The sequence below is a fragment of the Meriones unguiculatus genome, chromosome 1 (assembly GCF_030254825.1).
Source record: "Meriones unguiculatus strain TT.TT164.6M chromosome 1, Bangor_MerUng_6.1, whole genome shotgun sequence".
NCBI lineage: Eukaryota > Metazoa > Chordata > Mammalia > Rodentia > Muridae > Meriones > Meriones unguiculatus.
The window spans coordinates 148,810,488-148,881,150 of NC_083349.1; the positions used below are offsets into that span (position 1 = coordinate 148,810,488).

At 44.2% G+C, this 70,663-nt stretch overlaps 4 protein-coding genes and 1 long non-coding RNA gene across 13 annotated transcripts in view; 1 reads left to right on the forward strand and 4 right to left on the reverse strand.

Annotated features, from left to right (window-relative positions):
- Nucleotides 1-235: 235 nt before the first annotated feature.
- Nucleotides 236-29,921, forward strand: Tmem123 (transmembrane protein 123). The gene is made up of 5 exons (XM_021645878.2): nt 236-480; nt 3,818-3,871; nt 26,453-26,725; nt 26,921-27,074; nt 27,738-29,921. The coding sequence occupies exons 1-5, from the start codon at nt 390-392 to the stop codon at nt 27,760-27,762; spliced, it is 597 nt and encodes a 198-aa protein (XP_021501553.1). The 5' UTR covers nt 236-389; the 3' UTR covers nt 27,763-29,921.
- On the reverse strand, nt 10,961-13,521 carry LOC132648306 (large ribosomal subunit protein eL29-like). The gene has a single exon (XM_060369140.1). It carries the CDS (start codon nt 12,685-12,687, stop codon nt 12,217-12,219), a length of 471 nt encoding a protein of 156 aa, XP_060225123.1. The 5' UTR covers nt 12,688-13,521; the 3' UTR covers nt 10,961-12,216.
- LOC132648309 (uncharacterized) lies at nt 13,744-38,146 on the reverse strand. The gene is made up of 3 exons (XR_009586676.1): nt 36,365-38,146; nt 13,975-14,055; nt 13,744-13,848 (listed from the first exon to the last, which is right to left on the reverse strand). It is a non-coding gene; the product is annotated as an uncharacterized LOC132648309 (long non-coding RNA).
- A 4,137-nt stretch (nt 38,147-42,283) lies between these two features.
- On the reverse strand, nt 42,284-58,701 carry Birc2 (baculoviral IAP repeat containing 2). Of its 5 annotated transcripts, none has more exons than XM_060369149.1 (11): nt 58,535-58,701; nt 57,059-57,178; nt 55,309-56,015; nt 55,123-55,222; nt 52,609-52,650; nt 50,775-50,853; nt 49,288-49,336; nt 45,372-45,611; nt 43,291-43,545; nt 43,004-43,045; nt 42,284-42,923 (listed from the first exon to the last, which is right to left on the reverse strand). In XM_060369149.1, exons 2-11 carry the CDS (start codon nt 57,097-57,099, stop codon nt 42,730-42,732), a joined length of 1,749 nt encoding a protein of 582 aa, XP_060225132.1. In that variant the 5' UTR covers nt 57,100-57,178; nt 58,535-58,701; the 3' UTR covers nt 42,284-42,729. The 5 variants fall into 5 exon arrangements, with proteins under 5 accessions (XP_060225132.1, XP_060225147.1, XP_021501551.1 ...); XM_060369164.1 differs by lacking the exon at nt 58,535-58,701 and adding an exon at nt 58,390-58,528; XM_021645876.2 differs by lacking the exon at nt 52,609-52,650 and having other exon boundaries at nt 58,535-58,700.
- Nucleotides 58,702-68,337: 9,636 nt separating this feature from the next.
- Birc3 (baculoviral IAP repeat containing 3) overlaps nt 68,338-70,663 on the reverse strand; it is a 16,514-nt gene continuing 14,188 nt past the window's right edge. For all 5 annotated transcript variants that reach the window (XM_060369179.1, XM_021645864.2, XM_021645860.2 and 2 more), the window contains 3 exons: nt 70,014-70,265; nt 69,226-69,267; nt 68,338-69,092 (listed from right to left, as the gene is read on the reverse strand). In XM_060369179.1, coding sequence (XP_060225162.1) covers nt 68,899-69,092; nt 69,226-69,267; nt 70,014-70,265 — 488 coding nt within the window. In that variant the 3' untranslated portion in view covers nt 68,338-68,898. The remainder of the gene's footprint in view (nt 69,093-69,225; nt 69,268-70,013; nt 70,266-70,663) is intronic.

The following is a 70,663-nucleotide window of genomic DNA, read 5'->3' on the forward strand; positions in this document are numbered from 1 at the left end:
CTCAAACCGCAGATAAAGGACCGCAGCTTTCTCTGCAACGAGTCCCGACCACGCCCCGCCCCGGCGGCCACGCCCTTATCCGCCTCCGAGCGACCCGCCCCCGGCCCGCTAGGCTTCACGCTGTTCCAAGAGCCACGCCCCTCCCCTCCAGGGCCTCTCCCTTGCCCCGCCTCCTCGGGCCACGCCCCCATGACTGCGGACCACGCCCTGGCCCCGCCCCGCGCCGCGGAGCCCCATCCCTATTTGGTCACTTCGGGGGCCGGCGGCGTCGGCGCTGGCGGCTGTAGGGGAGCGGGACGCGGCGGAAGGGGACGCGGAGCGGTCGCGTGCGCAGAAGGCAGCCCCGGACGCGGTGCGGTGGCTGCGGGCGCTCGGGGGTCCCGGAAACAATGGCGCTGGGCGCGCGGGCCGCGCTGCTGCTGGGTGCGCTGCAGGTGCTGGCGCCGCCGGGGGCCGCGGCGGGCGGCGCGGACGCCCAGGGTAAGTCCGCCGGCGGGGGGGAAGCGCGCCGCGGCGGCCTGCCTCGCCACGGCCGGAGTCCGCGCGGAAAGTTCCACGCGCCTCCCGTAGACTCCGCCGGCGAAGGGGGCACTGAGGTCGGGGCGGGTGTCGAACTTGCCCGGGGCCACCTGCCGAGCTGGAGCCTGGCTCTCCGCTGCGGGGGGGGGGGGGGGGGGGGGAGGGGAGGCGCGGCAGGCCGGCCTGGTGCGCAGAACCTGTTGAGTTTCTCTGGGAGGACTCAAGTTGGTCCTCTGCCTTTCCCTGGAATTCTGTGGCTGGTACCAAGACCTGGAGGTTGAAATCTGCCCGTTGACTGCTGCAGAAAGAGGTCTGATTTTCTACGCACACAGCTTCCAGCTGAAGGTCCCCCCAGGCGCTTCATGGTGAATTCCAGGGCTAGCTCGGCCAGGGGAGCTTTGGGTGTGCCCGCCTCGTACCCCTGCGCAGGTGAGGCATATTCCGGGACCGAGACTACTAGAGCTGCGGGTCACCTGTGCAGCAACTTCCAGGTCTCTCTGGTCCAGAACCCACGACGTCATCGTTAAGGCCGTAACAAGCTGACGCTAACAGCCTTCTGTGTCGGGGATTCTGTTTTCCTTCAGGTCCTTGACTTTTTTGGACACTTTGAGAAGAACTCCAAGTTTGTGAAAATTCTATTTGCCCTTGTCATCTACTAGAGCCCAGTCACTAGGCAAATAGTAAATTACGATAAGAAGCTTTAAGTGACCAAAAGGCTTTGTGGTTTTCAGTTCTGCCCATCTGTTGTGTGTTTTTTAGTCTCATTTGTGGAGAGATAGCCAGTCAGTTTACTTAAGCAGATGCTTTGGGCCCAACACCTGCTTTTGCTGGAATAATCCAAGTGAATTAAGCAGCCCTATTTCTGGTTATTGTGCTGAATTTCATTGTTCTGTTCAGGCTGAACCTCTTGTAACCCTGCAGCCCAAGCTGGCTTTGAACTCCGTATGTAGCTGAAGATGACCTTGAACTCCTGATCTTCGTGACTCTACTTCCCACTTTAGGGGATCACAGGGCTTCATCACCTCAGTTGCTTACGTTTAATGTTGGCTCTTTTGACTTGTACCTGTGACAAACTGGAATTGCAGATCTAATTCTGAGATCAGTTAAGGAAAGAATGAACAGTGTAATTATCTTGGTGTTCTGTCTACAGCAAATATACTGGTTATTGGAGGAGGCCCCTATTTTCTCCAATGCTTGCTTTGTGTGTATAAACACATCTGCTCTTTCACGAGTTCCTGATTACAGTGGAGTGCCCCTTTTCCATGTTTTCCCCTCATAACACATTTTTTTGTTGTTCAACTTTCTCACTATGCTCTGTTTATGAATGTCTCACTAGAGAAATTAGTGCTATTTAGAAAAGCTGAAATGCTCAGATGCCCTGATTTTGTGAAATAGTAGAGCTAATGAGTTTAGTTCTATAGAATATGTCACCCTCAAACTGTGCTAAAAGAAGGTTTTGTTAATCGAGTTACACCGTCCCCAACCCCCAAATTCTAGCATTTCAAATGGAGCAGGAAGTTAAATTTAAGGCCAGCCTGGGCTACATATCCCTAAAAACTATAAACACAAACTCTTCTAGTCTTTATATGCAGCATGTAATTAGTATAGGTAGCACTGCAATACTTGGTGATTTTTAACAGTCAGACTGAGACAAAGCTAATACTTGCTAGGTACATTTTCCTTCAGTGTTTCTCTGTAAATCCTCACATGCCATCTCCGTTTTATAGCTGAGAAATTTGAGACTTGGCAGTAAGTAACTTCTTTAAAGTAAAACAATCAATACATGTTTGCCTTCAGATCAGAATCCAAGCTCAACCATTTGATCACCAAGCCACATCGGCTGATACTAGCTCTGAACTGCTTTCATTCCACAACAGCTGTCCAGAGTACTGTAGAAGAGAGGAAAAAATGTCATTGAGCTTCTGGTTTTAAAATACTATTCTGCTTGGCATGGAGGCACCCACCTTTAATCCCAGTGTTCCAGAGATGAATGCAGGTTGATCTCTGTGAGTCCTAGGCCAGCATGGTCTACATAGTGAATTCCAGGACTTTATGGAGAGCCTCTGTCTCAAAGGTCCAAAATAATAGTAGTAATGACAGTAATTAATGCTGGTGCCAGGTGTGGTGGCACATACCTTAATTCTAGCATTCAGGAGCCAGGGTAGGAAGCTGTTAATATTTTTTTTTGATGGCAAGTGACAAATTCACTTTCAACAAACTTAGAGGAATGAAATAACTTATTAACTTATAACTAGAATCATGGAAATGTCTGTTCAAACGTTCAAATATTTTGCCCAGAAATGCTGTCTCAAGAGTGACAGTAAGCAGTCCAGGCAGAGGCTGACCATGCTGAGTGTCTTGGGCGTTGGGACTGATTTCATGCTAATTAATTGGACCTTGAAGCCAGAAGAGGGAGGAATGAAAGGATGACTTGGTTGAGGAAGGATCCGCTGGTGATGTAACACCAGGAAGACGTGCAGAGGAACGTAGATCTGTGCTGGCTTTGCAGTTAAGCCAACCAGCCCGATCTATATCCAGACTCACTAAGGAGCTGAGTAGCTTTCTCAGGGCCTCAGTCCCTATCAGTGCAGCACAGTGCTCGCGTCATAGCATTTCCAAGGGTCTAAGAGGAAGGAAACCTATACCCATAGCACTTAATCAGGACCTTTCTGTGTTCAGTCCCGTGCTGGATGATAGTCCCCTCCAGAGGAAGAGATTTGCATGGGAAATAGATTTAACACCTGGTAAATATTGCTGACTTTCTCTGTGTTTTAAAGGTGTCTTCAGGTTGTTTTGAGTGAGGGGGACTATCCTCCAAATGTCCTTTCTTCACTGAGTGAAATTAGGGGTGCTGGTGATGAGGAGACCAGAGGGCAACCATGAACAAAGAGGGCCTTTTTAGGATGGTCCACACCTTGACAGGTGTTTGCTAGGGAAGCGTGCTGCATTCTGTGTGAAAAATCTAACCATGCAACATCAAACTCACTGCCAGCTTCAGGATGTTTCATAGCAACGGTGGTACAAGCAAGACTTCCTGTGGTTTTACCGTCCCTTCCCCACAGCACTGCCATCCTTCGGCCATGCCCATCTGCAGCCACAAGCGCCCCTCCCTCTCATCGTGCTGCCTTTCCATGATGTAGCTACTCCTCTGATCTCTCACACAAAGACAACCAGACAGTTGGCTTCAATGTGTACCCCCCTGAGAATCCCAAACCTTTCACTGAAGGGCATAGGGTCACGCTATGCTCCAAGTTAAACCTTCAGTCTGCATTCATAAACGGTGTCTTTATTTTTGTAGGCTCTCCAAACGGAAACCACTCTGTGCCCGTGCCGGCCACCGTTAACATGACAGGTAAGTTTTAAAGACTGAAGGTTTCCTTCCATATAGCCTGTAGCCCTACAATGAGTGGCCTTAACCACAAGTTCCTCTCAGGTCAATCCTTCGTAAAGCATTGCCCATTCATTGTAGGCATTCGTCGGTGATGGCTCGCTTGCTTGTTGGTGTCAGTCTAGCAAACGTGTGAATAACTGGGGGAAAAAGTATTGAAAGCTGGGTGCCCGTAAAGCCAGCACTTGAGAGGTGTATGCAGGAAGATTAGGAGTCCAACATTACCTTCATAGGGAGTTCAAGGCAGCCTGGAATGCAGGAGAATCCTATTCTCATTTGCTTTCAGTTGCTGTGATGAAATTCTATGACCAAAGCGACATGGGGAGAAAACCATTTGTTTCTTCTCACAACTCTCTGGTCACATGCCATCTCTGAGGGTCTCAAGGCTCGCTCGGCCTGCTTTCTTATACAGTTCAGGACTTCCTGCCCAGGAGTGGCCCTGTGCACAGTGGGCTGGGCCATCCCCACCATTCCCCAATCAGGAAAGTTTTCTGAGGTCATGCTTGTAGGCGGGAGGGATCGAGGCATCTCTGCTGAGGCTGCTGCCTCCTAGGTGACGGAAGCGTGTGTGCAGTTGACAGAAGTACAAACCGGCACAGTCCAAGTCTGAAACAACATACTGGAGTTGTGAGTACTGCAGGAAGGGACTGTCCACTGTGCACAAGGCTAGGGAGAATGTGAATCTGCATGGCCACTAATGAACAGGGTCCCTCCGCACTGGCCTGGCTGGCTCTGAAGGCTGCCCTTTCAGCCATCGGAGTTCGGCCTGCCATCTGCTCCATTGAGACAGTGAGGGAGCCCTTGGCTCCACTTTAACTGCGGGACAGGTGAGGCCCTTCACTCCCTCGCCTGCAGGTGATGCCATGCTGGGTAGCAGGGCATCTTCTCGTGCCCTTGTTTCCAATGCTGACTGAGTCAGAAACCGGAAAAGGCTACATACCTTCTGCTCTTACTCAGGGTACTTACGTGCGTGTCCGTGATACACCGACATTCTGAGTGCTCAGGGCACAAAGTGGACCACATTTGACTCCCTGAAGTGCTTTGTGTTTAATATTCTCAGGGTAAAATATAGCCGAGCTAAAATGACCGACTTTTGCCACCTTAAGTTTAGTTCCTGGCATTACAGTGGGTTCACATTATTGTCCACCTTCATGGAGTTGTTGCTGTTGTTCGTTTCTTTAACCATGTCACACAACGAAGCTTAGGCTTGCCTCAAGTTCACTGTGTGATGCTGGCTGCTCTTGAACTTGAGATCCTCCTGCCTCAGCCTTTCGGATCCTAGGATTAGAGACTTACCCCACCCACCTGGTTGTGGAGCTTGTGTTCCGGTGGGGCCCCAGGAACCCTGTGTATTTCGTCCCCACAGGGCTTTGTGCTCTGCTCTCATTAGCTCCGCCTTTCCTGCTGACGTCTGCTCAACACAGCTTTGCTTCTCTAAGTGTCATAGCAAAGACCAAGCTGAATTTCAGTCTGCGTAGAAATATCAGGAAAATACGGACAACCTTTCATTTGGGAGAAGGACTGGAAACGTGCCCCAGCTAAAGCAGTGTTTGTCACTGAGTGGCTGAGAGCAGCTTACACATATGTTGCTAGACTATTAGGGTGTCGCTTTTCCTGCTGGCCTATTAGAGGGAGGGAAGGCATCAGTGCCTGCATGCCTGCAAATCTGAAGGGTATCTTCGTTTGTACTCGCCATCGTTAGTTAGCTAGTATTACAGGTGTAGGAGATGGCTCATCAGTTAAGAGCTTTTGTTGCTCTCAGCAGCAAAGAACCTGAGTTCAGTTCCCAGCACCCACATCAGATGACTCTCACCTATACCACCAAATCCAGAGAATACAATGCCTTTGGCCTCAGTGGGCACACATGCACATGCTAAAAAAAAAAAAAAAAAAAAAACGTAAGACAGCACAGCTTTAAAAGGTGTGGGGGGAGTTATGCAGAGAGATTGATGTGGGAGTTTTCTGAGCTGCTATGAAGAGTGAGTTCAGACTCAGCTTGTTCAATTGTTCATGCTGCTAATTATATTCATGTTTATGTACTTGTATTTGAAGATTGCTGGTAATGTGTAATGTCCACAGATTTCTCCTCACAGATTGTGGAATGGAGTGATCATACTGTTATGCCCACTTCCTGAACAGATGTATTTTTGGATTACCCGCTTGGCTTGGTGCTATTTCAGGCGCAAGGCATTTAGTAAATAAACAGATTTGTGTTTGGGGTCATGAATGTTCCATGATGGGATGGGGAGGAAGTCTAAGGAAGCAATGATTGCAGATGATCTTGGATGCTGATAAGAGGTTCAGGTGCATGCATAAATAGATTATGTGTAGAAGCCTACGGCAAGATCTGCTCCAGGTCTCAGCTGCTTCAGTGTGTGTAGATGTGTATAAGGCGGGCTGGTTTAAGTGGAAATTTCAAGGCGGGAGAGAGCCAGCCCTACCCGTACCAGAGAAAAGATCATGCCAGGCAGGAGAAAGAGCCACCGTGGACACCCTGTTGTGAGGTGCTCTGACTTCCAGTTACATGGGCAGTGACTACACCGGGCACAAGGAGGGGCTCTGCTCATTAGTTATGTTGTCTTATACAGGAACCAGGAAACCAAGCAATCACATACTAACTGTCCGAGACCTAGGTGGCCAGAAGCAGGGCTCCTACCCAATCACGTAACTCTCTAGGGTCTTCTTCGTACAGGTGAGGGCTCTTCCTTGTGTAAGATCTTGCAGTGATTCTAAGCTGCTGCCCTCTCTCATCCTTAGCAGCTGGGAGGATGTCACTGGCCTGGCTTTCGTTTCCAAGCCTCTATCTGTAATACCCTGGAGTTGTAATTGGGAACCTGACATGCTTGTGATTCCACAGGGCTGGTTGCTGTGTGGCACTGTGCTACAGTGAAGGTTAACCCCATAAGCTTTTTGGAAGCGGTTCCTTTTTTGTTGTTGTTGCTGGCCTATTGGTACCTTTTCCCCCTTTTTGCTCGTAAAGGTAATTTGTGGTTCGTGTAGAAATTTTGTAAGATGTAGTAGATAGCTAATATCATTACTGAGGTATTGTGTGCATGTACACATGTTGTTGAAGGTCAGAGGGCACCTTGTAGGCCTGAGTTCTCTATTGTCCTGGGGATGGAACTCAGGCCATCCTAATTGGCAGCAAGTGCCTTTACTAGCTGAGCCATCTTACCAGCCCAATAACAATGTTTCATACTTGAAAATTGCTATTTAAAAAAAAAAAAAAAATAGGTTGTGAGGTCTCAGTATAAAACAATAAATGTGTGACATAGGGAATGACATAGCCATTCCACAGTGGACCAAAACATGTTAGACACCGTAAATACGTACACAGTTTTAAAAGTCCTCTATTTTGGTTCATGGGATTTTTGTTGTGTTTGTTTTGTTTCAGCTAAGTGAGTGAGCATAGTGTTTGAAAAATGGGGACTAAAAGACCTCGTGACCCTGTGCCTACAATATAGTTGCTTACTGCTGTGTAACCGTCCTTTTTCTTTTCTTTTTTTTTTTTTAACAAAAGAAACAAAATAACTTTATCCAGAGCAAAACAATTGTCAAGACTGACAGTAGGCCACAGGAACAAGAGCCCTAATTATTGTGTGAAGTTTCTTTTTATGGAACTCAAGAGGCAGAGATTGGTCACTAAGGGGGATGGCAGTAAGGGACACTCCTCTTTCTTTCTTTCTTTTTTTCTTTCTTTCTTTCTTTCTCTTTCTTTCTTTTTTTTTTTTTTTTTGTTTAAAAACATTTTTCATACAGTGTATTCTAATCACAGGTTCACCTCCCCCAAATCTTACCAAACAATGTATTTTGTGACCTTTGCTTTAAACAGAGTTTCCTTTTTACTTTGCCAAAAAAGGGAGAAAGGGGAGGAAGGAAAAGGGAAAAAAAGGTGAAAGAAAAAAAAAAAACTTAATAAGCCTTGCTGCAGTTCTCTGAGACTGTGGCCTGAGGGCTCTGGGGAACTGGTTTGGCTGCTTGCTGTCCCCACTAGCTTTTTACGTCTATCTATGGTATTTCTGTTGTCCTTCAGAGACTATACAAGGAGGAAAGAATCAGTTTGTTGATTGGATATGAGTCTTTCCTCTCAGCTGAGGCAGCACAGGGTAGGTGGATGACATTGAAGGTCCCTGACACTCAGCACTAAAAAAGCAAGATCTGAAAGGGTTCAGTTCCTCCTCCTTCTGACTCCCCCAGCCCCTGCCTCAGGGCCTTTGCACCAGGCTGTTCTTGATGCCCAGAGATGCCCTCCTGCCTCTGCCTCTGCCTGCCTGCTTTATATCCTTCAGACTGAGTGCTGAACACTGACCACTCAGGCTTCTCTCCCTTAGTGAACAGCCGGCATCTCACAGTCTTGGGGGCACCCAGTGGTCTACCAGTCTGTGCCTATGTGATGCTCTCTTAGTACTCTAACTATAGAGAGTGCCTGAAGAGGCAGTGCCGATTTCACCACCATAATCCAGGGCCCAGTGCAGGCCCAGGCACGCATTTCTATTGCAACAGAAAGCAATAACCAAGTGTTCTGCTCGGAAGAAGGCAGCAGTGTGAGGGCTGCCCCAGCCCTGGGTGCCGGTTGTCACCAAGGTGCAGTCAGAGAACACAGAGCTCTGTTCATGGGAGTTGTCACGGTTAGGCTCTGTGTAGAAGCAACCCTGAATCTCACCTCTTCCCCATCAGGCTGGGTCCTGCTGTACAGCATTCGGGGAAAAGCCTCCACAGGTGATGCCCACCCCAGCAGCTTCTTGTCAGGATAATGTTTCTGCTCTGTGTTGATTAATAGGAGGATAGAAGAGGTGAGAGGGAAAGGCTGGTCTTGAGGCTTTCTTAAGGGGGATAAATAGTTGCTGAAGTCTCCCCTGAAGTTTGAAGTTGATTATAATGCAGCCAAAAGCCAGGGAAAGACCCAAAGGTGGGGAGTCACATGATTTGCATGATATTTCAAAGAGCAGGGTTCATGATTAAGAACCTGTTGAGTGAGCAAGACAGTGGCGGGAGCCGTACACAGGCACGCTGCTGATAGACTGGGTGGAGCAGGTGTGCGTGAACAGGGGTGTGGGCCGGCGTTCTGAGCTCAAATATTTTATTATTCAGGATCAGGCACTTAGCCCTCACATTTGGAGCCTATTTCAGAGGGAGAAGTCAAGGTGGAACATGGGGTCACAACAGACTAGAGAGGCCCAACAGGCAGAGGTGTGTGAGAGGATAGACTTGGGCTACAGAGGGGAGAGACTCCCTCTTATTGTTCCCTCTTGTCTGAGAGGCAGAGGGGGGGCCCTCAGTACATTAGGCAGTTTAGGCTTCCCCAGTGAGCCACTTACTGAAGAGAGATCAGAGTTCCCTGAATCCTGGAACTTATCTGAGAGTTGGGTTATCTATTGATTTTCAACTTTTAACATAAACTTTACAACTTGCTGCAGTCTTTTACTTAATTTATTTACATGTGTGGGTCTGTGGGTATCTGTGACACATGTATGCAGTTACCCATGGAGGCCAGCAGAGGGAGTCAGATCTTCTGGAGCTGGAGTTACAGGTGGTTGTGAGCCAACCCAGTATGAGCTTTAGGAACTGAACTTGGGGCCTGTGAAGGAGCAGTAAGCACTTGTCTTTGGTCACTGTTCTATTGCTGTGAAGACACACCATGACCAAGGCGACTCTTATAAAAGAAAGTATTTATTGGGGCTTGTTTATTCCATTATCGTCAGAGAGCAGAGAGAGTGGTAGTAGCCTCCTCTACAGCAGATGGTGCTGGAGAAGTAGCTGGGAGCTATATTCCGATCCAAAGGCAGAGAGAGAAAGCCATGCTGAGCCAGGTGTGAGCGTTCTGAAACCTCCAGGCCCACTCCCAGTGACACACTTCCTCCAACAAGGCCACACCTGCTAGTCCTCATTAAATAGTGCCACTGACTAAACATTCAAATGTAGGAGCCTTTAGGGGCCATCTTTATTCAAACTATCACAGCACTCTTGACTCCTGAGCCTTCTCTCCAGCCCATATTGTATTACCTCATCCGAGCAATATCTCTCAAGCTTAGCCATTCATTAGAATGCTCAAATGTTAGAAATACTGATCTTGGTGCCAGTTAAGACCAGTTAAAGCTGAGTGGGAGGAAGCATAGCATTGAAACATGCCACTGTGCAGCTGAAGCTGAGAAGCACTGTGCCCCCGGCAGTGGCCAAGGGGCTATCTCCTCCGTGGATAGGTAGCCCCCAGCCCGGCAGGAGATGCTAAGGAAGTACAGTTGATGGTATGTGGCAAACAAGGGATGTTTCTTGCTGAGTTTTAGAGCATGTTACATGGTGATGGCCCCTGCAGAGAAAGAAGCCTGCTGACAACAGAACTGACACCCACAGAGGATGTGAACAGTAACAGCAGCTACACCATTAGAAGCTGGCTACTTAATTTCCTGGTTAACCTTGTTTAATTTGGTATCTGTCCATTAGCTGTCAAGAAGGGGAACTCTCCAGGAAACTAAACTGAACTGAAACATGACAGCAGCAGAAGGCGGGTCTTAACTTATTCTATTTGGGTCAGCTTAGCATGTTATCTTAGCACCTGTTCCAGGATTAGCCACGAAACTTTATGAAACATCAAAGCTAACCTTTGCAGAGTTCGCTCATCCCCATTAGTCTCTTTATGACAGTGTAAAGAGAGAATGGATATGAATTTGAACCATTTGTGCCATTTTCCAGGGTAAGCAGGATTAAAGCTTTGCCCTTTGAAAGACTGCTATGTCCACATTGATTTTTATGTATTTTGTGAATATACATAAAGGCTTTTCAAAGCCGTAACCCTAATGTCATTTTCATACTTTAAAAAAAAACAAGTCATGTTTTAGATGGCTGTGTAGTCATTGCTCTTTGATTCTTCATAAACATTCCTCCTCCCATCCCAGAAAAAAGGATGACAAGCCCTCAACCCCCTGAAAGAAACTGACTGTTTCTTTCTTTTTTCTTTTCTCACTATGGCCAAGCGCCAGTGCAGCCAGCATGCGTCCCCACCCACTGTCCCTTCCATCCTGATCTCAGTGACGACAGTACTGACATTTACAAAATTATTTTATTTTAAATTAGGTGTTTACACATGATTCTCCTCCTGCCTGGGGGGCTGTCTCTCACCAGCCCATGAAGTCAGGAGGGGCACAAGCCAAGGTGCAAGGCTGGAAAGGCCAGCAAGCAAGCATGGAGCTGAGACACTCGGGGACCCCTTCAGGGGGTGTGTTCAACTCTAATTCCAGAGAACAAAGGCTGTATTACCCCTTGGGGAGTTGGTGGGGTCTCCAAGGATAGGTGTAAATAATTGGTTAAGACTAGGCACTTCAAGGACGCTTGATTTGCATTAAACAGCATGCTCTTATCATATAAATGGAAACACAATACCTAATTATCCTATAGGCACAGGGAGGGGAGAGCTAGCAGGGAAGCTGTGTTGAGCGCCATGTATCAAATGTGGTTAGGGGCATCTGTGTCTAGAGACAGTCTCCAGATGAAGTCAGGCAGAGAGCAAGAGGCCCTGTTGGGGAGAGGGAGTCCTACACCTTAATGCCGAACTCAGAATAGCTACCTGGGACTGGGAGGACAACCTCAAAGAGCAGGGTCCTTCCAACATTTACAAGTGAGTGCAGATGCCCATGGAGGCCAACAGGTGGCATTGGATCCCCTGAAGCTGAAGTTACCGGTGGTTGCGAGCACCAGTAGGTGCTCTGAACCAAAATCCAGCCTCTGCCACAACAGAAACGATTTTGGGTTTTTATTTTGTTTTATTTATTTATTTTCTTCTTGTACAAGGTCTTCCTGTTTTTCCAAATTGTGGTCTCTTGTCTACCGTACCACAGCCTCTGGAGGAGGTGGAACTACAGGTGCTCACCAGCACACCTGGCCATTAAGACCAGATGTGTGTAATCAGTAGTGCCTCTCTTTCTGTGTCTGGCTTAGTTCACAGAGCATGATGACCCCCAGTCTATTTGTGTGTCTCTTTATGACTGGTGTCATTCCGCACTGCATTGTCTTTGTCTGCCCGTGGGTGTACAGCTGGGTTGTTGGCATTCTGGGTGATTGTAGTTGCAGTAAACAGGGCATGCAGATACTCTTTGCCATGCTTGTTTTCTTTCCTCTGGATTGAGACCCCAACACTAATGACCTGTTACTGACAGTGAAATGATAGTTGTCAACTAATTGTTGTTGAAGTTTTTCTTTTAACAGATCCTCAGGTTTATTTGTAAAAACAGCATAGGACACTGGTCATCTGTAAATAGTGTGTAGGTGGGTGTGTCACACCAGTCCGTCTGTCTTCACATTAGTAGAACCATTTCCTACAGGGCCTTCACAGAGGCCTGGGCACCTTTGGGAGCTGGAGCTGGAGCTGGAGCCTTGCCCTTAGCTAGCGCTGTGGCCTCTGCCTTGGTTTGAACCTTGGGCTTTGATTTGCAGAGCCTAGGACCCTTAGCCATGTAGCTTCGAATCCACTTCCCAAGCTTGGGGTGAGTGATGAAAGCCAGGCAGCTGAGTTTGCGGCTGGGGGCCTTTGGCATCTTGGGTTTAAGAGCTGCAGGCTTCACAAGGGCCTTGATGGCCTCTGCTCGCGCACTCATTGCCTTTGTGTTGTTTGTTTGCATCTTTTTCAGGCCTTTCTTGTTGTGCTTCTTGGCAAAGCGCATGTTCCTCAAGAATTTGGGGTCCACCCCCTTAAGAGATTTGTATCTTTGTGACCAGGGTTTCTTGATGCCATTTCTGTACCATGTGTGGGACTGGTTGTGTGTGGTGTGGTTCTTGGACTTGACCATGTTTGCACAGTAACCCGCGGCTCCCACAGCGTCTGGTGTTGTTGAAGTTTTATCTCCACAAGACGAACTAATGTTTGCTTTGATGTCTGGGAACCCAGGTGTGGAGTGCCTGTGTGTTCAGAACCATCACTTCGTCTTGGTGGACCGAACCTCCCACACTGTATAATGGTCATATTTATTTGTACTCTTTTTGTTTTAACACATATGTTATCCATGAGGCTACCTCGTTACTGTGGGATGTTGGCTTCCATTCTTTTACTTCCAGTTTACATGTGCCCAAATAGTTAAACTTAATTGTAAAAAGCATATAGTTTGATATAAATTTGGGGGTTCTGCCCAAATTTAGTCACTGTCTTTTAACTGTAGGATTTAGTGCGTTTACATGCAAGGTTACCATTGATAGGTAGTGTCTGAGTCTAGCTATTTTGCAACTGGTTTTCTAGTTTTGTTTTCCTTCTCTTACAGTCTTAAGTGTCTGGTAGAATGCTCTGGTTTCTTGTTTACTACTTTTGGGTTTTACCTACTACTCTTGATTCATGTTTACTTTTTTCCATGAAGCTTGAAAGAAATGTCTTGATTATAATTAGCTGTTTCAAAACAAATCCCCTGATTTCCTTAGCACTTGAGGGCACGAACAGCTGTTCACTGGTGTGCCATTAAGAGACTGTCACCAAGGATCTTACTCAGCTGCCATCCTACTGGGAAGAACACTTTTTTTTTTTAAGATTTATGTATTTATTATGTATACAGTGTTCTGCCTGCATGTATGCTTACACACCAAAAAAAGGGCACCAGATCTCAATATAGATCGTTATGAGCCACCATGTGGTTACTGGGAATTGAACTCAGGGCAGACAGTGCTCTTAACCACTTAGCCATCTCTCCAGCCCATGAAGAACACTTTTTAAACATGTCACAACTTCTCTTTATCAGCCTTTTCTATTAAAAAAAGAAGAAAGAAATGTCTTCAATATTAAATAGCAACAAAAAACACAACACAAACATTTGCATGTAGAAATTGTAAACTTCTCTGTATGTTATAGAGTCATGGTGGTTCTTGTAATTCTTTAACAGAGAAAACTTAAGGTTGTAGATTATTGCACTCCATTGTAGAACATTTGTTTAGTGTGCAGGAGGCCTCTCTGAGTTCTATACCTAGCACTGCAAACAAACAAACAAACAGATAAACATTGTGTATGGCTTAATGAACTCTTTAAGTGTGGAATAGTTATAATAAAGAAATTATTCTAAATTCTTTTCTATTGGAGTTTGGTTTAAATTACTTACCATGTGAGAGTTTTTGTTTTGTTTGGGTTGCCTCATGCTTTCCATCCTCCCCAGTGCTGGGATCACAGGCACCTCACAATCCTGTAAAGGATCAGGTTTGTGAGACAGGAGGCCCTTGATCTTAGGGTGTGTCTTAGTATCCCATTGCTGTGAAGAGACATCAGAACCATGGCAACTCTTATAAAGGAAAACATTTAGTTGGAGCTGACTTACAGTTCAGAAGTTTAATCTATTATCATCATGGCTGGGAGCATGGCAGCATCCAGGCAGACCTGGTGCTGGAGAAGGAGCAGAGAGTTCTGTGTCTGGATCCACAGGCAGCAGGAAGAGACACTGAGCTGGCTTGATCTGAAACCTCAGAATCAACCCCCAGTAACATACTTACCCAACAAGGGCGTACCTCCCAAGCCACATCTCCTGATGGTGCCAATTCTATGGGAGCCATTCTTTTTCAAAACACCACATTCCACTCCTTGGCCCCCATAGGCTTATAGCCAGATCATAATACAGAAGTGCATTCAGTCCAACTTCAAAAGTTCTCATTGTCTATCAGTCTCAACCCTGTCTAAAAGTCTGAAGTCTCTTTGGAGACTCATGGCAGTTTTAACTGTAATCCCCTATAAAAGCAAAAGCAGATCACATACTTCCAACATATAATGGCACAGGATATATATTACCATTCCCAAAAGGAGGAGAGGGAGCAGAGTGAGGAAATACTGGACCAAAGTAAGACTGAAAACCAGCGGGGCAAACTCCAAACTTGTATCTCCATGTCTGATGTCAAAGCACTCTTCAGAGTTCCAACTCCTTTCAGCTTTGTTGACTACCACACACTTCTCTCTCAAGCTGTTTTCTCTCCTTTTTTAGCAGCTCTCCTCAGCAGATATTCCATACACCATTCCCTCTGACAGGGTCTGAAACATCTTCCAAGCCCCCTGTGGCCCATGGTTGTCCAGCACGTCCACCGTAACCATTCCCGACAGATTACAGATTTTACCTTGAGCCCAAAACAGAAACTAGAGGAACACCAAGACAGACACAGACAAGATGCTTACTAGCTGGTCCTTGACCCTTTGATTCAGGGGTCCTTGGGGGTCTTGGGGATCACAGATGAGCCCCCAAGATGCCATACCCAAGTCTTGCAGACCCCAAAGACCACTAAGGACCTGATTCTGATGCAAATGCAGTAGTGTTTTTATTACAAGCTCGAGCTTGGGCCCACTGTTATTAACTCAGTGGCTCTCAGGTATAGAGATCAGGAGGAGGAGTCTTTATTGGGGTTTGAGCAAGGACAGGGAATTTCCAGCTTAGCAGTTACACGATTGGATGACATTCAGCAAGAGCAAGCTTGTTACAAAATGATTGGCTAACTAACATTGAGCGAGCTATGTATAGATCTCAGGAATGTTAGGTATTTTCTATGCCGTAAATGTTCTTCTACCAGCTCAGTGGGCTGCCCAGCACAGATGCCCCACCCTGAGATATACCTTCCCATTCTTGTGGTTATCCTCAAGTTGTTTTTTGGGTGGGGGATTTTATGTCTTGTTCCTGGAATTGGTGACCTATGGCCTAGTTCCTGGAACTGATGACTTTTGGGGGTGGGTCAGGCCTGGTCCTCTCATTCCCCCCTGAATTATGATACAGTCTCATGGGGAGGGAAGGGTCAGGCCTGGCCCTCTCAGACTCTGCATGGAGAGTGCCTCCTAAACCTGTTATTACCTTAGTTATTCTCAAAGTCACAGCCTGTGAGGCCCTTCCAGCCACGGAGGCTTCTAGATACGAAGGGGTCTTCATTCCCATATTCTGGGAGCTTCAGATAGCTGAGGTTAGCTTTCTGTTAGTCATCTGTCTGTCTTTTGAAACAGCATTATACCTCCCTCTAATTGCCCACTCCACCCTCAGTTTGCCACTTTTAATCTAAAGCAGTCAGCCCGGAAACCACATAATACAACTTGTCCACAATGTGTCTAAAATTAAAGTAATTTTGTTCTTTTACAAGAGTAGAGATTCAATTGTTTTAGGAATACACAACCTCAGGCACAGACCTGGCTCTGGTGGAATGAGGAAAAGACAGGTGACACAGACACAGCAAGCTGGGATCAGGTGCTCTGGGTTCTCAGGAGAAAGTGCAGCCTTGGAAGCTCGGGGTGTTTATTATATAGAGCTGAACAGAGAGGTGGGTCATTGTGTCCCGCTGGACAGGTAGGCAGCGTTAGCCAGTCTCTGTAGCCCAGCAATAGTCTCTGTAGTGGAGCAGTCTTCAAGGCCGTAAAGACTGGGGAGGGGGAGAAAGCTGTGGTGGACACTTTCTGCACACACTGTCAACACTTGGTTCCAAGAAAGGCTTTGCCACCCTCTGACTGAGGCTGCGAGGCCACTGGCATGGCTGTGGCAAGGTCAACAGCACACATTCAGTGAGGACATCACTCAGTCAGTGATGTCCTCTGCTCCCTGCAGGGTGTTCTTGTGTAAAATCTCTCAAGGCTTTGGACAATTGTGGACATTAGTAATGAATGCATTTAGTCTTTAGCGTCTAAAGCAAAAACTTGAAAGGACTCTGGCCTCCTACCACTCCTTCTAATAACTCCTAGATACAGTCAGTGTTCACTGGAGTAAATAACGGAGAAACATGCTGCATTGTTGGGTTTGTCTCTTGTATCAGCTGCAGGTTCAGAGCTCCGAGGTTAGATGTTTAAAACTACTCCTGTTGTGCAGTGTCCATGCACATCAGGAGTTAGGCATTTACTCCAGTGCACCAGTTTGATGTTGCAGTGATGACCAGGTGTGACCAAGCAGGACTCGGCTCTCTGGTGAGTGACATGGCCACCTTGTGGACAAGAGGTCTCAGCTGTTCCCCACAAGGCTGACTACAGGTGTTGTTTTTAAACTCTGTATGACGTTCTTAATCCTCTACCTCCCTTCCAACCACCAACCCCAGGCAGGAGAGAAAGGTTAAAGGGAAAGGGGACATAGACCTCTTTAGACTTAGTTCCAGCTGGTTAGGGTTGTTGGGTTCTTCGGGAAAATACTGATCTAAGTCGTCAGGATATCTAGCAGTCCAGCAACAGCAAATGCAGGAGGACAGACAAGCAGCCTTCCTCCTGCTGCATCCATCTCCTCGAAGCCCCTTCCTCCTGCTGGGCTCTGGTATTTATACCCTCCCAGAGTCCTCAGCATCCATACACTCCAGCTGGTGAAGACCATGACCCTCTCGAAGCTGCACAGGGCTGTTATCAGCTGTGGATAAACTAAGGCAGTCCCATAGCCCACACTTGAGATTAAACAAAAAAACATATTTACAGAACATAACTGAGTTTTTAAAAAAACCAGACTTCCACTACAGCTGCCGTAGGCCTCACGTAGAAAGCTTCCCCAACAGCCTGCTCCTGGAGAGAGCTGTGGAAGCCAGCCTCGGGTCACGGTGGGTCAGCTGCACCGGATTCTCTTCTTAGAGACAAAGAATTGAAAATTAGACCTCCCCTTTTGGAAGGAAGCATAGCAAAGAATTGTTTTCAGGGCTAGAGGGCACAACACGCTGTGCCTGGAGGTCAGAGAACAATCTGTAGGACCCGGTTCTCTCCTTGTACCATGGGAGTTTCAGAGATTGAGCCCAGGTTGTCAGACTTGGCAGCAAGCGCCTGTATCCACGGAGCCACATTGCTGGCTCTGTGGACATAATTTTCATCATGTACCATGCTATAGATTCAGATAGTGCCCTTAGCCATGCCCCGTCGATGAGTATTTTATTCTCCAAAGCAATTTGGTGGTGATCTTACATGTATTATACATCACTAGCAGCTTGAGCTAGGATTTAACTAGACTCCTAGATGTGTGATTTGGAGGTCAGTAATTGTTCATTTCTAAGGACCATGGGGAATAGATCTCATAACAAAAAACCTGAATATGTACGAATCTATGTGGCACTACAGCTTTTAGGAAAAAGGTTTAATACTTTAATAAACCAGTTATGTCAAATGCAAAGAGTAGATGTCAGAAAACACACTGTGATGGAGTGGTTACATGAAGTTCAAACCATAGAGAGCAGCATTGTGTATCACAGAAACACTCTCTGGTGAAGAGGTGTAAAGAAGCCCCCAGTTCAGGACAGTGGCTTTCTGAGAGGGAAGTAGTTGAGGGTACACTTTGAGGGCCTCTTCATTGGCCATCTTAGTTAGGGTTGATATTGCTGGGGTAAAACACCATGAGCAAAGTAAGTTGGGGAGGAAAGGGTTTTTGCGGCTTACACTTCCACATAGCTGTTCGTCATTGGAAGGACAGGAACTCAAACAGGGCAGGAGCTGATGGAGGGGTGCTGCGTACTGGCTTGCTCTTCATGGCTTCCTATAGAACCCAGAACCACCAGCCCAGGGATGGCACCACCCCCAGCAGCCTGGGCCTGTTCCCTATTCATCACTAGTTAAGAAAATGCCCCACAAGCCTGATCTTATGAGGCATCTTCTTAATTGAAGTTCCCTCCTCTCAGGTGACTTTAGTTTGTGTCAAGATGACATATACCGATGAGAACACAGATGTTTCTGTTATTGGAACCTTTTGTATGTGTCAGTGTTTGTTGGTAAGAGGGAAAGGGCTGTGGGGATAGCCAGCTGGCAGTATCAACCCCCAGCATGAAAATAAATAACAGAAATCAAAGCTGTGAGGCACCAAGATTTTAAATGCTTTCAAACCCAAGCTCTTATACTTCTGATATTTGTGATTAAGTACCCATATGTATGTGTCGATGGTACCTGTAGTGCTTTAGCACTGTCGGTGGGAAATCTGTGTGTGTGAACGAGCACTTTACGTGGCAGAGTGCAGTCAGATGGGCCTTTGCTGCTGAGCGAGAACAAATGGCGCAGCTGCGGCATGGACTTGGAGGAGCCATGAGAACGGGCTAGTTCTCTCATCTGCTCAGCATCCTCCAGGGCCATGAGATCACACCACCTTGCAAATGTAAAAACCTGGCATTGCATCTGCCTCATGGAAGCTGCTGCAGTCTACAGTGCAGTATTTCTAGAAAGCTTGGGCATGTCCGGATTTTAGGGTTTCAAGGGTTCATTTCCCTGTGGCTTTCAAGGCAAACATTGGGCATTAAGTATTAAGCTTGCTAGTGCCAGGTGGCTTACACCTGTAACCCAGCCTTCATGAGGCTGAGGCAGGAGGATTGCGAAGTCTGAGGCTACCCTCTACACAGTGTGTTTCAGGTCAGTCTGGGCTACAGAGTACTAGCATCAAAGCTGGTCATGGGGACCATACCTGTAATCTCAGTACTCGGGAGACTGAAGCAAGAGGCTTATAAGTTCGAGGCCAGCCTGAGCTACATAGCAAGTTCCAAGCCAGCCTTAGCTACATAGCCAGACCCTTTCTCAGAAAGAAGAAAAAAAAAAAGTTTGGTACCTTTTCAAGTGAACTGAAACCATTTGCGAAATGCTTCAGTGCAGTTGTGGCCTCCAGGGTCTTTGCTGACATTTGAGCACTGGCATTTGCTGACTGGCTCTCTCTTTGTCGGGCACTTTGAGCTTGTTGATGACCACATTCTTTTGTGGCAGCTGCGAATTGCACATGCCTATTCTGTGTTTAGGCCGTAAATCCTCTGTAACCGAGTGACAGCACCATCTGCATGGCCTATGAAATTGCTAGTACTGCTTTAATAGTGTTATCTCGGGCATAATTAATTAGCCCTGCAGAGACAGTGCGGACTGACTGGGGTATGAGAAAGATCGTTGTCAGTGCCGTGTGGCTTCCCTGATAGAGACTGTAGTTTCTTATGTGCAGATTCAAGGAACATCAAAGTATTTGGTACACACCCAGCTGAAATTGGCACTTGAAGTAATCTGAGCATGTTTGTGTTGTATTTCTTTTTAACCTAAGCTCTGTTCTGGTTTTCCAGGCAGGAGCCTGTTAAAGGTTAGCACTGGGCAGTAGCATACATCTTTGCCCATTCCAACCAAGGCTCTGACTTTGTGGCACTGCTGTCCCTCGTGACATAGCCAACTAGTGACCCAGTGCAGGAGCTTTTCAATGAAATTGCCCAGGTTCACACCCTGGCTTCCACACTTGTGACTCTTAGTCTGGCGGGCAAGTTCTCCTCTGCATGCCTTTGTTTCGTCATAAGTGGGGTTCACGCCGTCTGCCTCAGAAGCCCATGAAAATACAGATGTGTGTCAAAATATGTAGGACAGACAGGCACAGAATGAGAACTGAGGATTCACGAGGTAACCTTGGCGCAGAGGCAGCTAATACAGAGGGTGTGGACTCAGCTGTGCCAGCTCACTCTGGCCTTTCAGTTACCTTAGCTCAGCAGGTACTACAGACAGAGAGAGAAAGCACTGCCAGGGGACACCTTCCCTGTACTCAAATGAAGGAGCCCAGGGGCACGCAGGAGCCTGCATGCGCTCAGTCCAGTACCAGAACTCGGGGCCCAGAGCAGCTGGGGTAGGGTGGGTCTTAGGGTCACGTATACAGTACAAATAATTGTGCCAATTTCTATGTAAGAATCTTTCCCCGTTGCCTTACAGTATGTTTTTTAAAATTTCCTCAGAAATTTAGATTCAGCTTATAAAATAGAAAGTAAAAATTGCTTAAAATGTACTTCCAGCACTAGAATGCTAGCACCTAAACATGTGAAGAAACAACTTTTCTACCTGATTTATAGTGTGTGTATGTGTACACACATGTATACATACTCATGTACCATCGTGCTGGCCCTAAGAAAGATTTATTTTGAAGGTAATAACAATAAAAAAGACAGTTAAGAACTATAAAAACTGAAAACCAGGTATTTGATTAAAAGGGGGATAGAGATGCCTAGAAAGGAGAGAAAGGCTGCTGTAGCCCCTAGCCTGGCTTGTAACTCCACTTGTCTCAACTCCATTAGCCCTTCTGTGTCATCAGGCCGCTGAGCACTGTGTTCAGTGTGGAGGTACCACTTGAACACATTTAGAAAGTTACTGAGGACTGATCTGTGTAGCTAGTGTTAAAAGACTAGAGTGGGCCTGCTGTGGTGGTACATGCCTTTAGTGCCAGCTGAGGCAGAAGCAGGCAGATCTCCCACATTCAAGGCCAGCCTGGTCTACACAGTGAGCTCCAGGACAGCCACGGCTACACAGGAAACGGATGCCGAGAGAGGCTTGGAGTGTTGAGCAGGCACGTGGTGCAGTGATGGCAGTCTCGATTCCTCCTCGCTGCCTTGCGCCTTCTGTAGCTAGCCAGACTTGCTAACTGTGGGTGTAGGTGTGGCTGTGGAGTGGAATGGGCAAGGCCCTTGCTGAAGGGACCTAGCTAAATGAGCTTCTGGGCAGCCCCACCACCCTGAGCAGCCAGGGCGCCTTCCCTGCACTTCCAGCTGTGGGGTGAGCAGCTCTGCTGCACACACAGCTTCGCAGCAGACTGGACAGCAAGCCAGGTTTGCGCTGCAGGCTTTAGATGATTGCTTTGATTGAAACAGAGTCCATAAGATATTTGATGTTCAGGAAATAGACATTCCCTGTGGTGATGTGATTTTTAAAAGGCCCATTTTCACCAGGACTCATTTTTTTTTAAAGACTTTTTTCTTTAAATCTAGATTTTCAGTTCTGTGTTCTGTCAAGAAATTTGAATTTAGAATTTTTAGAATGTGCCTATGGACTCACAGTAAGAAAGGGTCTTTTATTTACACATTCAAGCTACAAACTGCTTAGAATCAGTCTCCTCAGAATAACATTCAGACACGAGAACATTCTGGTTGTGTCGGAAATAGCTCCATGTTTTTAGCAACTGTAATGGATGGAAAACTACTACTACACATTTGGATGCAAACTCAAGTTTGTATTTAATGCCCCGAGGAAGACTTATTGTTCACCTTCACCCTTTTGGGACTTGGTTAGGGACAAAGGGAAATTACTCCTTCACAGCAGTGTCCCTGCACTGAGGTAGCTGGAGATATCCAGGCATTCCGGCTGGCTGGGGAGTCGGTGTCACAGACCATCACTGGCTATTGGACAACAGTGGCTGTTGGCTCCTTTCTTCCCTGAAACTTGTCATAAGCTACAACTTGGTTGGCTGCTAACAGTCACCATGGGGAATGGGAGACAGGATAGGGCCCCCTTTGCCCCACAGAGGGAACTTTCCAGTGCAGCTGTCATAGGGTTGATGAGCTAGTACTCCCAACCCCTGTGGTACAGCATGGGATAGTGGCTCTCGGAGACCTTAGGTAGTTTCCTGAGCTCTGCTGTGTGGCTGCAACTAACTAGGCTAGAGGGGTGAAATCTGATCAAATTGCTGGAGGTCCCAAACATGAGGTCAGCCCTCTCTCTCTCTCTCTCTCTCTCTCTCTCTCTCTCTCTCTCTCTCTCTCTCTCCCTCCCTCCCTCCCTCTCCCTCTCTCTCCCTCCCTCTCCCTCTCCCCCCCCTCGGTGACTCCCCCCTCCTCTTTCTAGTTTCCCAAGACAGGGTTTCTCTGTGTGGAGCCTTGGCTGTCCTGGACTCACTTTTGTAGATCAGGCTGGCCTTGATGAACTCACAGAGATCCACTTGCTTCTCTCCTTTTTATTTACGCTGCTGCCTGTGCTGGGAGGTGTATGGGGCTGCCATTGGCCCCTTCCTTCCCTTTCCTGTGATTATGTTCAATACAGGCAGACGACCTTGGACCTCACATTTGTCAGGTGTTGAGGCCAGATTGACAGGTATGCACTGACTAAGCTCATCTCCCTGTCGGTACTGGGCTCAGTGAGGCCCCTGGCTGGTACCAGCTGCAGGGACAGCTCACTGCCCGTGGATGAATCTCTGAAGCCAGGCATGGAGCTCACTTACCACTGCCTAAAGCGGCACTGAGAACGGTGGGGAGATGAGTGTGTCAGCAGGCCGAGGTGACATCCCTTGGCACTCTGGCTTGCTGGCAGTAGTCAGAAGTTCTTGCCTCTCTGAGGTGTGAGCAGTTTCAGGGCTAACGTGCCTCCCACCCCATCCCAGTGTAATATACTGTAATGTTTAAAGTGGTACATAACAGTGTCAGAGTGAGAGGGGCAGGCAAAGAGGCCTTGCCGGGAGAGGTAACTGCCTCTGAATGGCACAGTCTGTCTGGGTAGACTCTGGATTTCTTGAGTGGTTTTTGTCTTTGTCACAGTGTTTCCACATGAATCTTTCTCCTGGAATCTGAGGTGACTCTGGGGGAACATGGCCCTGAGGAAAGGCTCAGGAGGCTTATGCAGAGCCAGCAGAGGAAGGGCTCCATGGGGCAGTAGGGCCAGCAGCTGGGGCCTCCTTCTCAAGCCTCTGGTCTTCCTTTGAGATTACACCATGGTGGTGGAGCCACCCCAACAGCTCATCTGAGTGAGATGCTCCCCAGAAAGCCCTCAATATCTGGGTTGAAGTCTGACACTGAGTTTGGATTTCCACATAGAAATTTCAGGAACACACTTCAAGCCACACCAAGTGTGGGCAACCCTTTCCAGTTGTGCGCACGCACACATACCTGTGCTCTCATATTGTAGGCGGTATGTGCAGATTTCTGAATAAAAATAGTGAGTACAGTTTCTGCGGAGCTTGGCTTGCCAACACAGGCCTGCTGTGAGGCTGAAGGTGCAGCCTGAGCACTCGACTCTCTGCCCACCTCTCCTCGTTTCCCTCACAGGCAGCCCAGTGGGGCTCACAGGGAAAAGCCAGTTGGCTGCTGCATGATTGGCCTCCTGACACTCCACACAGCAGGGCTTCCTCTGCTGCCCTCACGGCCTCAGCACCCTGCTCCCTGTGCTGCAGCGCTCCTCTTTCCTACCCTAGGCTATACGCTTCTGGGAAGCCACTGGGCCAGCTTTCTTCTCAGGTTCTTAGTGGTGCATGTGAACCACTGAAAAAGAAAGAAAAGACTTCGCAGTAAAGGAAGCACCCTAAATTTCGCTGATACACAGAAGAAAAAACTACCTGGAACCAGACTCCCTTGGGACCTGACTTCAGTCCTTGACTGAGTCACAGGGCAGAAAGCTGTCTGGCTCTTCAGAGTTACCTTTGGGCCTTCCTGTGTTGAGGAGAAGTAGCATTCTCTGACTCTCCATGGACCAAGAGCGGAGGAGGACACCCTTCCCTCACCTGCCTTTCAAGTTCAGCTTAGAGCAGCAGTCCTAAACCTCTGACCCCTTTGGGTCAAATGACCCTTTCACAGGAACTGTGTATCAGATATTTATGATTCATCACAGCCATGAAGTAGCAACAAAAATAATTTTATGGTTGAGGGTCAACATAACATGTGTTATGTTGCCATGTTAGGAAGGTTGAGAACCACTGCTCTAGAGACTAGAGAGCCAGGAGGTAAGCTCCGGGGGTGACAGGTTTTCTCCCTAACAGTGCTGCTGGCTGGCTGGCCTGTTGTCATCTCTGTGCAGGGGACAACTTTGTAAACTGTACCTTTAGGTACTCATCAGTCTTCAAACAGTGAAAAGACCAGGGAACATCAGGCTTAATATGGTTATCATTTATATGAAACATTTTATTACATTTCCTCATTGTGAATATGTGTGTGTGCCATAGCACATGGTGGAAGTTGGAAACAACTTGAGAGTTTTTACTGTGAGGGACCCAGGGATCGAACTCGGCCCCTCAGGTTTAACAGCTAGCACCTTTACTCACTGAGCCATCTCCCCTGCCCAGTTACCTGTGTTTTTATTGTTTGAGGCAGGTTCTTTCCTTGTAACCCTAGTAGCTGGCCCCATGCTTGTAATACCCTGCCTCAGCCACCTTTCCCGTTCTGTGCCGCCTTGCCCAGATTGGTGGTTCTTCACAGAAGGAAACACATGATAATTATACTTCAAGCAAAGGCACTGAGTTACCAGACATGAATTCTGACCTTAAGAACAGCATCCTTGCATTCGGCTCTCATGTCTGAAGCTCTTAGCAGCTTTTCCCTTTGGAATGTTGTGCCAGTTTATGGAAACTCCCAGCTGCTTAGGTATTTCTGTAGCACACTTGGAACAATATATTTCCCTGTCGTGGTTTTGCCCATGTCACTCTGTTGTGTCTGAAGACTTAGTAGACAGTTGATTGGCAGGCAAGTGGTTCATTGTTTTATTCTGTGACGGCCACTCTGTTAAGGGCATAAAGACTGCTGTTTGCTGTGGCACCTACTAGGATAATAATAAGGGTTCTGTTTTTAAAAAAGGACGGCTGATACCAGTGGGTGAGAACAGAGAAGTGAGGTTGGGAGGAGACAGAGATGTGTGTAAGAGCTGTGGTTTGGAGAAGCAGTGGCCTTGACCCCAGTGTGTACAGTCGAGCTTGAAAGAAATACGTCTTTTAGGAGTAGTTTGGACTGGGACATGCAGAGTCATCACCTTGCTCCGGTAAGGACCTTGGTGTTGGTGGGGTGAGAAAAGCAAGCCCAAGTGATTGATTTTCCATCGTTACCCTTTATGGGAAGAAAATGGTCAGCAAGGAAAACCAACAAGGTTTCTATCTTGAAGAGCCAACACAGGAAGAAACTACACCATCTAAAGGATTAGAGCCACAAGCTACACCATCTAGAGGATTAGAGCCACAAGCTACACCATCTAGAGGATTAGAGCCACAAGCTACACCATCTAAAGGATTAGAGCCACATTACCAGTCACCACCCCACACACTGCACTGTAAGCAGCTGTGGAACTTCAACATGGATTCCACTTGGACTGTTAATGTACAAAGATTTGGGTTTTGCAGTATTTTGTGCTCCCTCAAGGAAAATGCATACTGAATAAGAAATGAAGGAGACATGCTTTTGTTGAGAATTTTTCTTTTTTCATGCACACAACATTTTATCCCAAAAAACTGAGCTGCTTTAATGTGGGCATGAGCTGAGGCATTGGCATTGTAACCCACCCTTGCAAAACTGGTTTTGAGATGTGAGGTTCTCAGAATACACCCTCCTACCTATCTCGATGGTTGTCACCGTCACCAAGTGACCAGCTAACTGTGATTGCAGTTCACGTGCATAGTCCTCTGAGGACGATGACCACCCTTATAAAGAGTAACACTGCTGCTCAGCTTGCTGTGGCTTGGAGATCTCAGTTCCTACAAGAATGTGGCAGAGAACCTCAAGCCTAAAAACCTTCTCACACTCACAGTGTAGTCTTCTAGACATGAAATAATGTTACAGGTTACTATGGCCTATACTCAGTACTCAGGCTGCATGCCACAGTCTGAGGCCAGCCTGGGCTACATAAGCAAGACCCTGACTATGAAAAACAAACAAAAAACTAACTTTTAAAAACCTAAAATGTGAAAGGAAGCATGGTGCAAGGTCTCACACAGATATGATTCAGTCTTACAATTTTATCTCTTTATAGCCTTACAAAACTTCCTAGCTATATAAATGTGGGCCTGGTCTTGTTGGTTATGTGGTTGTAATCCAAAATGTGCTACGGTCAGCACAGCTCCCCTGCTGCCACCCTGCTAGACCGCTCTGGGTGGGGCCATGACCAATAGCTGTGGGGGGGACCTTTTACCACAGATCCTAACCATTCTTATTCTTTTTCAGAGACTACCACCATACATGTGGCTTCTAACCAGACTGGTGAAATTAACAACAGCACCATGAAGCCATTATTAACTTCAGTACTGTCAAGAAATAGCACGGTTGTCACTGTGAAACCTGCAACTATTGCTAAAATATCAACACCAGGAACCTCACCACACGTGACTTCTACTCCCTCAAAGTCTACTCCCAAAGCAAGTGCTTCCCCAAACTCAACCCAGACGTCAGCGTCCATGAATACCACAGCCCACAGTAGCTTTATGACATCTGTAATGAGTACGTATTACCTTTTTCTGTGCTGTGAGTTAGCTAGTAAATGCCACATTAAAGCCAGCTTTCCTTTCTACAAAAAATAGAAACTATGTGCCCAAATTTTCCCTAACCCACATTCCAGCATTCTTACATAGAAATTCGGACTTCAGAATATGCAATGCTTTAAAATAAAGCACAGATATCTGTTTTATCTTCTAGATACAGCAACTGCTCGTCCTGACAAAGGCAAAGGATCGAGGTTTGATACTGGCAGCTTTGTTGGTGGTATAGTGTTAACATTGGGAGCTTTATCTATTCTCTACGTTGGATGCAAAATGTACTATTCAAGAAGAGGCATTCGGTATCGAACAATGTGAGTTTGACCATCCTACATAGTTTTATCATGGCCAATCCCAGTTAGGCCAGTGTTCATCTCAAGGAAAGACGTATGTTGTGTTCATGTGCACACTTGTAGTTCTTACAAATGAACATATAACTATCTATAAGCACGTTTGTACTTTACCTGGATCAAACACTACTTTACCAACATTTAGCAAATCCCTTTTGTTGGCTTTTCCCACTAATCATAAGAAATGACATGCCAGGTCTCCTCAACCTAGCAACTTAGGGGGTCTGCCGTGTACATATACATTTTATTTTATTTTATTTTTGCATTTTATGACAAGGACACAGAGAGACACAAAAGAAACCCATCTGCTTGATTTTCCCTATAAGTAAACCAGGTGTGGTGGTCCGTGGCTATAATGCTAGCTCTTTAAAGTAGCCTACCTTCCCCATTTTAACATTTCTGGACTGTTTTTCCCAGTATACATGACCAGGTCATAACATGTGCCCTGAGTACAGCCAGAACAGAGATTGGACTGTGGGCCTGTTTGGCAAACCCACTACTGTATACTGGATATGCATGAAACTTAATGCTGAGCAATGGTATTGATTGTGAAAATAAAAATTGTTCTATGTTACCTTTCTTACAAATAATAATTTTACAATAATTTAATTTTTTTCTATATTACAGCGATGAACATGATGCTATCATTTAAAGTACTCCACTGGCCAAGGAAAGAAGAGAGACTACAGCCCTATCAATTAGTTTGGTTTATATTTGCTTAAAATATTATTTTCTTAGAAATAGCATAAACAAGCCATGCATAAGATGAACAATGTATTTCATTAATATCTAGAAATTTCTCACTACTAAAGTTAAAGGGTGTGGTCTGGGTAGTTAAATGAAAATTTGGAGCTAACAGGTAATTTATCCATGATTATACTTACTTTAGTAAGTCATAGCAGGACTAGTCCTACCTTTTGGAGTATGCTATGCGCATGGCAGTGAGTGGTCACAGTTGTCACGGAGGGGCAGGCTCCATGCGTACAGCTGAGGAGCCTGTCACAGCACTCAGGATTTTCACTATCTCTGTTGCTCACATCAAGAACTTTCCTGTCACTCAGAGCTGGGTGCATCTAATTCATGCCTCAGGGTCCATAATTGAGCTGACCAGCTCTAACACTCAATCTAAGGCAGCATCAGCATTTGGGGGTTTAAAGTTGATCTAGAAACAGAATTTGTACTCCAAATACAGCCTGAACACCACCGTTCTTTTGTGCTAAAGGCCACCAGAGCACTGGAACAGGTGGACTTTACTGACCATTTCTTTTCAGCTGGCAGTGTTGATGTTTCTTCCTTTGTGCATAACGTAGGCAAGCTGCAGCTCTCGCGCTTCTCAAAAGATACAGCAGCAGGAACACAAGCAGACTGCTGCTGTCACACCATTGGAAACTGCTTTTCACAGACACGTGTCAATTTGAGATTTAGTGAACATTTTTAGGCAATGTAGAACTGAGCTGCTTTAATGAAAAGCAAACACCATTTTGTTTTGAAGCCCCATTATATTATTTCCAAGTCAGTGTTTAGAAGTCTATATTGACAGCAGAATGCTGTCTTTTCTAAATCAGGGAATGTGAAGCTCCCAAGGCTACTGAACCCACAGGGTAGAGATGCTGTATTTTTTTACACTGTCAACTTATTCAAATTTGAGAAAACAACTTTTATATACTAAAGTGTATTTTGATAAATTCTGGCTTCCTTATCCCTCTGACAAGGAGCTCCTGGCGTTTGCAGGGAAATGGTGTTAGATCACCACAGAAGCCACACTCTCTGCGGCATTGTTAAGACTATAGTTTATATTTAGGTCAAACTCAGGGTCAAGGTCAACAAAGGAAGTAGTTACAAAACACTTATATTTCTATTGTCGAGGGCCAAAGTAAATTAAAAGTGTAGAAATAAGCCAAAAAAGTCCTAATGACATACACCTGTGTTACAGTTAAAAATGTGTTACTTTTGTAATCTGCTTCTGGTTTTCTTAAGATGAAGATTCCTAAGAAATGTTGAGTGTATATATAAACATAAGAATCGTTTCTACTTTCTGTACATTAGAGCCAACTGACTTGGTAAAATGTGGAATGCTCAGACCTATATGAACACAGAGAATAGAGTTAGATTAGTTTCAGATGAGAGCTGGTGGGAAGTTGATCCTTTCCATTTGGCTTGCAACCACTGCTTTCTTTTCTTTGCAAAATATAGTTTGGGACCCTGTGGCAGTGAGGCCCTTTTAAATTTAACCTGTCTTTGCTACATCCTCGGTACTTGAGTACCAAGAAGATCTTGTTGAATACTTGTTTCTTTAGCACTTTGAAGATACAGCCTACTTTCTTAAAGCACTGTCGTTTTTGCCTCTTACATCTATATTGATTTGGAGATTAAAAGTAATGTACTTATGTCTTTTATAATTTGTTACTTTCAAATACTAGGACTTTCGTTGAGGGGATCTCTTTTTAATCTGTAAAAACTGAGCATGTTTCCCAAGTGTAAGTTTGTCTTCCGAGTCTGGCTTGAGTAAATGCTTCCTTTTCCAACTTTTCTAGAGAATGTGTTTGTTGAGATCAAACAGTCCTCGATGTAGATGTGGCCCCCGGCAGAGCTACTTGGGCTTTACATTTTACTTGGGTAAACCCATAGGAGGATAATTCAGATGTAGACAAATGAGAGTTGGCAACATATTTTATGGTGTGACAATTTTGTATCTTCAGGAAAAAGACTAAAGCAAACTGTAGTTACCCATTTTTCTATTATAATGGCCAATTTTGGTATTTCATTGTTACTCAGATCTATTTTTAGAATAAAATTTGTTCTCCATTCCAAGTTGTTAAGTGTTTTGAATGGCAAAGAAGTGCCTGTGTTGTTGCTCCAGTACATGATTCTGTTAAAGGTACAGTTAAGGGCTGCTTTCACAACAAGGCCAGACTCTGATGGTTCAACAAAAATGTCCATTCCTTGGCACAGGCTTTGTGAATTTGCCAGTGGGTTCTCTCGTTTCTTCAGTATTGTTGGGTTCCATTTCTTTGCATCAAGTTAGCAGCCATCCACTACCACAAGAGGCCTGCCACCTCCACAGACACACACCACAAAGCAGCCACTTACTCCAGGAACCAGAGATGCCATCTCTCCCAGTCTTGCATAACCTCAAAACTGACCTCTGCCTACGTGCCCACACTCCAAGCCTAAACTCAGGCTGCACTGTACCCGCCTGTGCTGCAGGCATGAGCGACTCCCACAGAGCAGGCCTGCTGTAGCACAGACCCTCAGGCCAGGCAGACATTTAAAGCACCAGCTCAGCCCTCAGACTTAGACCTTGCTTCAGAGCTTGGCTCCAAGGCCTAGACATCCAACATCAATGCTACTGTCTTAGAAGGCCTCATGCCTGGGGCCCTGGGGCCACTGTGTAATGTGCCTGTGATACTAATACTAGCTCATTCATCACCAGAGAGAACTTCAACCTCACCTTTGCCCATAGCCACTATAGTCATGTGCATGCTACCTGCCCTGTCCCCAATTCTTGGCAGCTTCACAAGTGCTGGAACCTAGGTACTCAAAAATTATCGACAGTGCCCCATCTTGAGAACCTGTGCTTCAGTCTCTGGATCCAGAGCACTCCATACACACCACCCTTCATATCCTAGTGATGTCACAGTGCCTGCGAGCTGGACCCAGTGCTTGAAACGTCTTAGCTACGACCTCCTGTGCAAAGTGAATCCAGCAGACATCGCAAGTGAAGATCCACAAAGCCCTCAGCTACTGACAGTAGTACTCCAGTACTCTGAGGACCCCTACAATGTCTGCCAAAACTGACCCAAGCTGCCAGCTGCAGAGAATAAACTGTCCCTCACCAGACCATTGTACTTCTTGCCAGTTCCTGTTCATCCCCCAGTGTAAGTCCTTTGCCCCAAAGCCATCCTATAAAAGAGTAACACTAAATGCACAAAAACCAACTAGAAATATGACCAAAGAAACATGAATACCAGACAGCTACTTCTCAGGGGCTAGAGAGCTCCTAACCCTAAATGCACAAAAATAATTCAGAGTAACTAGTCTAAGGAAGATCAAACATCAGAAGATAATAAACCTCTCAAAATTAAGTGACAAAATAAACTGCAATATTTAAGTCAGCTTTACATTACTGCGATAAAATAAATACTTGGTCTACATATAAAAGGCTTTTTTTTTTTAATTTTTTTTGCCTAAGTTATGTTAGGGGGTAGGCCCTATCCATGATTGGTTGGTTACTTGCCTGCTTTGGGGCCTAAAGCAGAGCATCATGGGAACATATAACAGAAGAAGCTGTTTCTGTGGTATCTGTGGGGAACTATCCAGGACTCCCTAAGATACCCAATTCCACCTCAGGTCATCACTAGATACTTATATCTAATAAAATGCAAACTGTTGAGATTTGAAAATAGCCACTGGTGACCAAGTAGACACCAGTCTCAGAATAAAAGTTTATTGAATGCTGAACAAAGACTGACCAGTCAGAGACAGTGGACCTGTGAGCCAAGTGATGCTGTTTCCAGAGGAAGTTTTTAAAGGGAAAACCCACAACCAAGCAGGAAGAGTAAGTTCTATTTCAGGTATAACATGCCTAGCCAAGCAAGAAGAATTGATTTTTGTTCCAAGTACATTGTATCTAGGTAGCTAGACAAAGCATTTGAAGCTGATTGACCCAGGGTATAGGGTAGAGGAGATTGGGGACTTTCCAGTTCCCCACCATTCTGAGAAAAAAGAACTTAGCAGGATATTGCAGTTTTGTTTAAGTAGGACATATATTAATTCAAGCAGAACATTCAACAAGTATTGAATTGTGAACATTCAACAAGTATTGAATTGTAAGTAAAAGGCTCTTCAAGTTCTAAGACAGGCAGAGCCTGAGAACTTGTACTCAACTTCACTTTATGGAGACTTAAGACAAAAATGGCTTCAGTTGCCAGTCTGGTGAAACATGCCTTTGATCCCAGCACTCAGGAAGCAGAGGCAGGCAGATCTACAAAGTGAGTCCTGAACAGACAGCTCTTGTTACACAGAGACACCCTGTCTTAAAAAAATAAAAACGAAACAAAAAAGGCTTCAGTTGTAATTAAAAACAAAGCAGGTGTCAACAGAAGAGCTACAGTTACACTAAAAACAAAAGAAGGTCTCATCACAGGGGCTATAGTTGTGCAAAATGTTAAAGCAGGCCTCAACAACTCTATATAACCAGTCTAAGCCACAGATAAGGACAACTTAAAGTCATCAAAGAAAAAAAATGTGAAAAAAATGAAATCCTATGCAGTTTAAGAGCTAGCATCACAAGTGAAAATGCTGAATACAGTATTAAAGGAAGAAAAAATATTTAAAATAGCTAGAAACATCCCAAATCTGGAAAATGATTTTTAAAAATCCAGGTACAGAAAGATCCTAAGTTGCAAATCACATTGATCCAAAGTGACATTACAATCAGATTGCCAAACTGACAGGATCCTGAATGCAATGAGAGAAAGATGTACAATACCACGCAAAAGACTCTAATTTTGCCATCAAGACATCAGTGGGAAGCTGACATGCTAGAAGAGCGGGGTGATATGATCTAATCAAAGGTCTGAGGGAAAAAACAAAAACACAACTAAATGGCAAAGCTGTCCTTCAGAGAGTGATAGAGACTTGCCAAAACAAAAGTGTGGGTGGTGTTCATTATTACATTATTAGGAGGGAGCTTTTCCAAGAAGCTGTGTGAGTCATTTGTTTTTAGAATTGGACGTTAGACAAAGCATTTAAGATGACAGCTGCACTAATTTGTTAACAGGTGTATGACATGAAAGGATAAATTATGACACAAGTAATAAAAATGGGAAGGAGCTATGGTGAAAGTACAGAGTCTTTTATATAATCTGTCAAGGTTATTACCTAAAAGAAATAACCACAAAGAAACAATGGGTACATAAAAGATGAATAATAAAGCATATTACTAGTGCTGATACAGAAGATTACCTACCCAGCCACACAGGGAGACTGCAAGAGACAAAGGATTTGCAGGATCTAAATAATTAACACAATTCCTGCCTGTCCATATAAGTTCAGTATATCCTGGAGAACAGAAGTGTTTCTGAGTCTGGACATTAGAATATTTGCATATGTAAATGAGGCATCTTAGGGATGGAACCTAACTGCTTATTATATACCTTAAATACTAAAAGATAGCTTCTATGATCTTTGTAGGGTGTCTTCATTTTGAGTGAACATATCACATGAAGTTGGGTATTGAAATTTCCTCACGTCACTCAGGAATTTCACAGGTTTTGAAGCATTTCAGGTGTTAAGAGTAGGGATAATGAACTTTTAAAATAGTTAATAGCTTAAATATAAACAAACTAAATCCTTCAATCAAATGACTGGGCTGGGAAGATGTTCAGTGGGCACAGTGATCATTGTGTAAGCACCAAGACCTGAGTTTGGATTTCCAACATCTACACAAGAACTCAGGGGTGGCAGTGCACATCCAGATCCCCATTGCTGGGAAGCAGAAACAGACACAGACCCCTGGGGCTCCCTGGCTAATCTACCCAGAAGGATTTGAAGTGGGTGAATCCATTTGTCAAACCTCTGAGGTAGGAAAACTCACCTGTGATCCAGGTCTTGAGGAGGAAAGACACACCATAAATCCAGCTTATGAGGCAAGAGACAAAGGTTTTTGATCTGCATCTTGAGCTGGAAAGACACACCTTTAATGTAGGCCACACCTTCTGCTGGAAGTCTATGTCAGGACATGGAAGAAAGACGCTCTTGTTCTTTGCCTGCTTGCTCTCACCTTGCTGGCATATCCATTCCTTCACTGGCATTGGACCCTATTTCTTTGGGATCCCAGCATATGCAGAAGACCACCTGAGACACCTAGCCTTGTGGGACAGAGGAACTTCTAGATTCTTGGACTTTTCATTGACTACTAGTCATTGTTGGATTAGCTGAACTGCAGCCTATAAGTCATTCCAATAAATTCTCCTTACATATATATATTCATTCCATGCATTCTGTGACCCTGACTTATACAGGATGGAAAAGGGTATTTGTATATGAAAAAAAAAAAAAGTACAGAAAAGGCTACATTTAGATGAATCAAACTAAATTAAAAACTGAAATGAAACAAGGTCAGTATATGATAGATGGTCAGTTTGTCAAGGGGATGACGTGTGTAAAACACTTAAATGTGTGCTGTACATACCTTATGGTGGAGATACTTAGTATCATACCCTCAATAATGACAAGAGTCAGGAAGTCAGCAGGGACTTAAACTACATAGTAAATGTGTTGTTGTAAATAAGATGGTGTTGGGCTATATAGTGTTTATTATTTGCCCTGTAATTGTTACAGCATTATTATTTAACCCGCTATCACAATCAATAAGACAGACACCTATTAGATTTTATAATTGCCTTACTTACTTTGGGATGGGCAGTTCCACCTATGCTGTCACCATCCACCTCCTAGCCCCCATCCAAAGCCATCCACCTTTACCATTCCTGTTGGGCCCATCTTCCATCCATAGTCCTATAAATGCTTGCATTTCTCATCTGGAATTTTCCATGCCATTATTGGAACCCTTCCTCCCCACCCACATGGTTCCTTCTACACAATAACCTATTGTGGTGTCCTTCTTGCTCCTCTCTTCTTCCCATCTGTTTCCTGTGATTCTCCTGAACCGAAAGCCGGGGATCTTAGCCATGCCTACCCCATTCTGCCCTGCCCAGGTATAGGCCTTTTAATCAACCAATCAGGAATAATGTCTTAGGCAGGATAGGGCAGTAACCAGCTCTTGAGGGCCAGTAATTAGCATCAAAACACAAGCATCAGACCAACCCCCAACATGAATGAAAAAGAGAAATGAAATGAAAGGTCATGACTGCACCTAGGTAGGGTGGAAGAGAAAATTTATTATAGATATGTGTGAGAACACAGAGTCAGAGACATCTGGAAGAATCCATAGTGGACATGACCAGACTCAGCTGGGCCACTCGGGGAGAAGAAATAGGGAGAGGGGGACCAGGTGCAGCAGCCAGGAGGCCAAAGGCACAAAGGGAACAGGTAAACAAAACAGTTGGATAGAATATATATATGTAAGAGCAGCCCAGCCCATGCACTGGAGAGGGTGGGGTGTGCCAGCCAGGAGGGCCCTGTAACAGGCAGGGACTGAGGGATACAAGGAGAATCTGGCGGCCAGTGTCTATTTGGATATGTCAAATAGGCATCTCAGCCATTTGTTCTGAATTTGAACCTTACGCATAGTAGAATAAAAAGGCCTAAATTATAATAACAAAGCAGTCCTAGAAGTCTATAGCAGTACTAGTGGTGATCTGAATAAAAATGACCCCTGGAGGTGTGGCCTTTGAGTGGGTATGGCTTTGTTGGAGGAAGGTGCAAGGCTAGGGGCTTTGAGGTGGAAACACAAGACAGTTCATTTCCTGCTGCCTGCCAATTTAGATTTAGAACACTCAGCTCCTTCTGCCTGCATGCTGCCACGCTTTCTGCCACGACAATAATGGACCAAACTATAAGCCAACCCCAATTAAATGCTTCCCCTTATAAAGAGTTGCCATGAGCCAGGCTCGGTGGCTCAAGCCTGCAATCTCAGCACTAACGGAGGCAGAGGCAGGCAGATCTCTGTGAGTTCAAGGTCAGCCTGGCCTACATAGCGAATCCAGGACAGCCAAGGATAGAAGCCCTGTCTCAAACAACCAAAAAAAACACAAGAGTTGCCATAGTCATGTTGTGTCTTGACAGCAACAAAACCCTAAGACAGTACCTATATGTAAAAAACAAAACAAAACAAAAATCAGGATGTAAACACAAAAATAGGAGAAAAGTTGTACAAATCATACATGTGATAAGAAGTTAATATTTAAATGTGTAAGGAACTCAATAATCACAAAATCTTTAAAAATGGGCAAAATAAATAGAACAAACTTTTTTTTTTTTAAAGAATGCATACAAATGCCCAAAACATACCTGAAAAAGCCTGCTGTGCATAACTAACCATCAGAGAAAGGTACATTAAAACCACAGTAATGGGCAGGAGAGATGGCTCAGCAATTAAGAGCATTGGCTGCTCTTCCAGAGGACCTAGGTTCAATTCCCAGCACCGACATGGCAGCTCACCTGTCTGTTAACTCCTGTTTTAGGGGATCTGGTACTCTCTCACAGATGTGCATGCAGTCAAAACACCAATGTGCATAAAATAAATTCCTAAAATTATTTAAAAAGAACACCGTGAAATCCCACCTCACCTGTTACAGTGGTCACCAAACAAAAGGCAGGGTAAAGGTTCAGGCGGACTCATTGCAATGCTGTCACTGGGAAAGATGTCAGCACAGCTGTCTGTTGTGGAAAACAGCAGAGGGGCACCTTAGAAAATTGAAAACAAGAACCATATGCTCCTTCAACCTCACTGAAGGTCAACACCTGAAGAAATGAAGTCAGTGTGTTAAGATCTCTATATTGATAATGTGCCAAAGCGCCAACTGTAACCACAGACATCTAAGTGATGCTGTTGGGAAAGGCACACATGTGAAAAGCAGGTACAAGAACTCTGGGCTTCCGACTTCACCCCATATCACACCTAATGCTGCTCTTCTAGTCAGGATTCTCCAAAGCGTCAGAACTTACAGAATGAAAACACCTAGAAAGGGGGTTTCTTAGATGGGCTTATAGGATGTACTCTGCAGAGTACAATAATGGCTGTCTCACACTGGTAGTGGCAGTCCACAAGGCTGGGTGTCTCAGCAGCTCCAGTCTGATGCTGAAGGCCTGGAGGATTCCTGGAGAGCCACTGATTGCCACTGGACAGTGGAACTCTGAACAAGTTGCTCCTAATAGCCATAGCAACAGGACAAATGAGCTCACCCGGCAGAGTGAGGGGGCGCAGATAAAAGGCAGATTCTTTAATCCTTGACCGTTTCATTTGACAGTGCAGCTCACATTTAGAGTGTGCCTGCTTCAGATAATCTAACCCAAAAAAAATCCCTTAGTAGTACCCAGGAGTTTGTCTTGTCAAGTGGACAACCAAGATGAGCCGTCACAACTCTTTAAGGTTCATTGTATCTTTTGAAGGAGTCATTGAGGGAGCCTGGAGAGATTCTCAGTGGTTAGAGGTCCCAAGTTCCCAGCCACCATGTGAGATTACAGCTCCAGCTCTGTTTCTCTTCAGAGAAAAGCAGGCCTCCCTTATCAAGTTGCAGTAAGACAAGGCACCCTCCCCTCATATTAAGGCCGGATGAAGCACCCCAGTATGAGGGAGAAAGTCCCGAACATTGGCAAAAGAATCAGTCCCTGTTCCATCTGTTAGGAGTTCCACAAGAAAACCAAGCTATACAACTATAACATATGTGTGGAGGGCCTAGGTTCCATGCAGGCTCCCAGGTTGTCGGTTCAGTCTCTGTAAGGCCCTATGAGCCCAGGTTAGTTGACTCTGGGCTTTCTTGTGGTGTCATTATCCCTTTTGGTTCCTACGCCCCTTCCTTCCCTTTGCAGGATTCCCTGAACCCCACCTAATGTCTGGTTGTGAATCTCTGCATCTGCCTCATCAGTAGTGGCATAAGGCCTCTCTGATGACAACTGGTTGAGGCACCATGTTATAAATATAGCAGAATAGCATTAAGAATCATCTCAGTGACTTTTTTTTTTTTTTAACCAGTCATGTTTGGTTCTATCACAGGTCTCTGGGCTATCCAGTCTCTGGGTTCTAGCCCTCCTGGTAGTGTCATGGTGGGCTCCCTCTTGTGGCATGAGTCTCAAGCTGCACCAGTCACCATTTGGGCACTCCCACAATTTCTGCACCCCCCTTACCCCTACACATTTTATAGGCCGGACAGATGGTAGGTGAAAGGTTTTGTGGCTGGGTTGGTGTCCCAATTCCTCCACTGGAAGTCTTGCTTGGTAATACAGAAGATGGTCAGTCAAGCTCCATATTCCCCATTGCTAAAAGTCTTAGAGTCACCCTCCTAGATTCCTGGGAGTTTCCATTGCACTGTTTCTAGCTAATCCCAAGATGTCTCTTCCAGCACTCTCGCCCTCCATCCTCCCCACACCTGGTCCCTCGTATCCTGTCCCACATCCCCATCCACCCTTGATGTCTATGCTATTTCCCCTTACCAGAGAGAGTCCTATGTGCCCCAATATTAATGTTTTTGATTCCACACTCCATCACCCTTAAGATGCCACTTATCCAAAGTATGGGAAAACATGAAGAATGCCCACTAATTGGTCTTCTTTACAGTACCTTTTCCAAATGTGTACTTCTGAGGCTCACAGTTCTTTATACTGCCACCAAAACATGTCACAAGCAGGGATGCACAAGCAGGTAAAGAATACAACTGTCTTTTAAGCCAGGCATAAAGCTTTGCTAAAATATAAAGTACCACTCACTTAAACATTCTTATTAACATCTAATGGTTGTATTAGTTTAATGAATTGATATTTAAAATTTTTAATTTCTAAGTGAATTTCAAAGTATGCAGCCAGTATGTTTTAAAATATTTAGGGGGGAAGGGGCACTGTGTGTGCCATAACACCAGTGGAGGACAAAAGACAACTTGAAGGAGTTGGTTCTCTCCTTCTAGGGATTGAACTCAAGACACTAAGCTCAGTGGCAAGTGTCTTTAGTCATGGTGAAGGCAAGTTATAGGAGGGTGGGTTTATTTGAGCTTAAAAGAATATGTCACCAACACTGCTGGGAAGCCTAGCAGCAGGCAGGCATGACAGTCACAACAGCTAGCACTGATATCCTGAACCGAAAGCAGGAAGGAGATAGGAAAGCCAGAATGGCATGAAGCTTTGCAATTTCAAAGCCTACACCAGTAAATGTACTCCCTCCTGCAAGACCACACCTCCTAAACCTACCGTCAACGGGGGACAAATATCCAAATGCCAGAGACAAGGGATATCTTATTCAAACTACCACACTATGTAAAGGTAAGAGACCTGACTCCACAAACCTGTCTTCTGACCTTCACGAATGCTGTGGTACACACACACAGCCAAGTCATGTTCTAAGACCATAGTCAGTTCTCACTCTGCAGTGTTGAGTCACTAGTACTGATTTGCTCTAAAGCACCTAGGACAGACACAGCAGAGCTCCAGACTGGGTGACTCACTCAAGTTTGTTCTCCCACATCTGAAATGAAATGAAGGTGTTAGGGGCTTTGTTGTCCCGAAGCCTCTGTCCTTGCCTTACAGGTGGCAGCTTAGAGTATACACACTAGAGCTCACCTGCACAATCTTGTTCTCCTTGATTACCCCTTTAAGAGATTTATCTCCAAATACATCTGCATTCTCAGCTACTACTGTATCAGAACCCAGCATCAAAGTTCCACCCCAAGAACCACTCGGTTGCTTATAGCACCTACCACTGTGTTTGGCACATCACGGGTCCTCAATGCATACTCGCCAGCAGTAAGCAAAGAGCCAGATGGAAGGAGCACGGCAAGTCCTAAAAAGACTACCTTTTAAGAGAAGGGCGCGTTTTTGTTTTTTAATTGCAGTCTGAGATGAAAGTCAGATGGCCTGGCACACTATCTCTTCATCTTGGGGCAAGCTCTAACTGGGCTCCTTTGGCTGACAAACTTCTAATTTTACTCCCTACCAGAGCTGAAAGCCTCATCGTTCATTAAGTCCAGGATGAAGATTAAAAAGTTTGGAATGTTTTAGACCAACTATGTATCCACAGTGTAAAAAAATATTTTTTTATATTCCCTCCATGGCAATAGGAATAGACCTTCCCTTGCTAATAGGATTTGAACCTAGACAGTGCCATACACATGCGTGTATCCTGACAGAGCTGAGCATTTTCGGCTCTTAAAGAGAACCAGAGTTCCTAACTCTGGGAAGACCTTTAATCCAGAACCTTGATCTGGCAAAACCCACCTCTAATCTGGGCTGCACCTTCTGCTGGAAACCTATGTAAACAACATGAAAGAAGCAAGCTTTGGCTCTCTCTTTGCCTCCCAGCAAGTCTACTCCTTCACTGCCATTACAGCCTATTAGTGTCTACTGAAGAACAGCTGAGACATCCAGCCTTGTGAACTGAGCAACTAATAGATTCTTGGAATTTCCATTCATAGCCACCCATTGTTGGATTAGCTGGACTACAGCCTATAAATCATTCTTAAATATCCCCTCACTCTACATATACAGATTTGTTCTGTAAATTCTGTTACTCTGGAGAATCCTAATACAGAGAGCTTTGTTTGTTTCATTATCTATCCCTGGCCTCTCAGAACTCACTACGTAGAACAGGCCATCTTTGCTGTCTTGGTTAGCATTTCTATTGCTATGATAAAACACCATAACCAAAAGCACCTTGGGAAGGAAAGGGTTAGTTTCAGTTTACAACTCTTAGGTCATACTCCACCACCAAGTGAAATCAGGGCAGGAACCTGCAAAAGCAGGAGCTGAAGCAGAAGCCATGGAGTTATGCTTGTCATGGTTAACTTAGAGGTAGCATCTAATAATGTTTATTATTAGCCCTATAGTTATTCAGTGGTATATCTAACTCGCTATCACAATCAATAAAAGACAGACACCTGACAGATTTTAGAAGAGCCTTAATCTTCCCTGGGGCAAGGCAGATATTGCCCTCTAAACCACCTTTACCTCCCAGCCCCATACCAGGCTACCTCTTATCCATAATTCCTTAAGTACTTGCTTATTCTCTCCCCTGGGCCAATTCTTCCATCCCTGCCATGTGCTTCTTTCCATGCTATCCCATGGCAGCTCTCTCTGCTTCCTCCTGTACTTGACTCTTTCCCAAGACCCTTCTGCCCCCAAAGCCTGACAACCTTAGCCAGGCCTCCCACCTTTTGCTCTGCCCACGTGGTGGCCTTTTAATCACCCAATCAGGAATAATAGGGAACATTGCTTCTCATCACCTGGGTACCAGAGATCTTCAACATTAGTAACAATACCCATTGCAGGGCGGTAACAAGACCTCAACGCCCTGAAATCAGCATTTGAACACACAGCACCAGACCAAACCCCAACATGTGCTATTCACTGGGTTGCTCCCCATGGCTTACTTAGCTTGTTGTCTTGTACCATCCCAGACGACATGTTCAGCGTTGGCAACCACCTTCAATGGGCTAAGCCCTTCCACAATCATGAATCAAAAAAAAAAAAAAAAAGATGCCCCACAGACATGCCTACAAACTATCTTATTTGTTTTCTCATTAAGATTCCCCCCTTTTCACTATTTCTAACAGGAACTCAATGACTGGCTCTTTGACCTCCCCACCCCCCAACGGAGGAACAGTCCTGTTACGCCACAGAGGAGGGCTTTGCAGCCAGTCCTGAAGATACCTGATAAAACAGGATCCGATGAATGGGGAGGAGGTCCCCTCCTATCAGTGGACTTGGAAAGGGGCAGGGTAGAGAGGAGGGAAGGAGGGTGGGATTGGGAGGGAATGAGGGAGCAGGATACGGCTAGGATACAGAGTTAATAAAATGTAACTGATAAGAAAAAAATAAAATTAAAAAAAAGATTTCCCCCTTTTCAACCCAGCATGGTAGCACAGGCCTTTAATCCTAAGCATTCAGGAGGCACAAGCAAGTAGATCTCTGAGTTTAAAGCTAGCCTTGTCTATAGAGCAAGTTCCAGGACAGCCAGTGCTACACAGAGAAACCCTGTCTCACAAAAACCAAAACAAAACAAAAAAAGATTCCTTCTTCCAAAGTATGTCTAAATTTGTATTGCCAAAAACCAACTAGCAGAGATCCACCTGCCTCTGCTGAGACTACAGGTGTGCAACACCGTCATGCCCAGCTTTTTTTTCCTTTTGAATACACTTCAAACCTTCACAAGTCTAACAGACCTATATCTGGGACAAGCCACACGTGGTTTGGTCCACAAAGGCACTTATCACTGCCTGTGTCCTACCCTCCAATCCTTTCAGCACCTATACACCAGACAAGTAAACTGTTTCTTGAAAATTCTCACGCAGATTTATCAGAATTTTTTGATAGTCTTCACCCAATACTTTATTTACAAAGCATATACAGCTTGTTATTTAAGGGAATTCTCATGAATCCCATTATTAGAAACACTTTTTAATAACTTGTTTCATGAATTCATTTTTTTAACCGAAAAGCAAGTGAGTGCAATGACGACTTATGAAAATTACTTTTAAATCAGGGTGGAAAACACACTATGAGGATGCAAGCCTTTAAAAATCACTTTATTAATATGTTTCTCACAAACAGGAGAAATACTATTTACCAGTAAGAGAAAAATCCTATTTTCCACAGGGAAAAAGCACCAAGAAGCACAGGGAGCCCTAACTGCCAAGTGCCAGGGCCACTGATTTCCAGGACTTCTGAGCTCCACATCACCTGAATCCGTGCTTCCCCAAACTACAAATCCAGTAACTCCTGAATAATACAAAGCAAGCACTACCACTCCTGCTCTGGTATATACACACTCCCTAAGCTCACCAGCATAGATCTTCCCTTGCAATCACTTAAGATTAAATATACAATACTACCTTTAATGATGCAACATTACTAATTGTGAAGAGCAGAGCATGAATGCACTAGCTGAATCAGTAATTCGTCCTTTGTTCAGATGGCTTCTGGAGTCCAACAATACTTCAAGACCGTTCATTTATGAGAGAAATGTGCGCACTGTGCCCTTGATCGTACCCCTGCAGATGGGGCACTTCCTCAGGGAAGGCGCACACTCCTGGCAGACCACCAGATGACCACAAGGAATGAACACAATAGAAACCTCTCTGTCCATACACACTTTGCAAGTTCGTTCTTCTTGCAATCTCCGCAACTGTTCTTCCAAAGACAAGCCTAAGAACAAGGGAGCACTAGTGAGATTCAGCCTCTAGAAAGTTAATAGAAATAATGCTGAAGTATGAACTCTAATTTACCTGAAACATCTTCCGTTGGAACATACTTCATATTCTTTTCCACTAAAGAAAAGAAAGCACACAAAAAGCATCACTGTATCAATACAAAACTTTTTAGCCTAATATTTTTATACAGATTTTTGCTATATTTCACAAAGAACAGTATCTAAACAATAAAATACATCAGTTTTTTCTTGGAATAGATAAAATGTAAAGATTGCAGTTTTTTTAACAGGATTTATTCTGCTTGCTCAACAGAGATGAACAAAACCCTATGAGTACCTAAATAATTTTCCCAAAAAACTTACCAAATAAGTTTTCATACAATGTGGAGTCAATTTCCTTCAGGCAGTTTTTGAAGATGTTGGCTGCAGCATTCCCCTTGACTAAAACAGTGTCAATCAGCTCTCTTGCTTGTAAAGGTGTCTGTGTTTTCTGTCTGATAATATCATGTTCCTGTTTAGTGATTACACTGGCCTCAAGAAGATTATCCAGGATAGGAAGGACACATGTCAACTGTTGAAAGAGGGCCATTCTATTCTTCCGAATTAGTGACAAGTCACCTTCATTTAAAAACAAGCAAGAAAAAAGTTCCATTACGTTTCAAATGCCCCCAACTACACCCACCAACCCAAAGCACAAATTAGGCACTAAACTGAGCTTGAAGAAGGAAAATGACTTGGTTGCACCTCAATGCTGGCATCTGAATCTTCCCAATTAAAACTCTGATATATCACAACAGCTCATCAAAAAATCTGAAGTCTATCACTGACAGACTCGCCTTCCAATTGCTGACAACAAGCAGAAAACTTTAGAGAGCAGTAAAACACATGTCCTCTCCTTCTTTCTTATTCCCCACCATAGAATTACAGGCATACAAATTGTCACAATCAAAATGTCAATTAAATATAACACAACTATCTTCCAGCTAGGGAGCCTCAGGATAATGAGAGTGGTTTGTGAAAGGCCACAAAATGAGTTGTTAAACCAGAGTATAAACTACTTCAGGTTTTTGGTTTGTTATTTATAGAGACAGGACCTCATGTATCCAGGTTCCATATGTGGCCAAGGGTGGCTCTGATCCTCCTGATTCTACATTCCTTACAAGTGCTGAGATTACAGGCATGAACTGCTACGCCCAGTTTAGTAGTAGTGACGATGGGCTTTGGGAACTTCCACCAAGTAATCATCCTACCAATCAAGCTCCATCCTCAGCCTCTCTTTCTGAGACTCCATACCTTCTCTACAGAACTACAGTGCTCAAGAGCTTAAGCTGTAAGTCAAGATAGATTCCACTTGGCTCCCAGGCAAGTCTAGCCACTTAACAGCCATGTGTCCTCCTGCTATACACCTCAGCTTCCGAATCTGAAATAGTACCTTCCTTAAAGAATTAAGTAAAATACACATAAACCACTTAGCACAATACCTGGCACACAGCCAGCTCCCTTTATTATTTTATACATCTAATTTTACAGTAGTTTTAAAGAATGAATCCATCTTGTTCATTACCTCACTTCAGAGGTAAGAAACATGCTCCTTGAGAATGATCAGCACTGTCACATTACTTACCTCTGCTGTTTACAGATTTAAATATATGTAAATATTTGTGGAAGATGTAATTACTCAGAAGACTTGTTCTAGGAGGTGAAGATGTAATAAAATCTACACAAATATCAAAATCATTTGTCTACTGTTCTTGGGTTAGGCAAAGGACCACAGTCTAGGATGTCAAGTTGAATTTTTGGTATAACAATCACCTACCAAGAACAGGTAGGCAAAATATCATTTTAGAAACTATATTTGAAGGAACTTTATTAACAAGTAGATTCTTGCTATGCACTCTAGGTTGACCCTGAACTTGGTATATCCCTGCCTTACTCTCCTGAATGCCGGGACTGTAGGAATTAGACATGTTCCACTACACCCAGCTCTGACTCAAGTTTTTAAATCCTAGAAATTGGAGTTACAAGTAGTTGTGAGACACCAGACTCTATGTGGGCAATGGGAACAAAACTTGGGCGCTTCACAAGAGCAGCAAAAACTCTTAAACCAGTGAGCTATCTCTCAAACCCTTTAAATCATACTTTTCAACATTTTAGATATGTATAAAGAAGAACTCCAATATAGCTCAAGAAAAGACTTTGCTGTAAATCTGGGTAGTGGCACATATATGTAACACCAACACTTTGGAGATGGCAGCAGGAACCTCAGGGGAGTTCAAGGACTGCACTAGCTACACATCAAACTTGAAGCTAGCCTGGACTGGGCAAAGAGACAATTCTGAAATGCCTGGAGGAACAGGGATGTTACCAGCAATTTATGGGTGTGAGGGAGGGTTGTTGCCATGTAACATGTGACTGAAAAGCTTTGGCCACCAGCACCACTATACCTGATGCCATTTCTTCAGTTTGTCTTTCGTTCTCCTCCTCTCTTCTTTCATCTTCAGCATTAAGAAGTGCTGAGACAATATCATTTACGGTCCTGTAGTTCTCACCAGTGGCCAGGATTTGATGCTGAACTGTCTGTTTCACCAGGCTTCTGCTGAAGCCCATTTCCAAAGCTGCTTTAACCACAGGCGTGTTCATCATGACTGCATCTTCCGAACTTTCAACAGGTCCAAAATGTACAACTGTTTGTAAACAAATTTGCTAATATTAAACTCCACAAATTTAAACTTGAAGAACAACAACTATGGCACCTTTACTTTCACACCCTGATAAGGGAGATATGGTATAAAGGTGCTGCATAAATTAAGCTAAATTAAATTCAATAAAAATTAAACTTTGAACAATTAGTGCACTCACTATTCATCTATGAAAACAAACAAAGAACAAACCTTCCACCAGCTGGGCACAGTGGCACACGCCTATAATCCCAGCACTCAGGAAAAACAGGGATGGGTGGATCTCTGTGAATTCAAGGCCAGCCTGGTCTACAAATTGAGTCCAGGAAAGCCAAGGGTACACAGAGAAACTCTGTATCAAAAAACCAAAAAGAAAGGAAGGAAGGAAGGAAGAAAATATTTACTTCCTGTAGTACACACATCTTAGACATACTGAATAAAAAGATTCTCTTGGCAATAAGCTTAGGAATCTGATTTAAAATTCCACCTGTGTCAGTGGGATGGCTCAGTGATAAAGGCACCTGCTGCCAAGTCTGACAACCTAAGTTCAATTCACAGGATCCATTAGATACTAAGAATTAGAAGAGAACCAACTCCCTAAGTTGTCCTCCTTTTTAAAATGATTTACTTACTTTTATGGCACTGGTGTTTTGCCTGCATTTGTGTGTGTAAGGGTATTGGATCCCCTGAAACTGGAGCCATAGACAGCTGTGAACTGCCATGGAGGTATTGGGAATTGAACCAGGGTCCTCTGGAAGAGCAGCCCGGACTCCTGACTGCTGAGCCATCTCTCTAGTACAAAGTTGTCCTCTTAACCTCCACTTACTCACTGTGGCTTGTGTACCCACATAGACACAATAATTTTTTTTTTCTCAGAAATCAAGATGGCTCATGGTAAAAGTGTTTGCTATACAAGCCCCTACCCAAGTACAATTCCTGAAACCCACAGGAGGACTTCTAAAATAACTTTCTCTATGTCTGTCTCTTTTTCTTTCACTCACATGCATACACACAAAAAAATAATAAAATAAAAATTAATTTTTAAAAGATTTGCCCAAATCAAAGCTGGGGGTGGTAATGCATGTCTTTAATCCCAGCACTCAGGGAAGCTGAGGCAGGTGGATCTTTGTGAGTTCGAGACCAGCCTGGTCTATAAAGCGAGTCCAGGACAGGAAAGGCTACACAGAGAAACCCTGTCTCGAAAAACAACAAAACAAAACAAAAAGGAGGGGGGCCTTACATAAAGGACTTGCATGCTTGAAGCACTTGAGTTGGATCTACACCAGTGGAGCTGTATCGGACTTAAATGAATGATGTCCTAACAGTGCACAAGTGACAGAAAATAATAAGGAAGCACAAAAATATAATGAAAGCACAGTTAAATACACAGAAGAGATGTTATTCTGAAGAGAGAAATGAGGAGGATGGACACATCAGGTGTCAAGTAGGCGTCAGGAGGCCAGAAGGAAGTTAGGAAGACTGTGTTGACAGGGCCACTGCAAGCTGGTGCGCCACTTCAGGGCAAGTCACACCACAGCACATCGACTCTTTACTGCCGCCTGCTGGAAAATGACACAGCAAACACACAAAAGTGTTTTGTGTACTTAAAAGTATGACTGATAAAATACCAGAACAGCCTTGATCCCTGACGCCTCCTCCAGACAATAACATTTAAAAATAAGTAAGACCCTAACACTGAAATGATAAAGCAAGCCGTGGGAATGTCTGAACGTGAACAGCAAGAATAGCCTTAAGCAGGACTAAAGCTTGACATGGTCAAGAAATAAAGATGGTGGTAGACAGCCAGGACAGTAGCTTTGCAACAGGTGCCTTCGTCACCCTAAGTTTGCCAGAACACTCTAGGAGGATCTTGAGCAGAGGCTATTCCAAAGGTGACTGGTGACACTGCAGAGAAGGACTAGGGGTGGCTGCAATCAGGCAGCGCTGGAGGACCCAGCACCATAGCCTGGACTAGGCTGGCAGTGGGTAGATGGCGAGTGTCAGGACATGCCACGGAGGCAGAACAGACTGCTCAGGAAATAGCCCAGCTCGTTCTGTAGCTGGGTATTATGAACGGAGATGGGAAAGGCAAAAGGACATCTCAGGAACCAAGCAGAGGAAACTAGTGTTTTGGCATGTTCACCGAGACAGCTCTTCTGGCCAGAAATGGAAGCATCTTTGAGATTTAAACATTAAGACTCAGCATTCCAGCCAGGTGTGGTAGCACATGCCTTTAAGCCAGTGCTCAGGGAGGTAGAGGCAGGCAGACTGTTATAAGTTTGAGGCCAGCCAGGTCTACAAAGGGAGTAACAGGACAGCCAAGGCTACACAGAAAAACCCTGTCTCAAAGGAGAAAATAAAAATGATTTGACATTCCAGCCTGGAATCCACGTGACATGACCAGAGCATAAAGTAAACTTCACCTAGTAGCCTACCACTTAGAAATATGAAGGAGCTAGCAAAGGAGACTGTTCAAAACCATCCTAAGAGTGGTGTCAGGGAAGCCAACCCAAGGGGTTGGGCTGAGGACAAAGCTCAGTGTGGTGGAGTGTGCTTAGAATCCCAGCACTGGGAAGTGAAAGCCAGCCAGGATATACCATGAGATACTGCAAAAAGTGCCACTCAACTGTATCCAACGCCAGCTACCAGTAACAGATTTCATACAGCAGTTGTCAGTGACATGACAGGAGGGTACTCTTACCTCTTGTCACTACCAAAGTACCAGTGACAGATCAGCAGTAGGGGATAGAATTCAGAGGACAAACCCAGTCACAGTGGTTTATACCTGTAATACAGCACTCAGAGGCTGAGGCCAGAGCATCCAAAGTTCAAAGCCAGCCTGGGGTATATATATTATGAAACCCTGTATCAAAAAAATAAATTAATAAATTTAAAAAAAAAATGAATAAAAGAAAAGGGGAAAAAGCCAAGAAGAACAGAGAAGAGAGTACATGGGGACCAGCGGTTTGGAAGAGAAGACTTAAGAGTCCTCTATTTTGTCCATGAAGTACATGAATTAGGAAAACTGTGGAAGAGCTAGAATGCAACAGTCATTCTGAAGACAGGCAAAGTGATTTTATCAGGAAGCAAAAGCAAGATAATAATGTTAAGAGGCTGGATAACACACAGCATGGTGTAGCACAGCAATGTGGTGTAGAGCAGTGTGGCATGGGGTAGCATGGCACAGTGCCTAGCACACTCAGGGCTCTGGGGCCTAGCCTCAGCACCAGCCTAACTAAGCACAGCTATCTCCTACTGCACCTTTGCCAGTGCCTTTACATAGGCAGTCACCACATACTCAGGAACCCCTTCCTTTTAAACGTGACAAGTCCCTCAGCCACTGCAGAGTCACAGTTTCTAAGATCAAGCCTATTATCTGCTTCAGAATCAAAGTTCCTATGACTTTTATAGATCCTGGTAATCTTTCTCAAATCCAGCTACAAAGCAATGGCGAGCACTGAAATGGTGAGCAAAATCCAGCACTCCCCTTTTGATATGATCAGCAAATAAAATGATAGTTATTTCAACCATCTTAGGGACCATAACACATATAGATCATATGCATTTAACTACTGAGATATGGATGAGTTCAGAAGTGCCACTATCCTTTTCTCTAATATACTTTCATTCCTAACAGTCTAACAAAAATTCACAGTTATATTTGAAATATTTTCCTTCTTACTTGGAGGGTCAGCACTTTCTTCTCCTGGAGTGTCTGAAGTGGACAACAGCTATGAAATAAGAGAACAGTTGACAGGTTAATCAGAAACAGTCTAAGCATGGTCAGGGATTTGCTTTGTTTTAAGATAGGGCCTCACTGTTGCTGAGGCTGGCCTAGAACTCATGGAAATCTTCCTGCCTCAGCTTTCCTTCCAAGTACTGAGCCACCACACCCAAACAAACAAAGACACTTAAGTAACTGAACACAGCCTCTTGGAAACTCCAGGTATGCTCGCACACATCTGTAATTTCAGCACTTGGGAGGCTGAGGCAGGAAGATCAGGAGTTCAAGGCAAGCCTCAGCTACATGAGACCCTGCCTCAATAATATATAATAATATGTATGTATTAAGTAATACATACATACTTATTTTGTTCCACCGTAATTCTCATACAGCTCTAACTTTTATCTAATATGCAAGTTAAAACTCAAGTGTATCTTCAATTTTAGAGAACAGGAAGATACTATAGTCGTTCTTCATTCCATTTGGAAAGTGATAGTTCATTTGGGTAAGTCAAAAGGTCCTATCGCCTAACAAGCTGAGTTTTTTGTTTTTGTTTTCTAGAAAAGACTAAAACATTGAAGATACTTCTTTAATCCCATTTAAAAGAAAAATCCTGTTTAGTGGCAGGACATAAGATTTTTTTTTTAAAGTAAAAGTAAAAAACATTTATAAAGAATCCTGAACAGCAAGCTAGCAACAAAACTATCAAGGACACCATTACTATGGCTACATGACATGTAACTTAATTCCAGCTCTTCAAGCACACACCACAACCTCAGGTGTATCTTTCTTCCTAAGCACATTTTTTTCCTAACTATAGTGCTTAAAATCACTATAAAATTAGGACAAGGTGGTACATGCCTATAATCCCAGCACTTGAGGAGGCAGAGGCAGGCAGATCTAATCTCTGTGAGTTCAAGGCTAGCCTGGTCTACAAAACAAGTCCAGGATAGCCAAGGCTACACACAGAGAAACACTGTCTCGAAAAACAAAACAACAAAATAATAACAATAAAATCAAATTCTGCCTCAAAAATTATGTCAACAGAATAAAACAAACACAAGCATCACCTCTACAATTTCTGTAATATTATTATTTCACAGCATAATTCAATGCTGTATTTTTGTTTGTATACAGGGTATATGTACCTGTTCACACAAGTGTGTGCAACTACGTGTGCATACATGTGGAGGACAAAGGTGTTGTTTTAAGGCAGGGTCTCTGTCTCATTCAACCTGAAATTCACTGAGTGGTTAGATTATCTCGCCAGTGGCCTCCAGGGACTCACCTGTCTCCAGCACCACAGGGTTCCTGATGCATGCTACCACACCCAGCTTTGGCTATGGTGCTGGGGATCTGAATTCAGAACCTCATACTGCATAATAAGCACTTTATCAAATGAGCCACCTCCCCAGGTCTCACATAAACTTTAAAAATCAGTTTACCTGTTCAAGAAGATGAGGATATCTAGCTTGAATCTCATCAACGAACTCCTGCCCCTTCATTCGTATCAGGAACTCACACCTAAAATGTGAAACCGAAACCATTTTAAATTACTTCATATCAAAAATTAACTGGTTATTCTACAGAAGTGACTTTCAAATCTTTCATTACACCCCACAGCAAAACATTTGCATCAAAACCCAAGAGATTTATTATGTCTAACAGAAACTGAGTGTCACACATCAGCACACAGTCTAACAGAAACTGAGCTGTCATATACCAGCAGCCATCTTGTTATAAGGTCAGAACAAGTCCATTTCCATTTGCTGAAAATTTCAAGTTGATTTGCTTTAACCTGTTTCTAAACTTTAACATGCTCCCCACCCTATGGAGTTTGACTCAGAACTTGAATATATCCTAATTAGATGGTCTGCCAAATAATTTTAAAATGTTCAGTCAAGTTTCTACATAACGAAAATTCCTCTGGAAATTCCCCAACTCTTGAAAAATCCTAGTCTTGCAGGGTTTTGCATATATAAACCCTAGCTTCTCCTGTGTTCAATGCTATTTTTTCAAATCTCACTTTACAGAGATAGCCCTGTCTGACAGAAAATTAAAGCTTGCTTAATTTGATCAAAGAATTTGGCTAAAGGTCCTCACTCTCGTTCAGTGTAATTAAGCCACAAGTTAAAGGAGAGCTTGCAAGAATGCTGTAAGCAATATGGCAAACTAAATAATACTAATCTTATCCCTATCGAAAACCAAGACAGTTGTCCTTGAAGTAAACTGCCCCGGAAGGGCTAAGTAATCCAGTTAAGATAAAATGAAGACAAAAATGTGGGTGGTGGGATGTCTGAACAGCATGCTCAAGGCCAGGGACTCAAGGAGAAAAGAGAAGAGAAGATAAGGGAAGGGGAGGGGAGAGAGGGGAAGGGAGCGGAGAGAAAAGAAAAAAGGGAGGGGAGGGGAAGAAAGAGGAGACACAGAAGACCTACTGGGGAAGGCAGGCTTAGCCAAGATATCTGGAAACAGGTGGGCTCAAAGGAGGACAGCAGTCTGGCAGACACCACCATAGTTCCTAGGGGCCTGCTTTGGTGAGATACCCAGAACCTTTGCCACTGAAGATGTCAACAGCCTTAAGATAGCACAGACCTTCAGAAGTTTCTCTAGCATGTACTGGCCCTGAATTCAGAACCTCCTCTGCCAGGGAGCAGCCAGTTCCCACCACTACTGCTGAGGAACCCTGGAGGCAGACACTATCTGCACCCCTCCCTTTAGAAAGGAGCAGCTGCTGCAACACTCTGAAAGGAACCACCTTCCTCCTTAAACCCTGCTCTGCAGCCCAGGGCCTGCAGAAGGCCCAGGCCACATGTCAGAGCCATCTCACTGGCAGCAGCAGTCAGCGTTCTATGCATGCATTCACACACAGATGGCTCTGTGGCTGCTCTTCAGGCTGCTCCCAACACTGTGAGGACACTCACAAGCCAGAGGAGGAATCACCAGGGTCCAATTGGCCAGGATGTTTCCCATGACAAGAAGAGACCAAGTCTTCAGCCTGCCACCAAAAGCTCTGCTGCTGCCCTGGACATTAAGAATCTTCACTGCCAATGACTTCGGCTAACAGAGCTGCAGAGAAGAGGATCCTGAACTTCCTAGGGAGTCAGAGGCTGCCTATCCCTGACAAGCCCAAGTCCTAACACTCACCCACAGGTAAAACAGTCCCAAAGCCTAAGAAGCAAGGTTACGAGAAACTTAAAAAACAAAACAAAAATCAAAACAACAAAGGAATGAAATAATTTTTCAAGAACCAGCTTAATAAAAGAAAAAGGTGCTTACATACTGCCAGATAGGCAATGAATAATACTCATCTTCAGGAAGCTTGGTGGGTTTCAAGAGAACAAGACAGATAATGAAAGTTACAATCAAAGAACATAGTAAGCAGCTCTAGAGAACATAGGGAAATAAAACAAATAATTTACAGGTGAAGACAATTACATAATCACTTTCAGATGGCTGTAGACTGTAACGGTAGCGTGTATACCATTAAACTCTAACAAAGGTTAAAAAGAAAATGCTGGGGCACAGATTCAATCTACAGTACTAGCCCAGCCCTGCCCTATAACTATACTCACCATTGTCCTCTTAAAGACAGTATTAAAAATACCTGTAGCTATAACTATCATATAAAAAATAAACAATGAATTTACAACTTAAAAGATACAGTAACATCAAAGCCATAAATATTGGAAAGGAGCCAAGTGGTGGCAGCACACACCTTTGATCCCAGCACTTGGGAGGCAGAGGCAGGTAGACAGAGGCCAGCCTAGCCTACAGACTGAGTTCCAGGACAGCCAAGCTACACAGAGAAATCGTGTCTCGAAAAAAACAAAAACAAGTTGGAAAGGACAGAGGCAATGTATTTGTATGCAAATGAAATCAAGTTATCAGTTTACATAACAGACTGTTTTAAATCTGATAAAGGCAATTTTTCACCTGAGGTTCTCTCTTCCCAAGTGACCCCAGTTGTGTCAAGCTGACAAAAACTAACCAGCAGAATAAAAGTTAAAGGCATAAAGTGCAGTAAGTCCTGACTGTCCACACTTCTCCTTCTCCACTCTTCCTTCAGAGCATAGATTATAATGCCTAGCACCAACATATTACTTTAGAGGCATCTAAATATCTGATAATTAAATGAACTGTATATACTAAAATCTAGTGATAATGTTGATAGTTTGTCTTTACTGCGATTAAAGATAGTCGCAGCTGAAAGCTGTTCAGAGCTGCACTGACAAAAGCCAATCCTCAGTCTTCTCCCTTAGCTAACTATTTAAAACAGTGTGAAGAATTCTATTTTACAAAGTATAGCAATTCAAAAGCTAGAATTTAAAATGTTTTTCTCTTTTAGATATAACAGCTAAATTTCAAATTATAACTATAAGTCCATTTAAATGGTTAAATCGTTTAAAGTTCTGACATTTCAATCCAACATGTGACACCAGCAACCTTAAACTTTTTCCAGGGTACGGATGTCTGTGACACTAGCCTGGGAATTCTTAGATGCTACAAGGCAGACTGGAGGCAACATGCTTTCCTCTACTACACTGCTTTGTTTTCAACAGTAAAGACTAAATTTATACTAGCACATTACAGAGAACATGTTGGGTTTTTCAAACATGTGGCCCAGCTAATGGTGACCCTGGATTCCTCCTGTTTTAGCATCCCAACTGTTAGAATTATAGGATGCACCACCACCACATCTGGCCATAATTAACATTTTTAAGTAAATAAAATACATCCATTTTTAGAACAAAAAAGTCAAAAATCTCTTTTTGTTTTGGTTTTTGAGACAGGTCTTTCTTAAGTAGCCCAGGTTGTTTTCAAATTTGTTTCAGACTCCTGAGTGTTAAGATTACACTGGATCTGGCATATAAAATTTATTGTGATATGACTATTCATGATTTTTTGAGACAAGGTCTCATTATGCAACCCTCGCTTATGTGAACTTTCTATGTAGAGCAAGCTGCGTGCCTTTTCCTCCCAAGTGCTGAGATTAAAGGTATGCAGGCACAGGTACACTACTCTACTAACAATTTCAACAATGTGTTGATCCATTATAAACAGTTACTTCAAAATTACTGTTCTTGTATCATACAAAAGCGACAAAGGTCCCTGTAATTCCCTCAGAGAGTCCAACAGATTCCTCATCATCAGGGAAGGGGTGCACAGGTCCAAACTTTATTGTATGAGTCTACTTATATGTGGTACCTAGAGAAGAACAATTCAGATATAGCAAGTAGGAAGGCAGGTGCTAGGAATGTAGGATACAGTTTCAGTTTGCGAAAATGAAAAGGCTCTGGAGCTGACCAAAAGACAGTACACATATACTTTATGCTACAGAAGAATACATTTTTAAATGGCTAAATTGGTAAAGTTTATGCGTTTTATCACAATAAATAAAAACACCTAATATAGTCCATTCATTTTAGAAATGAGATCCAAGTGCATATAGGTAATCAGTTTCAAATACAGAATTTCCAGTTCTATTTCACTAACAACTGTACTCCTAAATCTATTCTAAGCAATACAAAAAATTAAGAGCACTTGCCTATGAGATGTGAGGCCCTGGGTTCAATCCTCCATAACACAATAGTCGGTTTTATACGTTTTCAAGACCCAAATACCAAGACTGGCAAGGTGTGCGGTGGCACACACCTTTAATCCCAGAACTTCGGAGGCAGAGGCAGGCAGATGTCTGCCAGCCTCATCTACAGAGTGAATTCCAAAACAGCCAGGGTTACACAGAGACACCCTATCTCAAAAACAAACAAACAAACAAACAGAACCAATTACCTTGGAAACCACTTGGCATGTTCTACCCAGGGGTCATCTCCAGATTCCCAGCACCTCAAACCACCATCACAACAAAAGCATTTGACATCATCATTGCGATCTAAACAAGAAAAAAGAGCAGAAACTGACTGCATGTATATTCCCATCAACCAACTAGATGAAACTCTAGTTCTGTTAACTTCTTACCTACATAATAAAATCCAGCACTTGCAAGCTGCTCAGGCTGAACAGGAACACTAGATGGCCAGTATAGAAATGTCCTCATTCGAGCAGTGTGTGTCTGCATACTCAAATTTGATATACTAAACCTCTGTGTTTCTGAAAAATTTTCCAGAAATGGACAGTTGGGAAAATGTCTCCGGTGCTCTGACATAGCATCATCCTTCGGTTCCCAGTTGCTAAGTTTCCCACCACAGGCAAAACAGGCCACCCTGTCTCCAGGCCCTATGTAGTAGAAGCCAGCTCTGGCCAGCTCTGCAGGTGACAGAAAGCTTAACGGCCACATACTGTAAGTAAGAAATCTGGCCTCTTCAGAACTCATGGCATAGCTGCAAGGGTTCATCCTTGATGAGAAGTCTTCCACTGCTCTAGAATTAAGAGGGTCTGAGGCCAGGCTGGACTGAAGGCCATCTCGTGGCCTACTTCTCACAGGAGAATTGTTCTTAGACGAGGGCTGTGGCCTAGCTGAGAGCAGAGTCTGCACAAAGCTGCAGCTGGGATACAACTGTCTGTGCTTTTCAACAGGACTGTCCCCTTGTTTCCAGTTGTCCAGCATCAGACCACAGCAGAAGCACTTGACCTTGTCATTGACACCCATGTAGTAAAAGCCAGCACGTGCCAGACTCCTTTCTGAGACAGGAACTCCGGGGGGGAAAGTGGAGTATGTGGACATTCTGTAGAGTTCACATGAAAAGTCATATGTCATTTTTTCTTTGCTTTCTTTTGTCCAATTTGACAAGATTGTGCTATCCTCCATTATTCTGTTAGGTTTTGGTGTAAGGTACCTCAGACTACTCTGGGAGATAGTTTTGTGCATGAGTAGTAACAGTATCTCTGATGCTTAAACTGTTACATGAAGCTTAGTCACTTCACACTAAGATCTCTGCCACAGACAGGAATGAAACGGCACACACCGACCTAAATGGAATTCACTGTATTGTGACTGGATTTGCATGAATTCACACTCACACAGCTCAAATCTGTCTCACTTTCCAAGACCCTACACTACTCAGGACTGTACAGAATCAAATGAACCTCTTCTTCTGGGTAACACAAGAGCTATTCCATTTACTTTTCATTACAAGTTATAAAATCTAGACACTAGGTCAACTGCTGACTATATGGGGGGGGAGAGTTCCCTTTTTTCCAGACTTTTTTTTTCCCCTTATAAAGACTTCAATATGACATCTGAACTAATTCTTTTTTTTTTTTTTTTTTTACCAAATAACTAAATTCTCCATCTGGTCCTATTTCCTAAAAGCTAATGTCATACAGCTCGTCCTCACAGTATTTCTAAAACGGATTCTGTTAACCTCAGTTAACTTCTGGGGAAGTCAACCCAAGCTTTATTAAGACTCCAATATGTGTAGTAAATGACCTTGCATAATGCCTAAACTGTCGCTCTCTCATTGTCAAATCTTATATATATATCACTATCTTAACTCTGTCAGTGTCTAACATTTTAATACAGCTGACTAACAGGCAGTAGTTTGTCCATAAACTTACCTAGACTGCATTTTATAAAGTTCACCTGTGTTTCACTAAAGGCCCACTCCACTATGTCTGCTATAATTAAGGACGAATAATTTATCAAGACATAGCTTTCTTCTGTTATCACAAATCACTAACAGCCGTGTTTTACCACAGCATCTCTGTTACACAAATGTACCATACTAGCCTTCTTTTTGAAAACTCAATATTTTATAACTATTCATACACAAAAGCACACTCCATAGATTTCAAACTGCGTCTTTTCATAAAAGTGTTCAGATTTCCGTAAGTGGGTTTATTTCTAGGGAAACATCGGAGAAAATAAAGACTCTTGAGGCTTGTATATCTGAAAGGAAAAAAAAAAGGATATTTTAGAAAACTAATTGTACAGCAATTATGGCCTCCTCAATTTATTTAGTCATGTCTAAAAATGGCATATTCAAGATAATAATCTTAACTACAGCCGTTCCCACCCAACCAATCAACTTAGAAAAGGTCTAAATCAAAATACATGTTTGCAAACACTTCCCAGAGCACTAACAATCCTTGTCTTTAAAATGCGCAGCTTTGCAAAGTTTAAAAAGTAAAACTTTGAAGAATGGACATTTCCACCCGAAAAAAAAAAAGTCCCCGATTTCACGTTTGTTCATTTTATTTGTTGTTCATTATTGTTAGACAAAATGCACCATACATGGGGTATGGGTGCCTTTACTAATTTATTTATTTATTTATTTATTTATTTATTTGCAGGGACAGGGTCTCATTCTGTAGATTAGACTACGAAAAAAAAAAATCAATGTAACCCAAGCTGGTTTTCAAATTTTCTGGAGTTCTCCTGCCTCATCTTCCCCAGTGCTAGAATCACATTATCACCAGGCTCCTTTCATCTCCTGATGCAAAGCTATTTTGTCTCACTGGAGACAAAAGGCACCCTGGGATAGTAAAAAGTCTGAGGGTTGCTGATGTAGTGCTGTGTTAAAAATTTGCCTCGAAGGTAAAGGACCCTGGTACGTACGTATATATCATACATATAGAGAGAAGATTCCCGAGGCATGCCTGCCATCTCAATCCTAAGGCAGGTGAGATGCTCCAGGCAGCCTGAGCAGCCAAGACTAAACTGACCTAGATAAAGCCACCGTTAAGGCAACTCGTTGAGGAGGACCATTCCCTAACAATTCCAAAGCAACAACCAGACAGCATCTCCAAAACAGAAAAGTACAACTGCCTGTTAACACGCTGGCCTGGAACATGGTTACCACTGCGCGCGCGACCTAACCACACCGGCCGTTACATTCCCAGCAAGCACCCAACTGAGCTCCAGGCACACGGCAGGGGAGCGACACGGAGGCTGGCAAGACAAGCAACAGAAAAGACACGTTTCCCAGTTAAACCACGGAGTTACTCCTCACGCCGCTGCAGGGCGCAGTCAGTCAAATATCTGAGAACCGCGACCTCCCCGCCGCACAACTGCCTTGGGTTAAAGGCATTAAAGGAATGCCGCGGGCTGAGCCTAAAACCCTGCCGAAATTCTGAAAGCAGGCGAGGTGGCGCACGCACCCAGGAGGCTGAGGCAGGAGGACGGCCGCTAGTTCGAGCCCAGACTGGGCTGACTCAAAAATAAATAAATAAACCGAAAGAAAAAGAAAGCAAAACTGTAAAGCAAGCGGTGGTCGGGAGGCCCTGAGAACACAGGAGTTCTTACAACACGAGCTGCACTGGCTTCGGGGCGCCAAAGGAGGCCCGCTCGCTCGCCGCCTCAGGCCGGAGGACGCTCCAACGCGCCGGGGAACCGCAGCGCCGGACAGTTCGCCCGCAGCCTTCCCAAAAGCCCCCGGGGCCAGCTGAACGTTGCGGACGCGCGGTGACGTCAGCACGGCGCGCGTCCCAGCCTGGATGCGCGCGGGGGTTGGTGGGTAGACTAGCCGCGCGCGACTGCGACTGCGCCTGCGCCGGCGTGCTGGGCTTTCGGAAGCTGAACATCCGGGCTTCGGTGGCCGGGACCAAACAAAGCGCAGTCTTCGCCGTCATCAGTGCTTGTCGCCGCTGGGAGTTTCGGGCTTGGATGTCGTGTTTTAACTCGCGGTGACTCTTTAGGGGCGGCAACGAGGAGCCGCTGCTCCCCGCCTCAGCCCCCGCCTGTCCTAGACCCAGGCACTCTGGCAAACGTGGCCATGTGAGCTGGCCTCGGAACGCCAGGGTACAACGGACTACACTCGTGTGCGTGTTCATAAACACGGCTTTCTTTAATTTAATAAGTGGCCTCCTCTGGCGGGCCAGCATGGTGGCGCACACCTCGAATCCCAGGAGTTCAAACCCAACCGCGGCTAGCATACCAAGACTACCTAAAAAAGTGCTCCTTCAGGACACCCAAATTAAACGCAGCAGGCCACGAACTAAAAGATAGGGCTATAGCTTGGAGGAAGGCACAGTGGGAGGCACAACAGTATAATGGAGAGTATGATTAAGCTTCATTATTGGTCCTTGAAGAAACTGAAAGAATTTTAAAATGAAAAAATAAAACCTTGATGTCATTGCTCACTGTCATGGGTGTACCCCCTCCCACCCGGAGGGGTGCCCTCCTCCACACAAAGTGCTGCAAAAGTATTAGCGTGCAGGGAAGTGTTTTTACTGCCCTTCCCCGCTGGGATGTTTTGATTTTGTTATTTGGTTGTTTGGAGTTTATGCAGTTATTTGAGGGAGGATTTTTCTATCGGGCCCAGGCTGGCCTAGGAATCAGCGTCCTACCTCAGCCTCCTGCGAGCTAACATTAGAAATGTAGGCCACTATGAGGGGTGTTTCTACGGTTTAATTTACGTTGGGCTAGATGGCCTAAACCAATGAAATCAGATCTTCTGTCCAGGGGAACTCCAGGGGACAAACATTCAAAAACTTAGAAATAACAGGCCACTAGATTAGGCAGCCAGGGGAATTCCGGGACCCTGAACCACTTCCCATTTCCTTTCCCCATCATTTCTGGCCTGCAAGTCAGTCAGTCACAGAACAGGCTGTCTTCTGTTCTAATGTTGATAGTAAAAAGAAAGTATTTGTAGCAGTTTGTGATACAGAGAAAAGATATGTGGTTTTCAATGACTAAGTACTTCCAAAAATACACATGGTGCCAGAGTTTTGTTCAAGTCACTACTTCTCGGAAAGTTACAGAAAACATTCCCAATATTTGTGGGTATCTAGCAAGACTTGTGCACATTGAATTCAAGAGTATGTCTTTTTCAGTTCTTGTCCTAACCAAAATATGAGACGGTGAATCTACTTCACTATATAGGAAAATTCCAAACCCCAAACACAGAAGTGCTGGCATTTATTACTCCTTTTTTAACATTGTATAATCTTGGAGTCCAGTCACATCCAGTCAAATAGTGTTGTTAACCATTTATTTACTCAACTAAGACTTTTCCTGTTGCCCATGTACAGTCTCCAGTAATTTTGAAAAAAAAATATGTTATAAAAACATTTGTTAATGTGGTTATTATGACATCTTGTATCATTTTATATACAAAAAGTATACAATTCAAGATAATTTTGAAGAAAAAAGATTGAAAAGCCTTCTGCAACATAAACTGTATAATAAAAATAGGGGCTAGAGAGAGAAACAGTAGATAGAGACATTGCTGCCTAATTCAGTTCCTCAAATCCACACCATGGCTTACAAGTATCCGAAACTAGAGTTCCAAATGCTTTGACACCCTCTTCTGGCCCCTGTGGGCACTGCATGCAAGTAATGCAGTGCCCAGGCACATTCTAGTAAAACACACACAAAATATATAAATGAGTAAAAATGCAATTTTGCAAGTGTTTAGTCGTACGCTTTTCTCCACTCACTAAATTGCAGAGTCCACTCAGTATTAGCACATTGAGACTAATATTAGAGGTACTAGTGACACATGGCATAAGTACACCAAAATATATTCAACTTAAATATTTGATTTAAAAAACAATAAAGAGGCAGGGATAGCGGCCCAGGTAGGAGGATTGCTGGGAGATCAAGGCCTGCCTGAGCTACACAGTTCCAAACTAGCTTTGTTACCTTTTATCTCTGTCTCTATGGTATAAGAGTACATACCGCCAGGTGGCGCATGGCAAGAGCCCGAGAAATAGACTGTCCCCAACCTGCAAACTAGCATCGGAGGCTGGGGCCACAACAAAGGCAGCTTCCTTGACGTCCACTCTGCCCGACATCAGATAACCCTGCAAACGGCAGATCTCAGAGCCATCCAGGCAAGACACCGGCCTGTTACTGAAGAGGAGGTGAATGGGGACGGCAGGAGAACTTGAGCCCTCCACCTCTTTCCTGCCTGCCAAAAGCAGTAGGGCCAAGACCTAATTCTGTGTGTGTGTGTGTGTGTGTGTTTTGTTTGTTTTCTTTTCAAGACAGATTTTTCTCTGTGTACACCCTGGCTATTCTGGAACTTGATTTGTAAACCACGCTGGCCTCAAACTCAAAAGATCTGCCTGCCTCTGCTCCTGCCTCCCAGTGCTGGGACTGAAGGCATATGCCAACACACCTATGACACCTATGATGAGGAGGAGGAGGAGGAGAAGGGAGAGGGGGAAGAAGAAAGGAGAGAGAGAGAGAGAGAGAGAGAGTAAAGGTCATCCTGTAGCCAAAGATAAAAGTTTTACCATAGGCTTGGCTCAAGGACTAGACAGAGTTCAAAAGATTTCCCATATCAAATACAGAAGGGTTATTTCTAGGCTTAGGGTGTGTGCTAGAGCATTTGAAGCGCTGAGTTTAAACCCCAGTACTCCAAGGCAAACACTAGAATGAGTTTTCTATAGAAAAAAAAAGTATATACTATTGTGTTCAGCTACTTTCCCTTTGATAGGCATTTGGGTGGTCTCCAACCTTCCACAAACACTGCTGTAATTAATGGTTTTGGAAATGTGTCTCTTTTTTATATATATAATATTTTACTGGGAATGAAATCGTTAGCTTCTTGTGTAAAGCATACGTAACTTTGCTGGACACATTCATCTGAGGGAATGCTGGCAATTGCAACTCGAGAAATGATTTGAATGCTGTTGCCTATTGCTTCCCCAGGGAGGATGCAGTCATCATTTTGTTGCTGCTGGTAGTTTTGGTGGCACTGGGGATAGACCCCAGGGCTTAATGCATGCTAGGGAAGCGTTCTAAGCCTAAGCCAGCTCCCTGCTGCCTTTATTTTAATTCTTTTCCTTTACTTTGTGGGGGGTGTATACATGCCATGTGGCGATCAGACAAAGACTTACAGGGGTCATCCCTCTTCTGCCGCATGTGTTCACATGTGGCAAATGCCTTTACCAGCTGAACCATCTTACAGCCCCAACAAACAGCGTCTCAACGAGGTCTTAAACATTTTGTTCTTTCCCGGATGAGAATGAAAATGTTGCCTATGCGCCAGCTGCATAAGCGACGTTGTATATATTTTTAAGAATTAAACAAATACAAAGGTGGGTGTGATGGTACACAGGTATAACCGAACCAACTGGGAGCCTGGTGCAGGAGGACAGTGTGTTTTACAGCAATCTGGACTCTATAGCAAGTTCCGGGCAAATCTGCATGATGCTCTGTCTCAAAACCTTAGAAAGTATTGAAGCAAATAGAATGGTGTCTATTAATAGTGGTAGGAAAGCCTCGGTAAGTCATAAAGGCAGGAGAGTGAGACCTCCACTCAATGTTTCCAGGTTCTTGAGAAAGGAAGAAAAAATTCATAAACAAGACAAAGTAATGAATTAGAAAGAAGTTCATATGCTCAAGGGATGAGTGTGTGTGTGTGTGTGTGTGTGTGCATGTGTGTTACTCACACAAAGGCCAAAGGAGGAAGCCAGAGGTCCTGCTTTCTCACTCTCCACCTTATTCCTTTGAGACAGATCTGTGATCCTGTCTTCTGCTCCACATCGCTAGAGTTAGAGGCATATATGTAGCCCAGCTGTTTACTTGAGTCCTAGGGATTTGAACTCAGCTCCTCAGGTTTTTACAAGTCCTCTTAACCACTGAGCCATCTCTCTACCCTGTTATTGAAAATTATGTTATCGGGCTAAATATCACTTATTATTAGCTCTAATTATTACAGTGATATTATTTAATCCACTATCACAATCAATAAGACACAGACACCTGTTAGATTTTATAATTGCCTTATACACCTTGGGCTGTGCAGAATTTCACTTAGGCTGTCTCAATAACCTCACCATCTATCTCTCAGCCCCCATCCAATGATGGCATTAACCACCTTAACCATTCCTATCTGGGCCTATCTTCCATCCATAATCTTATAAATACTTGCTTCTATTTTTCATCTTGGTGTTTTTATCATCCACACCATCCTCAAAGTCCGTCCTCCTTGCCCACATGGTTCCTTCTCCATGCTAACCCTTCATAGCATCCTCCTTCCTCCTCTCTCCTATCTCTCTGTCCTTTTCCATGATTCTCCTGTCCCCAGAGCCCAGGAACCTTAGCCATACCTACCCCAATCTGCCCTGGCCAGGTTTTAGGCTTTTTAATCGACCAATCAGGAATAATGCCTTAGGCAAGGTTTACACAAAAAGGATAGGTAGTAACCAAATCTTGAGGGCCGGTAATTAGCATCAAAATACAAGCATCAGACCAACCCCCAACACTTACCCTGAATGTAGCTTTAGAGAGAGTAGAGACTGCAAAGAGGATGGCAGGTAATCCTGGAGAGGGCAGTATGAGAGGAAAATGATTAAGAACAAAGCCTAATGATATATATGGATGAAAAAGAAGGAATTCTCCACCTGAGGGTTTACACCTCTTGCCAAAAATTCCCAAACTGCCTGCAAATAGACTAGAACACCTTTTCCAAGAAACTCTCATGGCAAGAATGTGAGCCCCATTGTGACATTGAATCTCCACTGTCAAATAGGTGTGGCTGTATGTGCCTGTGATTCTAAAAGTTAGAAGCTGAAAGCAGAGGCATCTGGAGTTCAAGGTCATCCTTGGCCACATAGAGAGTTTGAAGCCAGCATAAGATATGCAGACACTGTCAAATTGAAGAAAAGAAATAAGAGGTATTGTAAAGAAAGAGACCTTGGCTTCAACCCCACACAGAGTAAAGACAGCTGGACACGTGTACCTCACACAGATTCAGAGGATGAAGAAGTGCTAGAAGAATACACGAAGGGTAGAAGGCTGCTAGCAGACTCGGGGTTTCTCTGTCAGGGTTGGAGAGTGAGCTGGGCAGGTAGGCTATCAAGGGGGAGGGATGAGGATCAAGACCTGTAAAGAAAGCTCAGAAACGAGCCTAAGATTTAAGGAGAGAGCGTGACAGTATACCCCAGATGATGTGTATTTCCAGAGTGGCTGAAATAGTCTATGTAAAAAATTCAAACAGAACCTTAAGACACTACAAGTCTGCAAACTGCGGCTACCTCAGAATTTTTTACCCCAACTTTCATTTACTTTTCATTCAATAATTATATATATATATATATATACACACACATATATTTATTTATTTATTTATTATGTATACAGTGTTCTGCATGTACACCTGCAGGCCAGAAGACGGCACCAGATCTCATTATAGATGGTTGTGAACCACCATGTGGTTGCTGGGGATTGAACTCAGGACCTTTGGAAGAACAGCCAGTGCTCTTAACCTCTGAGCCACCTCTCCAGCCCTCATTCAATAATTATTATCTAAAGAAAAAAAGAAGGCACTCATATTACAAACCTGTTTCTTTATTAAACGTTTCCAGTGGGGGTCATGACTGGGTCCAAGGTCCTGCTGCGGCGGGGGTCTGTGTTGATATCCATGGCCCATGTGACCACTGAAGGCCATGCAGATATCCGTGAGCCGTGCTGCCACCTGAAACAATGTCAATCAATGACTATGGGCCACGCTGTTGCCAGAAACCATGTGGAGGCCCAAGATCCGTGCCCCGCTAACTACTAAGAGCAAGGAAGCTACTTTAGCAGTGATATCAATGACTACAGATCACAGTTGCGAAGGGGGGACATGGAAGGCTTGTGTGACAAACCACTACCCCCACCCCTAGCCCCCCAAAGGGTAGCAACTTAAACAGGAAGCCATTAAAGAGAACGCTTCAAAAGAGAAGTTAGCTCTCCACAACAGATGGCTTCCAGCTTGGGAAAGGGTATAGGAAGGGAAGGACTCAGGTCTAGTTAAAGGCCAAGGCCACTGAGAATTTCACCATGCTCCAGTGAGTATGTAGAGAGCACAAGTTGGACTTTTTTGTGGAGGGCATCACATGGGTGGGGGACAGACATGAAAGGACTGAGAGGCGACTGTGATCAGGGTGTATGATAAATTCCCAAAGAATCAATAAAAATATTATGTTGAAAGAAAAAACTTTCCAGGACTGGAAATGCAAGCCAATTAGTGGAGCATTTGCGTGGCACTCATGAAGCACCTGGTTCAGTCTCCAGTGCCACATAAAACCGGACATAGCAACACAAACTTGTAATGCCAGCATTCAGGATGTGAAGGCAGGAAGAACATAAGCCCAAGGTCAGCCTCCCCCTCTACACAGTGAACTTGAGGCTGGTCTTTGTAACATAAAATCCTTTCCCTTCCTGGTTTGATTTTCTAATGCTGAGATAAATACCATAACCTAAAGGTACTGTGACAGAAGACGTCCGGCTTATAGGTTACTCAGATTACACCATCTTCAAACCTATATCAACTTCCCCACTTCCAACTCTGAGTGCTGAGATGATGAACAGGAACCATCACATTGAGCTCCGGAAATATTATTTAAAGGCTTAAATAGTCTGTGTCAGGTTGACAGAAAACTAACCAGCACAATCTCAGAACTTCAGAAACGTTTTCGTTTGTTTCTGTTATTTTGAGACATGGTGCCAAACTCTAGCCCAGGGTGTCCTGGAACTCATTACAAAGCCTACACCATCTTAAAACCTACACCAACTTCCCCGTTTCCATCTCTGAGACGATGAATAGGAGCCATCACATGGAGCTCTGGAAACATTATTTAAAGGCTTAAATAGTATACTTTAATCATCTACTGTGCATTAGAATCTCAGCAATTCTAGTTTCAAAGTTGAACTCAAAGTCCAGATGCTAACTGTATTGAGGCCTTGTATGTAGGCCCTATTTGTTCTCTTCTTTATAGCAGGCTTGAGATTGTTCGATCAAAAGCTAACCTAACCCAAACTTGAATTTCACTTGAGCTGCTCTGCTCAGACTGTTGTCATTATTCCCAGTCTGCTGGACCAGGGAGCTGAGGACCTGAAGGAATGGGGCAGACCACAGTCTGCTGCCGTAGACAACCTGACTTCGGTTTGTTTACTCTCCTACACACATGGAACAAAGAAAGCAATGGCCCAAGAAAGGTGGTTTGGGTTCAGAAAAATGTAAATTAATGTCAGTAAGCACATGCTTTTCCAGAACTTTCTCAGGACAGACCAATTCAAACACAATTGCCTTGCACATACCATAGATTATATCTGGGAAAGCATGAAAGCAAGGCAGAAGGCCATATCCAGAATCAGAGTACACTGACCAGATTGGGTTCTACAGCTGTGATCTGTCATCCGACAAGAATGATGTCTTATAAACTGAATGTAGGTGTTTGCCACAGGAGGCGCAAAATCACAACCAAGAACAACTGAGAGGACAAAATGTACCTGAGGTTAAAAGCCCTCTGCCTTTTTTTGCTGGAGGCTCTCTCACCATGGGTTATTCTTTCGAACACATTCCAACAGATTACCAACCATGTTTAGCCACTTAGAGCCTCCCTGTTGTTCAATACTCAATGAAACCACAACCAGTGACTGCGGTCTCATCTTCTGAGGCTGACAGGCATTAGGAATACCCAAGGAACCTGGGACTCCACTTGGCTTGAGCGAGACTGCTCCCTGGACAAGGTACCTAGAAAGCTGTGGGCAATGTAGGTACTCCCTGTTGCATCATGCTGCACATAAACCCACTAAAAACAACTGTTACTCCCCTTAGCAACCTCTTGATAATGTTTCCTTTCTATTCAAATGTATCCCCAAACAGGAAAGATGGACCAATTGGCCTAAGACTAGTTTAGGGTTCATGCCCAGTAAGGCCACTGTATCCCTTGAGTGGACTATTAGGGAGAATCTTCTCTTTATTATCTTATGTTGGATGTTCATTTGATTAAAATCAGAAGGGATGTGCGGTCAGCAAAGGCTTACATAAGCCAATCCTGTAGTCAAAATGGGGAAACCTTACCAGGGCCCTTTGCAACCAACTTCCTTTTATGTTGAAACCTACAAAAGCCCCAAACAATGGGGCCTTGAGTCTTCTCGCTCACATTGCCCACTGTCATTCTTGACACTACTTCTTCCTTGCTCTACTTTGGTTGAAGTATCCTACCTGCTTTGCAATCTATTTCATTCTCAACAAGACACTCAAAAATCTGCAGACTCCCAACCCAGACCCAACTCACCAGTGATAATTTCAAGCTCTTCAGTCCAGACTCTCCATCTTGCTCTTGCACAGTGCGCCTAGACCAGAAAGACCCTGTTCTGGTTTCCTTCTGAAACCTCTCCCATCACCTTCCTGTCTGAGCTCCATGCTCCCGTTCTAGAAGGGCTTCCCCAGAAGAGACTTCCTTTTTGGTATGCTGCCTGCCCAGCACATCCAGATAAGGCTCCTGGCACGCTCTGCCACTGTCCTATCTGCTCATTGTTGCTGTGATAAAACTGTGACTAAAACTAACCTGGGAAGGAAAAGGCTTATTTTGCTCCAGGTTATGGTCCATTATTTAGGGAAGCCAAAGCAGGAACCTGGAGACAGGAATCAACCGAAGCAGAGACCATGAAGGAACACTGCTTGACTGCCTTGCTTCAACCTGCTTTCTTAATACCATGCAAGACCATCAGCCTAGAGAAAGTACCACCTCTTGGGCTGGGCCACTCCTATATTAACTAGCAACTTTTCAAAAAATGCTCTACAGGTGTATTCACAGGCAAATCTGATGAGGGCCACTCTCCCATCGAGACTCCATCATCCTAGGCGTATCAACTTGACAACTGAAGCTGTAACAGCTAGCCTGTGAGCACATACTTCCTTTGATTAGCTCCCAAATCCCTGAACTTAAGGGTGGCCCTCAGGTAAGAGCTTTGCCTGCTTTGTCATTTCTCTCCTTGAGCAGACTGTCATCAAGTTCCCTTCTACATGTCTTTAAAGATCACTCCCTTCCCCCATCCATGAGAAACTCATATACGACTAAGGAAATATCATTATAAGAAATAACACTGGCAAACACCAGATTAATACACCTGCTCATTCTGTATGCATTTCCAGTCAAGGAAGCATCGAACCAGTCCCTGGGGATTAAATGTCATGCTGCAACACCTGACTTTTGATGGGGCTGCTGGGGATTCGAACTCAGATCCTCCTGCTTTTTTGTCAAGCACTTTACTGATTGCACCTATTTTTAAGAATTCTTTAAAAGATATGGTAGGAATCTGGGTGAACTATCCTGCCTAGCATCATAAAAAAAAACAAACAAATAAATAAATAAGAACAAGAGTATTTGTGCTGCTTTATTAATTTTTCCTCAAAATTCTTTATTAAAATTCCATATTCCTAAAATGTCATTTAATAAATAACAGAAATTTCTATGCATAAAACACTTGGAAAATCTGTGTTCCCAGTTCTTAAGGCAACTCGAAAATATTTCAAATTTTGAATCATAAATGCCAACATCACAAATCTTCTCTAAGAATTGCAGTAGTGCAGGCAATCCCTGCTTTCCAGGAGTAAGAACAAAAATGTATCTGCTGTCATCTGAATATATGAGCACATATGCTTTAAACGCAGGTAGTACATAAATACGTTTACAGAAAACAGCTTTCTGAGTTGGAAATAAATAGCACTTTTAAGGAAACCAATTAAAATTATTATGTAGTTAATCCATTTGTTCTGTGTTTAGACAAAGGCTTTTCTTTTGCCCCTTCTTTTTTATTTTTACATTTCTTTCTTTGTTTCCTTTGAGGCAGTGTCTCATGCAGTCCAGGCTGAGGATGACTTGGAACTTCTGCTCCTCCGGCCTCCCCCTCCCACGCCAGGCTAGCAGCCGTGGACCATCAGTTCAGGAGAGAAACGTGCGCACTGTGCCCTTGATGGTACCTCTGCAGATGGGGCACTTTCTTAGGGAGGGGGCACAGTCTTTGCATACGACCAGGTGGCCACAGGGGATGAAGACAATGGACACCTCTCTGTCCATACACACTTTGCAAGTTCTTTCTTCCTGTAGTTTCCGCAACTGTTCTTCCATTGGTAGAGCTACGAAGAGGGGGGCATTTTTTTTATTTTAAACACAGGGTCTCTCTGTGGAGCCCAGGCTGACCTCAAACCTTGACGCCCCCACCTTTAAATTCCAAGTGTTGCCCCACACGGCATCACATGTTGCTATTACCTGCAATGTCATCTGTGGGAAGACTCCTAGTGTCCTGTTGCGCTGGGCGAGAAAAGGGCAAAGCATTACTGTGGAACCAAGGCTGGTATTCACTCTAAAAAGTTCTCCTGCCAAGCGTTAACATTTGTTAATTGATACATAGAATAATGTAAACAAGCTGAACTCACAGTCCTCCTGCCTTACCTTCCTGAATGCTGGGATTACAGGTGGATAGTACCATGTCCAGCAGCAAATTTATGTATTTACTTATGACAGAGAGAGAGAGAGAGAGAGTGAGAGAGAGAGAGAGAGAGAGCACTCAGGAGTGTGTTCACATGCCCGGAAAGCCACAGTGTACATGATAAGGCCAGAGGACAACTTTCAGGAGTCTGGTTCTGCTGATCAAACTCAGATCATCTGATTGTGTGGAGCTTACAGGGCAAGCACTTTTTTCTGCTCAGCCATCTCACCATGCCCCCCAACCCCCACACAACAGACTTTAAATACTTTACACTTCAAGGGGGAAGGCTGGAGAGATGACTCAGCAGTTAAGAGCAATGACAGCTCTTCCAGATGACCCAGGTTCAAATCCCAGCACCCATATGGCAGCTCACAACTATCCATAACTCCATGATCTGATATCCTCACATAAACATACATGCAGGAAAATCACCAAAACACATAAAATTATATATACATATATGTGTCTGTGTGTTAGACTGAGTTATTTTCAACAGTCCGCAATTACTAATAAAACCCTATTTTCAACTGACCTAGAAAGTTCCCCCAAATAATTTCCTAGCAATTACCAAATAAATCTTTGTATAACACAGGGTCCCTTTCCTGAAGGGAGTTTCTGAATGAGGTCGCTGCAGTGTTTCCTTTCGCTAAAACAGTATCAATCAGCGTTCTCGCTTGCAAGGTCTGTGGCTTCTGCTTAACAGCATTGCACTCCTGTTCAGTGATGGCCCCGGCGCTTAGGAGACAATCCAGGATTGGTGTCACACACGTCAAGTGTTGTAAGAGCATCATCTTGTTCTTCCGGATTAATTTTAGGTCCTCTTTATGAAGAGAGAAACATGTTCAAACTCTGACCACAACTTCTACATAATGCATGAACGAAATCATATATGCTTGTTTATCTAAAGATCTCATGTATCTCTTGGCCTCCAATTCAGCATGACATTAAACTTCTGATTTTTCTGCTGCTACCCCCTGACTGCCAGCTTTCCAGACAGACAGCACCATGCCCGGTTTATGCAGCGCTAGGGGTCAAACCCCAGGCTTTGTGCATGCTGGGCAGGCACCATGCCAAAACCAACTGAGCGATGTCCATAGCCCAATACTTATCTCTTAGTATTCTATTTTCTACTATAAAGCTATATCTATAAAATGATGAATATTAATATGAGCAGTCTGAACAATTATTTTATACATAAGTTATTATATGTATATATAT

Bases quoted from the DNA above. Each gene is read 5' to 3' on its own strand.
- Tmem123 (XM_021645878.2), top strand. From the start codon at position 390: ATGGCGCTGGGCGCGCGGGCCGCGCTGCTGCTGGGTGCGCTGCAGGTG. The intron at 481-3,817 runs GTAAGTCCGCCG...TTATTTTTGTAG, and splicing joins GGGCGGCGCGGACGCCCAGG to GCTCTCCAAACGGAAACCAC. The intron at 27,075-27,737 runs GTGAGTTTGACC...TCTATATTACAG, and splicing joins GGCATTCGGTATCGAACAAT to CGATGAACATGATGCTATCA.
- LOC132648306 (XM_060369140.1), bottom strand. From the start codon at position 12,687: ATGGTCAAGTCCAAGAACCACACCACACACAACCAGTCCCACACATGG.
- Birc2 (XM_060369156.1), bottom strand. From the start codon at position 56,158: ATGCACAAAACTATCTCCCAGAGTAGTCTGAGGTACCTTACACCAAAA. The intron at 55,223-55,308 runs GTAAGAAGTTAA...TTTCTTGTTTAG, and splicing joins TGCTGGATTTTATTATGTAG to ATCGCAATGATGATGTCAAA. The intron at 45,612-49,287 runs GTAAGAAGGAAA...GTTTACAAACAG, and splicing joins AGAAAGTGCTGACCCTCCAA to TTGTACATTTTGGACCTGTT.